This window comes from Macadamia integrifolia, unplaced genomic scaffold (genome assembly GCF_013358625.1).
Source record: "Macadamia integrifolia cultivar HAES 741 unplaced genomic scaffold, SCU_Mint_v3 scaffold1416, whole genome shotgun sequence".
Taxonomy (NCBI): domain Eukaryota; kingdom Viridiplantae; phylum Streptophyta; class Magnoliopsida; order Proteales; family Proteaceae; genus Macadamia; species Macadamia integrifolia.
Window position 1 is genome coordinate 1 of NW_024868195.1, and position 72,089 is coordinate 72,089.

Here is a 72,089-nt window from a genome sequence, read left to right on the forward strand (position 1 = left end):
AAGCAGATTGACTTCCCATTCTTTCTGGTGATTCAAATAAAGCAGCCGAATGTGATAGTGGGATTCCTTTTAGCTTATTTGTATGCGTAAGTCGTTACATTCATGTAAATCTTTCTTTTTTTTGCACCAACTGTTAGAGCATTATTTGTATACACCAACAGTTAGAGCATTGACATCATTTAAGATGCTTAGAGTTCCTCACAATTGGTTATAATCTAAGTGATGCCTTTATGGTTTAATCAATGAGTGAAAAACCACAACTCCGGAACAAAAATATTCCTTGCACAGAAAACCGTCAGTTTCACAAGGTCAGCCACAGAACAAGGAATAAAAACCCACTGCTATTGTTTTGAAGGAATCACCCACAGACAACAATCCATGAGTCCGTTTAAGAACTTACATCTAAATTAGATTTAACCATTTGAAACATGTACGACAGTCACTATGCCATGGAAGACCATGAATAACAATTTTATTAAGTTTTTTGAGTCAAACCACCTTGTTTCTCGGTTTGTCCATTTTGGTTCTTTATGAATTTTTATGGGGCCTTGCAATCTTATGGATATCAACATCAAGATTACATGAATATGACAATTTAAAGCTTAAACTAATAAAGATCTTTATGAACGACTTCTACTTGATACATCTTTAAAATTTTCAATCTTTCATCTCATGAAAGACTGCAACTTCTCCACGGCAGTCCGTCAACAAAAGTTTTTATTATTCAAAACATGTCATCTCTTTCATCAATAGTTCCAACTTAATGACTTGGGTTTCATCATTCTCTCAATGCATCAACAAACAAATGTCATACAAGGTTTTCAAATCCAAAACACAGAATCAATATAGAACATTTTCATGTTCAACAACATTCAACAACTGGCAGAGACAATTGATCACCCACCATCGCAACATAAGATGGTCTGCCAAAATGACTCTTAAAAACCATGACTGCCCATGAGGATTAGAAACACTATCAAGATTAGGCTATTAGACTTTTGGAAACAAGTCTATCATACATGATTGCTTTTCGATTGTAGAATTCTTCTCCATAGATTCTTGTAGGTTTGGGACACCATTTGGATATTGGCTTGACCCCAACTGACAACATAAAGAGAAACCCTAGCAACGCAGCTCAACCTTGACATCTTGGACACACCTCAGCGAGCTAAACTAGAATAGTGTTCTGAAATACACGAAGTAGTGAAAATATGTGTAGGATGCCATTTTATGTAATTTGATGCAACCAAAAGAGATCAAAAAAAAAAAAAAAGAGAAAAATTACTTTTGTTAATATGCATTTCATATTTGTTTCTATTCTTTTGTAGTGGGAGAAATATTTTTTTCTCCAATTTTACCGTACAGGTTTTTTTGGTGTAAAAATATTTTATATGGGAAAGGGTTTTTTGAACCTAAGGTGTGCCCTGCACCTAGACGCATTTCATTTTTTATGAGAAAATATCACTCCCCTCCCCTATACTTAGTTATAATATCACTTTCTCCCTAACTAGTTTGAAAAATATCACTCCCCTTCCCCAAATTTGAAAAATTCTATCTATTGCCCTGTCTCTGTGAAAAGACTATTAAGTGATGACATCATTAGTGCTTCATGCTTTGTTATATCCAAACTATTTTTTAGCCGATTCTAGTTTGGTTTCAATTTGTACTGCAGTTCAATTTGGTTTTGAGGTTGCAATATTCCACACCAAATCGGCCCATTATGACTTTGATTTAGTTTGGTCCGGACTATTTTTGACTCGATCCAGCCAATTTATCAGTTCGATATAGGTTTTGACACTCCTCTTAAGGCCTAACCAAGGATTTGCCTTTCCCATTTTATATTAACAGAAACACAAAAAAATTATTTCTGACTCAGTTTTTTTTTTTGGTAGAAATTCTGACTCAGTAATACCTGGCCCAAAATCCAATTGTAGTGAGATTCCCATTTTGCAATTTGAAGTAATTTTGAACATTTAAAGAGCAGCTCAGATCCGAAGAAACTTGTGTGGCAGATTTGACACTTCATCAGCTGAAGATGGATCACACAAAAATCCACTACAGACGTTATCGTCTCCCGTGATTTTATTCTATTGTAGTAGAGTAGAGACTAGACTCTGGAGGGTGATTCCTCTTTTATTTATTTCTTCTCTTTTATCCTTTCAAAACTCGACAAACAACAGTTGCAATGGTTACTGCGGCAGTAGTTGGATCAGTTACAGGTCTCTCGTTTCCTCCTCAGATCTTCGGCAGCGATGGCTCTTCTAATCCTACAATACCCACTTCCATAAACCCATCTCTGTTTCCTAATTTCTTCAGAAATTCTCTCCTCAAAAGACCCTCTTGCGCTCTTAGAGTTTCCGTCTCTAGCGGACCTAAAACGGAAGGAGTTGAGCAAGCCCAAGATTCTCCTGCTACGACTGACACCGTTCGACAAGCTCGGGTGCGTTCAATTCTCAAATTATTTGCTCAATTCTCAGTAGTTACTCCTAAAATTCAAAATCTTTGTTTGTTCTATCTAAATTGTTTGGTATCCATGTGTTTGGGTATGTAAGTAATCAACAATTGTAAAGAATTTTAGTTTTGGTTTTGGTTTTTCACAACTCCATATTTTCATATCCCATTGTTCAGGTTGAGTTGTATGGTTGGAATTCTAATCTATTTGGTGTTTTCTTCTGTTCTTACTACATAGTTTCGACTAATAGTTTCTGTGAAGAAGTAGAGGTCTGCTGATTGGAAGGCAGCAAGAACTTATAAAGAAAGTGGATTCATCTACGACGGTAGGATTGAAGGTTTTAATGGTGGAGGTTTGCTGGTGCGATTTTATTCACTTTTGGGCTTTGTACCTTATCCACACTTGAGTCCCTCTCGTGCTTGTAAAGGTATTAGATTTCTTAATTATGGTTCTATTAAAGCGTCTTGGATTATATCTGTCCATTAGAATGAGTAATAATTCCTAGAAACTTTGAAGTATTAGAATTTGGAAAAGGATTGATTTTCTAAACTTGTTTGCAGGTCGAAGAGCCATACCTAGATCTGCCAAACGCAAACATCACCTAATTAGTAGATTGAATTATCAGCCGAATAATGAAAAGTACCCAGTGCACAAGGCTCCCACCACTGTGGGGTCTAGGGAGGGTCATAATGTACCCAGCCTTATCCCCCGATTTGCGGAGAGTCTGTTAATCAGCTGAATACTTTGTTACTATTATCCTATTACTTCTTAGTAACGTTCTATTTTTTTAATAATTACCTCCCATTTTACATTTGGTAGACAATAAAATTTTAGAAGGATAAGTACCAATTCGATAATGGAAGCTTTTATAAATTGGTTGCGGGCTAGGTCTATTCTAACTTAATGGGGTCGGCTACATGGATCCAAACAAAATGAAGTAGGGAAAACTGAGGTCTAAGCAAAAAAGAGAAATGAAGAGATGAGAAAAGAGGAAAGGAAAATGAGATGAGAAATGAAAAATGAAAAAAAGACGAATGAAAGATGAAAAATATAAAATGAAAACTAGAAATGCCTTTTAATTTCTTGTAAAATATAAGGTGGGTGGGAAGCGGTTTGATGGAAGTAGAATGCTTTTATTTAATTATAGTTAATGGGTTGTTGTTGGCTGTTGAAATTTGCTTGATTTTCCATATTCGACTTAATTGTCAAACCTATTGTAACTTATTGGTGTTGCTATTTTAATGCAGAACCAGAGAAGAACATTCAAGTGATAGCAAAAAGTTTAGTTGGTTCGCGTATTTCTGTAAAGGTACTCAAATGCTTGGTTCAAGTATGTTGAGATGCTTTAATTGTTCTTTCATAACCAAGCCGACTCAGTTGGCATTTGATGTAATGATGTCTAATTTTGATAGTTTTCCTAAATATTATCCAACATCGGTAGAATACAGATCTTTTAGTTATATATATTTTTTCTTTTGGAACTTGAGGGAACTTTTATTTTAGCCAACAGGCTGAGCTGAGAAAAAAAATAGAGAAGAGGAAAAACCATCCATACCTCTGAGCTGTCTAGGCTGACATCAGCTCTGGTAGTGGGGAAGCCAGAAGTGACTTTCATGGAAGATAAAAACAATGAGAGTGATGCAGGAGATAGACCTGCATCTTAAAATGTAATGGTGTCAATGCCAATCCACACCAAGAAGAGAGATGAACCAGCCCTTTGCAAGTTGAGAGGTGGACCAGTCCATCAGAAAGGCCAAGAGCCACATCAGCAGCCCCAATTGATAGCACGCTATGGAGATATTGTTGCAATAACTTTCCTATTTTTGTGGGACCCATTTTGGAGTATTTGATTTTCCTTGCCTATATTACTGGAAATCCAATATAGGAGTATTGCGGCTTTAGATGATGGGGGAAGATAAGATCCCAAATTGTTGACCTGAAGTAATTCCCAAGTTTGGGATGAGAGCAAGCCAATTTTTTGGAATATGGAAAAGCCCTTTTAAGATGAGGCTTGATTTATGCAAACTGGATTTTAGGGAGGGCTGATTATGAGATTTCTCATTTTTTTTCCGTAACTATATATTAGGAATTTGTTTGTTGATTGGAATGTCAAGGATATAGAGTATCAATCAAGGAGCTTGCCACCTCACCCTAGGTCACGATTTTGGAGAAGATCTAGCCACTTAAACGATTTTGACGACCAGCCTCACATTGGGATGAATTTGAAGAGAGAAGGAGAGGCATGGTTTTAACTTTTAATGAGACTCCCCTTGGACGAGTTTTAGAAACTCAACTATGCCTAAACTGAATTCTGCACACACCCTGGATTCGGCTCCTCTCCAATTCTTAATCGCCAATTTCTCTGTGCGTGAGACACCTGTACATTTTAAAATTCCAACAGTTGTGGAAGTATTTTGGAATTTAAACCCATTTTAACCTCTCAAATGCCTCAAACTTCTACAACCATTGGATTTTGAAAATGTACATGTGTCATGCGCACAGAGAGAATTGGACAAGAATTGAGCGATTAAGAATTGGAGAGGAGCCTGATCCCACCCACCCCTTCCTTAGTTTGGTTTTTTTAATTTTGGTATTTCTTAGTTGTCAACGAGCCTAGCTTAAATTTGCATTTACTTTGATATTTAATTTAATTTTATTCGATGTAATCTTACCTGTATGATTAAAGTAGATTGGCAGAGGATTAGGATTTTATTTTCTTATTAATTGTAAGAGCTATGCTCATTCAATAGTGAACAATGGAGAATTAAATTTGCTCTCAGCAGACACTCTTCGTGTAAAAACTTGAAACCACAGAGAGTTTCACTACAGTCTGGTGGTACTGTAGCTTTCCCCTTACGCTTTCTTTATTTCTTGGGTTTGTGTTACACGGTTACATACCTGGTAGAGTGTGTTCTTGACTCCCCCGATCCGTAGCTTCCAACAAGGCTGCATTAGAGAGAGTGGGCTATGGGCTTTCCATAACGTTATATGTTTGTTTTCACTCTTAGAACTGGATGAACAATGAGCTTTCTGGTCCAACTGGATTTAGTATCCTATGGCAAACAGCTTCTAAAGCAATTTTATAGAATGTCCAATGGATGGAAATTGATTCCATATATTAATTAAGTTTAGTTCTTGAAACTCTAATAATACTTATACATAGTGGTTGATAAAATAATTCCACTTGTATCATTTTATCCATCTGGTCAGATTAATTGTTAAATAGTAGTGAAAATTTGGACCCTTTTAAAAGGATTTTATCTATATCTAAACAATACTGTTAATATTAATTTTATTAACTGAGTACCTCTATTTCATGATGTGTGCTTTTTTCTTGATATTTTAGGTAATACAAGCAGATGAGGAGAACAGAAAGTTGATATTCTCAGAAAAGGAAGTGTTATGGTCAAAGTTTTCTCCAAATGTAAAAGTAGGGGATATTTTTGAGGCAAGGGTGGGTTCTATTGAAGATTATGGTGCCTTCGTTCACCTTCTTTTCCCTGATGGTATTAATAATCATCTGTACAGATTTTCCTTCCCTTATTTTGTTTTATAGGAACAGGTTTCTATCAAAGAGAAAAGTCACTAGAATCCTGTAATTGTTATGCAGGTTATTATCATCTCACTGGACTTGTACATGTGTCAGAGGTTTCATGGGATTTGGTTCAAGATGTGAGAGATATCATAAATGTAGGTGATAACATAAAAGTCAAAGTTATCCAAATAGATAGGTAAGTTTTTTCCGGTCTCCTGCATAAGATGTTCCTGGTAGTAAAGACTTCATTTGTTAACAGAAAAGTCTACATGAAATAAAGTAGGGGACATGTTTCAAATATAAGTAGGGGAAGTATCACTCTACTTTATTTTGCAGTCTTTGGGCTTAAAAAAGTGATCCCCACTGTAAAACCTTACATCTTTACTGTCTCTCTCTCTTTCGCCCTCTTTTTTATTTTTTGAAAAATGATATTTAATTCAAATGGTTATGCGTTCTTTCAACTTTGATGTAGAGAAAAGTCTAGAGTTACTTTATCGATCAAGCAGTTGGAGGATGATCCTCTATTAGAGACATTGGATAAAGTAATTCCTCAGGTGTGTTCTGAATGTTAGCTCATAGGTACCTTGACAAATTTGTATGTAATCTTGCTTCATCTAAAAGAAAAATAAGTTCCAGTATCTAATGAAACATTAAAACTCTCAGGATGGTCCATCTGAGTCTGACAATTCAGGCATTTCTGGCAATTTGAAAATTGAACCTTTACCTGGTCTTGATATTATCTGTGGAGAGCTACTTCAAGAAGATGGGTATGACTTCTTTATTGCTTGCTCCTGATAAGTGTGATTTTCATTTTTATGGTGCATTAATCCTACTTGAAGCAGATTTAGGAATATCTTAAACCATTAGCCCTGCTTTAAGCTAGAAAAGTTCTGCCATATTCTAATATTCTAGTTGACTACTTATGGATTACCATATATTAACATTTTTTTTTTCATTGCTTAGTTTTAATGTCACATGGAAGAAATGTGAAGGATCCAGTCTGGTCACAGTCCTTGATATCTCTGGTTGAAATTAGAGAAAAGAGCTTGTTTTCTGCAAATGTCTTCAATTACTTAGAAGAGCATGACTGATTCCAAGAGATGACAACATATACATCAGCCATACAACCCTAGTTTTAATTTGAATCGCAAACCTAACTTAAAAGTAAAGGGTTCTTATACAACAACAAACTCTTATCCGAAATTAATGGGGTCGGCTACATGGATCCATACAAATAAAGGGTTCTTATAACCCCACTTAAACACATCTTACAGGGGCAGTCTTGTCCAGAAAAGAAATAAAAGAAGAAACAGGGACCAGGATGCACTGCAGCATGTGAACAGTACTGTGAACAATAATTTAGATGGATTGTCCCCTGAAGATTCTCCCCTTTTTTCAGACCTTGACTCCCTGAACTGTATTGTCCACACCAATACTAAAGCATACTTTGTTGAATGGGGTAATGACTTGTGTCTAACATGACACTTTGCCCTCTTTATTTATAATAATGGAAAGAGAGATCTAGAGTATTACTAACGACCATTAAACCCTCTAAAGGACCTAAGGATCTAAGGACCTATTTGGATTCTAACAACATCCCTAGAACTCATTATTACAACACTCACCCTCAAGCTGGTGCATAGATATCACATAAGCCCAACTTATAGATAATAGATGAAACATCTTACTATTAAGACATTTAGTAAATACATCAACCAGTTGTTCATTGTTGGGAACAAAAAGCACAGTGATACGACCTATATCCAGTTTCTCTTTGATGGAGTCCGATCGATCTCCACATGCTTGGTTTGATCATGCTGGATAGGGTTGTGAGAAATGCTAATAGCAGATTTGCTATCACAAAAATGCTTCATAGGAAGGATAGCAGTGACAACCAAATCTATAGGAAGACCATGCCATAGGAGCTCACAAATGCCATGAGGCATAGGCCTGGGCAACTACAACTTGCTTCTTGTTTCGCCATGTAACAACGTTAGTACCAACAAAGGTGCTATAACCAGTAGTAGACCTGCTAATGCGGATCCGGTGGGTCCCGAAGACCCAACTCGAATGGCTGTGGGGCCCACTTGAACAAATAGAACAAATATCATAATCAATGGCAGTCTTGTAATATGCATAAATTCTCAAGGGCCTATTAGTAAATATAGAAGCTATAGTATGAAAGGGATTACTATTTATTGGCTAGGGACAAACTAGGAATAGCATTCAACTTGATGGCAGGGCAACAATTAGTAACTAAAACAAAAGGACTTTTAACACAAAAGACAAAGACCTAATAGAAATCTAGAATTCCCACTTTAGAGTAAGAGTGTAACATATAAAAGTGGAGGGGTGTTCTTGGAATGGAAGATAAACTCAATGGCAAGCTGTAATAAAGTGGAGAAAAAAAAAGGGCATTAATATGGGATATTAGGATAAAATTAAAACAAATCACCACTTTATGAGGATGTCTTCAAACTCATGACAGCCAAGTGTGAAAACAAGCGGAGGTTGAAGTCTGAAAGGACTCCCTCAAGTTAAGCCTAGTCGATCCATTAGAAGAAGTTCTTCAACCCTCAATTGCACTGATCCCAAGCCACAAGAACCCCAACCAGCAAGCTTGATTTTCAGAATAGATGCTGGGATATGACAGAGGTGGTAGCTGCAGGATCAGCCATGAATCAAAACTAGAGTTCTCAATAGGATCGATCACAGAAACTGAAATCTTAGGGTTTCTGATAGCCTAGATGAGTATAACCTTTGACCAGAATCTTAGCTTGAACCATGGGGATCCAAGTGACTTCTAATGGTCTTAAGATCAATGGAGCTCTGCTGAAACTGGAACCAGTGGTAGTTGCAGGTTCAGATATGGATCCAAATGGGTATCTTACGGTAGCAGTGAAATTAGGGGCTGGTTCAGGTCGCTTAAGTCAGGTTTCCTACTCCCGAAATCTCAGGTTGATTGACTTCACAACGAAGGAGATTTACCGAAATTAAAGGGGCTGTTCCAGCTTCTCGGAACAGGGAAAGACATTGCAGGGAAGGAGGGGGTGGTGGCAGCCACACCGGCATTTCACAACTCAATCTAGTCTTCAATTGTCTCCATAAGTTGGATTACATGATTTCTTATACTAAACTGAAATTAAAGATTCCCAATTAAAGTCTAAGACTGGAATAGAAATAAAATCTCCCAAAACCTAGGCTAATAGAATTAGAAACAAAGCACGACTCAAATTGGTAACTCTCTACTTGTCTGGAAACTACCCAAATATAGAAGATTACAAATATTCCCGAATAAATTAAAATCCTAAAGGACTCTAATAACCTTGAACCCAAATCGATAACTTTGATTCTAGATTAGATCCAGTTCTTGGTCCAGGCTTTCAAACGGGTTCGGACCGATCCATCGAAGCGCTCTTGCATCACCTATGGTCGTTAGGCGAACTTGCCCAATCAGCATCCGTGAAGTCCTCAAACCTAAGGTGATCATGAGGACAAAAGAGATGCCATATCCTGGGTCGGATTTCAAGTAAAGTAGAATATGCATCACAACTTCTATATGAGTCGAGTAGGGATCATGCATCTATTGACCAACATGACTGATGGCAAATGCTTTATTTGGGCATGTATGAGAAAGATAGATCAAGCACCCAACTTAACTCTGATATCTTCCTTTGTCCACAAAATCACCTTCCTTTCTAATCCTCCGACCATTATCTTCAGTAGGAGTATCTGTTGGCTTGCACCCCAACATACCTATCTTAGAGGGAAGGTCAAGCACATACTTTCACTGAGATAAGTAGATTCCATGAGAAGACTTGACAATTCAATGCCAAGGAAGTAACAAAGCTGTCCTAGATCTTTGATCTTGAATTTCTCACTCAAGTATCTATTGAGGCGAGAAATCTTTGCCAGATCATCACTAGTAACAACAATAACATCTACATAGATGATCAAGATAGTGATCTTCCCACCAGATCGCTTGATGAACAGAGTCCGGTCGGGATTGATTTGAGAGTAGCTTGTAGCAATCATAGTCTTGTGAAAACGCTCGAACCAATCATGGGGGCATTGCTTTAGCCCACATAATGCACGCTTCAGTTTGCACACCTTCTCTTGGGTTTTAGAGCAAGTAAACCTAGGAGGAATGTCCATATATGCTTCCTCCTCAAGTTCCCCATAAAGGAAAGCATTCTTCACATCCAGCTATTGGAGATTCTAACCCAAGTTGATGGCATAAGATAAGATAACACAGATTGTGTTCATCTTAGCAACTGGAGCAAACGTCTTCTGGTAGTCAATCCCATAGGTCCAAGTGAAGCCCTTGGCTACAAGTCTGGCCTTTTAATGACCAATTATGGCATCAGCCTTTTGTTTCATTGTGAAGACCAACTTACAACCATCCGTCTTCTTCTGTGGGGGAAGACACACTAGATCCTATGTATCATTGTTCTGTAAAGTCTACATCTCCTTAACCATATCTACCTGCCACTGAGTATGCACCCGCTTCTGCCAGGTATAGGGAATAGAGAGGATAGAGAGGACACAAAACTATAGTAAGATGGAGAAAATGAGTCATAAGAAACAATTTTAGCAATAGGATGTAAAGTATACATGGTTCAAAATCTCGCTGAGATCTCACACGGTTATTTAGGGTTTTTTTTTTTTTTTTACCGAGTTGAGATGTCCTATGAAATACAAAAAGGACATCATCTTAGTCAAAATTTCGGTATTTTGACCAAAATTTCGTTATTGTTTCGGCAAGATACTGAAATGATACCAAACTAGGCCTCTAAATACATCTCGTGAGGGGGAGTCAAAATTTCGACTCCAACTCGACTGTCTCAGCGAAATTTTGGCTCCTCTTTGCATTTTAACGCAAAATCACTCCATTGTCCACTAATTAGCCACAGCATCACATCTATTGCCTTGAAGATCACTCCAAGTTGAAGATCTACACATTTCAAGCTTTGGAAAGGTAAACCACTTTCCAAAAAATATATTTTTTGAAATAGTAACATAAATACATGTTGGATAGGGTTAGATTTTTTTATATATTAGACACTAGAGGCTATTCTATGACCTCATGGAGTCGAATTTTATTTTGTTCATAAATTTTGTTTTTCTAGTTTTAAAAATGCATTTTCCATCAACATAAATTATACCTTTTTATAGTTAATATAGCTTTGATAGAACTCAATTATATATATGTTACTCACTGTTGGCTGATCTATGACTCTATCGGAGCGAAATTTTTTTTGTCAGTCGGTAAAATCTCCAGGACAGTTCGACGGTTTCTGCCAAACAAGGGTGCAACTCTAGGACACTGTCATGTTCAAATATTTTTGCAAATTTAAGTTCTAAGCATGTTTATCAACCTTAAAACAAGCTACTCACCAAGTTTCAGGTCATAATATGGCCATTTGACCACCGAAACAGTCAACCGAGTAAAAAAAAAGAAAACATCCAACTCGTTGGGATCTCATCGGGATCTCGTCGAGATTTCGGTATTTCGGTGGTTTCAGAACCACCGAAACACAAACCACCGAAATGAGATGAAATTTCGAACCTTGAAAGTATAAGACCTAGTGCCTTTATGAACTACAATAGGTAACTCAGGAGAAGGATCTACACTACCAATTAGGACATCAACGGAAGGGGAAAGAGAATTACCTGGGTCTGAGGGGACAAAATCAGGCTTGAGAAGAGACGATTGGTGTGGTAGGGTAGATGTTGGAGGTGTAGTGATATGAGTCTGCTGTCTACGACTATAAACATCCATCTCTGGGCCTTTGACCGAGCCAAAGTAAGAGTTTTGATCTCTGCCTGAAACGGGATACCATTAGGGATATCAAGTTCAAAAGGTGGCACATCTTCCACAATGGAAGAAGACTCCCCCTGAAGAGGTGTCACAATGTAATAAGACAGGTTTGTGAAAGATAACATCCATAGTAACAAACTAATGCCGAGTGGGAGGATAAAAACACCGATAGGCTTTCTGAGTAGGAGCATACCCTAGAAAAATGCACCGGAGACCACGAGGATCAAACTTCCTGTGAGGATGATGATTTCGTGCATAGCAGACGCAATCGAATACCTTGGGAGGAGCAGGAAAGGCAACAGAGCCCTATAGAAGATCCAGAGGGGAACGATAGGTGAGAATGGGTGAGAATGTGAGAAGATATTCGGTTGATTAGAAAGGTAACAGTGAGAACCGTGCCACCCCAGTATTGGGGAGGAACATGCATTTTAAACATAAGAGCATACTACCTCACAAAGGTGGCAATTCTTCCGCTTAGCAACACCATTCTGAGCTGGAGTATTGACAACTAGTTTGATGGATCATATCATGTACAGAAAGATAAATATGAAAGGACTCTTTGAAGTATTCACAACCATTGTCACTTTGAAGGATTTTAATGGTAGCATCAAACTGAGTCAGAACCAGTTGGTGAAATTGTTGAAAGCAATGGAAGGTCTCACCTTTGGTTTGCATCATATAAACCCTGTTAGTCTAAGAATGACAGTCAATAAAAGAGACAAACCACTGATAAAACTTGTCAGACACATAACGGGATGGTCCCCAAATATCAGAATGTATCAATAAAAAAAGAGTGACACTTTTATTTCCAGAAACATAATAAGTGATCTGAGTTTGTTTGGCCAATACACAAGCTTTAAAAAAAAAAAATTGTCTTGAATTACAATACTTGAAGGAATGAAAAAACCTAGCTAAAGTTCGAATGAGGATGCCCCAATCGACGATGTCACTATAATAACTCAAAGATGGGAGGTGACAGAGGATGTTTGAAGAGCTTGACCAGAGACCAACGTTGAGTCATCATCATGCAGATACAAACCACCACGCACCCTACCAGAGCCAATTGTTGCCCCTGTCACCAGATCCTTAAAAACACAATTAGACGGGAAAAATGTGACTTTGCAATTAAGACTGGAAGTAAAACTACTAATGGACAATAGGTTAGTAGGGAAAGATGTGACATGGAAGACAGCTGTAAGGGATAAATGACTAAAGCTAACAAAGCCCTTACCCAAAATAGTGGAATGAATTCCATTAGCCAATCTGACCTAACCATTACCAGAATAGGTAGTGTACTGAGAGAAAAGAGACATGCAACCTGTCATATGAGCTGATGCCCCAGAGTCTATAATCCATGGGGTAAAATTGACAGACGTACGATGGCCACAGAAAGAGGTATTGACCTAGAAGGAGTGGAATGAGTAGAGCTAGCACTGGCAGATGTATCATGGGTCTCCATAATCGTCAGATAGCGCCGAAATGCAATCATGTCATCAGATGACAGAGAGGCTGTTGAGATTGTAGGTGCAGGTCAATATCCTGGACCTTAGTATGGTTGGCCTAACTAGATGTACCACAACCCTTTCATGTCCTTTGCCAGACGTATCAGTAGGGCGTCCATAAAGCTTCCATCAGTGCTCCTTGGTATGACGCTCCTTGCCACAGTAGTCGCGCTTCACTGGAACTTTGATAGAGGAACCACCAAACTATGGGTCTACACTAAAGGGCTAAGTACCAGAAGTAAGTGCAGAACTCTTAGTAGGAGCAACATGAGGCTGAGGAAGCATAATAGTACGACGACTGTCCTCAAGTTGGATCACAGCATAAGCTTGATCTATGGTAAGAAAGGGAGAATGGCTCAGAATTTGGGCCCATAGGTGATCATAATCTACATCCAACCCTGCCAGAAAGTCATAGACCCAGATCTTGCCCTCTCATTGTTGAAATCCGGTGATGTCAATAGGAGTGGAGGGAACATACTCCTCATAGAAGTCCAACTCATTCCACAGCTTTCACAACTCATGTAATATGTGACAAAGTTAAACCTCTTTGCTTCAGGTCATGAACTTTTTGGCATAGTTCGAAAACCTGAGTGTCATTCCTCGCCTGGGAGTAGATCTCCTATACAGACTTCCAAATCTTCAGAGTAGAGTCAAGGAGATAGCCACGTGAAAGCTGTGGTTGCATATAGTTGACAAGGAAGGCCATAACAAGAGAATTGGCACACTACCACTTATCAATATTAGGACCTGTGATCGGAAGCAAAAGAGCTTGTAGACAAAGACAAAGGGGGTCGTGCAAAGATAAAGACACCAATCTGAGGTAGAGGAAGCACTGAAAAGCAGGGAAAAACCCTAAAAGCCCAAAAATTGATAAAGGGTGAAAACCTGACAAATTGATTATGGGGAGAGCTTTGAAACGGACTCTTGAGAAGGTAAAGTGGCTAGTACATACCATTACAAAGATCAGTAGCACCAGCCGCAATCATCATTAAGCTGATCGGTGCATCAAATAGGGAAAAAGTACCCTAACATCAAAAGTCGACCAGGGTGAGAAAACCCTGAAAATTAATGAAATAGGGAGAATTAAGTTCTCAGATCATTGGGTAAGGGGATCTGAGGGCCCAAGTAAGAAGATGGAAGAAGCTAGTGGTTCTCTTGGTGATTTAAGGAATTACCACCGAGAGAGAAGGAAGATGGAAGGAGAGGAGGAGGAGGGAGGCGCAGATGGAGGAAGGCGTTGGAAGAGAGAAAACCAAGAAAGAGAAAGAGAGGAGGAAGAGAAAGGGAGTCCGTAAGGTTTTGGATCTAGGGCTCTGATACCATGTTGAATGAGGTTATGACTTCGTAATGACTTGTGTCTAATATGAAACTAGCCCTCTTTATTTATAATAATGGAGAGAAAGTTCTAGTATATTACAAGGACCATTAAACCCCTAAGGGACCTTACGCTAACTTGGCTTAAATTCTGAAACTTTACTACATAATGACTATATATATTCTACAATCTAATCAAAACATAAGACATAATCCAAATGATCCAAAATAGATGAAAATATTACATCATCAATAATTCTATCAACACTGAATAGTAGTGATCAATTGCTCCACACTCGAAAGTAGTGACTCAATTTCAAGTAGTGCCTAGGCGGTTTCATCCAATGCATGTTATCTTTTTTAACATTATTTAGTAAGCTATATATACCTTATATCATAAAAAATCAACATTAAGCCACATCAAGTCATTAAAATCAACATTTAGCCACATCAAATCATAAAAAAATTAACATTAAGTCACATTAAGTTATAAAGAATCAACATTTAGAGAAATGCTCTAGTTCTATAATAATTTTGACTGGTCAAATGATTTTTATTTTTACATGAGACTTTTTGTATTAGGTATAACATAAAACTAGCTTTCCAATAAGTCTAAGATTACTTAAATTTGAGATAACATGGTTATGCTCCGGTCAAACTTATTTTAAAGTGCGCGACTGCTGTTAAAATCGCCTGAATGAAAATAATTTTAGGGATATCAAAACAAAAGATTATTTTATGGGACTTTTGGTTTTTAGCAATGTTTTAACATTATAGGATTTATAAATTTTTCATAATTGAGAGAAACCCCAGCATTTAAAAGTTGAAAATCGCCCCTATAACCATAATCCAGTTTTTGTTCTTGGACCGGGGGGTTGACTTTTTATCTTTTAGGAATTTGATTTTTAAACTATTTTTATTGAATTCAAATATGGGGTATTTCCTTATTTATGAATAATATCTTAAGTTAATGAAATAACAAATATTAAAACATTTACTTAAATGATGTTTGGCATAAATAAGTGCAAAAAAATGAAAATCTCCATTGTTTCCCCAAGTTTCCCACACTTGGGAGAAAAAATGCACAAGAGAAGGTCGAAATCTGTCGAAACCAAGTCGAAACAGGTGATTTTTTAACATCCCCAAAGGTTTCGTTTCGACCTGGGTCGATACCTGCGAAACATGCGAAATTTCGCATGTTTCGCTCGAGTTCTCGAACCATGCTAACAACATCCCTAAAACCCGCTCCCACATTCAACTAAGATTGGTCAGGCCTATCGGGAGATGCATACCCACTCTGCAGAAGGCACACACACTTCCAATTGCATAGAAATACCAAGATATGCCCATTTCAAGTTTCAAAGGCATTCTTAGCATTTCTTGAGCTTCTTGTGACGTGAAAAACCACTACACAATGGTGCGATGAAGCAGATCGTAACGAGCCCTAACGACTTGTTTCATGGCCATTGGATATCGCTTCAAAGATCGGCTTAAATATTGGTCGTCGAATTGTACGCGATTCGACCGAACGGAGCCACTAAAAAGAGGGGGCTGCTTTGTTTCTCCTATTTGGAATCTGCGGGTTGCGTACTGTGTCTGCATGCTACACTTGAATAATGAGGTGCTACCATGTAGCGTCGCACACGAAATGACCATGTCCTCAATCACTTAATGACTAACCAGAAGAATCTTGACATCTACAACATTCTTTCAGGCGTGCCTCACTCCAAGACATCGATTTTGGATTTGCAAGATCGTATTCCCATCGGAGGTCTTGTACATCTCTAAAAGTGAGTCTTTATTGCACAAAACATAATCTCAGGGTCGAACAAATCTAGAGCACTTGTAAAAACACCTTCTCTTAGGCATAAAGTCTAACACGTGTCTAATTAGTTGCCTTGGCTGAATTTTTGATGCTTAACACACAAGCCTGCAAGGTTTTGGCTGATGCAAGGCACCCGCTCGTTGGGGGCCTGTTCAACATGCCTCCATGGTTGCAGGGCCTTCATGGCTGTGCCCATGTGCCTTGGCTGTGCTGTGGTTGTGGCATGCGTTATGTGCCTGACTATAGTCACATGCTGTGCCAAGTACGCATGCTGCCTATGATCGTGGCTTGTGTTGTGCACCTGAGGTTGCTGTGGCTTTAGCCTGCGGTCATGTGACTTGTGCTGTGGCCGTGACTCATGGGCTTCCTATGCCTTGAGCTGTAGCTTGTGCTGCTCAGTTGGGCTGCTGCGACCATGTGGCCCAGTGGCTTGGGCACCTACACTACCATGTTAGCTTTGGCCATCTCACTGTTAGGTAATGCACTTGAAATTGCATTGAGTGCCGTTTTGTTGTTCACATATATCTTCTTTCTTTTGTGTTTGATGAAGATGTGGTTATTACTGTATTGTTTTGTAGTCATTGGTGACTGCCTCCCACACTTCATAACCCAAGTAGCTTAAGTCAAACTCCATCCTTTTCTTCTAGAAGTTGAAGTTTCTGCCATCAAATTGAAGGACTCTTCCAGATGAAGACCTCCGTCTCCTGAAGCCATGTTCTGTCCTCTTGATCTCTCAGCTGCTAATCAAGCCTCATTGAGTAGTCGCTCTGATACCACTTGATGAACTGGCTTCACTACTGAGAGGGATGAATCCGTAGGAACTAAAAATTCTCCCCTTCTTCAGACCCTGACTGAACGGTACTTCCAAGTTCTATCACCAATACTAGAGCAGACCCTGTTACACACCACTGGCTGGGGCGATCCCAATATACCAGTTACAATTTGTATGCATTCCCGCCTTCAACAAAGATTGGTCAAGCTTACCAAGAGATGCACACCCACTGTAAAAGGCTGTAAAAGGCACACACACTTCCAGTTCCACAGAATTACACACCCACAACACAAGGTTTACGTGGTTTCGCAATTTTCTTACATCCACAGAGTAATAACCTGGGGGTCTCGTCATTGCTTAATACTCGACTCAGTTTCAACTGCAACTACAGCTAGGACCTCTGCCACTTCTGTCCTTGATCATACTAAGACAAGCAACAACAACCTCCAACACCCATAGCCTACAACTGTGGCCAAGTTCCTTGCTTGGCAATATATCAAACACCTTATGAGCCCCAACTCAAGGTCCTTAGCGATGATAAAATAAATGTAAAAACATAAACCCCTCAATCAATACATCGCATAGCTAGGTTATGCATCACTATAAACTAAACACTAGCTAATAACAATAGGGGATTTAGAGAATTGCCAAAGTGGATTAACCATATGAAGAACACACTTTTCCACCTTCATCGTCACCTTCACCATGCTCTTGGAGGTCCAGTTGATGAATTCCCAACACATAGATAGTTAGATGCAATCCCAATGTCCCTAATGCATAAACAATCTTCAACAACAATTTTTGGGTTTTCGAGTTTTCTTTAGGTCACACAAACTCCACCAAAGTGTTCCTCTCGTTCTTATGGGCACACAACAAGAAACCACTCAATTTTGAACTAAATTGACCAAGATATGCCCATTTCAAGTTTAGGGGCATTTTTGGTAATTTCGTGAGCTTCTCGTGACATGCAGAAACCACTACCCGGCGGTGTGATGAAGTGGCTTGTGACGAGCCCCAGTGTCTTGATTCATGGCCATTGGATCTCAGCTCAAAGATCAGCTTAAACATTGATCGTTGGATTACGCGCGATTTGGCTGATGGAGCTAGTGAAGAGCGGGTGATACAGATCTGAAGACTTGCACGAGGAAGAAAAGGCCCCAATAGGCCTATGGAGTGGGGCTGAAACAGCAGCCCACGATTTGGGTTTAGTGCCTTATTTTGTTTTGTTTATTTTTAGTTCAAAACTAGTTGTTTCCTTTTTGAGTTGTTTCTATTTTCTTAGGATCTTTTGTAATAGGCAACTGATTGGGGTTTCTATTTTGAGACTTTCCAATTAGAGAACTTACCCCCCTGGCCAATTGTTTTACCCATAAATACAAAGCTGGGAGCCTCCACAAGCTCCACGATTTTGACAAAAATCCTTGCTGCTGTTGCTTCTGTCTTCTTCATGAAGAATTGTCCTGTGTTATGATCAGGGCTGGTGGAATTGGTATTTGATCCAATTGACTCTTTGCGGTTTGAAGCCTGAGAGGTTGTTTCTCACATATTATCTTCTTCTTGTCTTATTATTCAAGCACTCAAAGGCCTCTATTACACTCTCAATCCATCTCAGGTAAATTGATTCATTGTTCTTCCTCAACCTCATTTATTTACTATTTTATCATTATATTTGAGTATAATCTTGCCTATCTCTACCATGGTAGCCAATAGTAAAGTTGTTCAACAGCTGAACTCCTATAAGGGAGAAACTGATGCAAAAATTGAAGCTCTCACTACCATTTTCACTTCCCTTACCTTAAGACAATGATGGAATCCATCCAAGCTTCTATTGATCGTTTGGTGGCAGCAGATAGAGGAAAGAGTCCCATTCAATTTGGGGATTCTTCTAACACCACTCTTCAGGATCCATCACTACCACTACCACCACCGACACATCATACACCACCACCACATCATACACCGCCACCACCACCTCCACCACCATATGGAACTGGTAGATATGATGATGGAGCAGAAAGAGCAGCAAAGTTGGATGTCTTTGATTTTTATGGAGATAACAATCCGAAACTGTACCTTGACTGGATTCACAGCTTAGAGACGTTCTTCAGATGGTACGAGTTGACTGAGGCCCCAAAGATCCTATTTGCAGAGGCCAAACTGAAAGGCACGGCCCGAGTCTAGTGGATCAAGCAACAACAATAGAACTGGACCCGAGGCATTGGTCTAGTCACTACTTAGGCTGAAATGTATGAAGTCATGAACCGGAGATTCTTACCTTTGGACTACAAGCAACGCATGCATCTCAAGTTTGCACAGTTGAAACAGTAGAATTTGACCGTGGAAGAGTATGTTGCTATTTTATTATTTGGCAATCGTTTTGATTTTGAGTGGGATGAAGAAGTATTGATAGCACAATTCTGCAATGGTTTGCACCCTCAACTTAGTGTTGCCCTTGAATCTAGGCGACTGCCTACAATGGAAGATGCCGTACAAGTAGCATGTTAGATTGAGGAAAGTCTAAAACACCCATATAATCAGATGCCATTTATAGATGCTTTTTCTAGAGGTCCTAGTTCTATTCAGCCACAATCATCTCCACTGGAAAAGTCAATCAGCGGACCACAGGCTAGTGCTTCATCTATGGTATCTTCACGACCTAGCTGGCCGTATTCTCCACCTTGATGTGATTCAAACATATCATCTTCACTGCCTAATCATCCATACTCCTCACTCAGCATGGTTATGACAGGAACTCAGTATTTCCAAAGGAGGCCATTCAATGTTTTTTATGCAAGGGGTGCGGGCATAGAGCTAACCAATGTCTTAACCGGTTGTTAGCATACATCGACAAGGACAATTTTATACCCTATGTACCAGAAGAGCAACCGAAAAAAGAAACAGTAAATCTAGAGGCTGAATGTGATCGTGAGCCTAATGAGATTAATGAAGGTGACAGTGATGGTGAGCTTCAATCTTTCTATGTGATTCGTCCTCTTTTGACTACACAGAAGATTCCTGAAGAGGACGATTGGCACCGTCACAATATCTTTTAGATCAGGGTGCGATGCAATGATAGCTTGTGTGATATGGTGATTGACCCCAGCAGTTGTACCGATGTTGCTGTTGAAGATGTTGTTCGGAAGTTGGGTTTGAAAATTGAGCCTCATCCGAACCCCTACAAGGTTGGGTGTGTGAAAAATAATAATCTGAAAATTAATGAAAGGTGTTTGCTCACGTATTCCATTGGTGGACTGATTGATCAGGTTCTGTGTGATGTTCTCCCTCTGAAAGTCTGTCAAATTCTTCTGGGGCGCCTATGGTTGTTCGACAAGAAAGCCAAACACTGTGGATATAAGAATACATACTCTTTTCAGCATGGTGACCTTGAGATGAAATTCCTTCCAACAAAGGATCTTCCCCCTCTCAAACTCAAGAGGACAACTAGTACTTTTCTCCTCAGGCGCATTGACTCTGACGGTATTCTTGGACCTCATCCAAATTCAACGGAGTCGAGTTCTTTTCAGAGGAGGAGAGTTGATGTAGATACATGTGCACTTACCTGGTTGGACCAGCATGACCAGCTGTGGAAGCCAAGGGCCAAGAAGAACCGGTCTAGCCTAGGTTTTTAGTCCAACAAGGGCTAGTACTAGTTTAGTTTAATAATGTCTTTTATTTTATCATATATTTGTTTTGGGATATGATACGTAAGAGAAGTAGGACTCAGTTTTAGTTCTAGAGTCTAAGTAGGAGTCATATTATTTTCCCTTTATATACTTGCACATACTCAATGTTGAAGGAGGTGAATTTATTTGAATGAAAATTACTTAGGTTTGTGCTTGTGATGTGCGTTTCCCCTTTCGCCCCTTACTATTCTGATTTTTCCCCTTCTTCCCTAAGGCCCTCCATCAGCCCCCCTCCCCTCAATTGTCAACTTTCAGCCCATATTGAATTTCCGCATGGGAAAAGAGGCTTTAAAAACCTGCAAGACAATCAAAATTTTGGAAAAAAGGTTGAAAACAAATGGACTGCTGAAAAGAGGACAGAAGATGCCAATAAATTGAGACAGGGCTTTTGATTGACTTTGGCTCTGAAATTTGACAAGTGGCTAATCCAGAGTGTACCCTATCAATTCAACGGTTGGAATCGCCTCATCACTACATTTCAAACTTTCGAATTTAGGAGAGATCTTACTATATGCTTTTGGAATGGAATTTATTTTCTGTTTTCCTTGCAATGAAAAGAATATCAGTCACCGAAGTGCAGTAAAGTAAAATAATTCTCAGAAGAGAATTCAAAGGGAGAAAAGGAGCAAGTCCCAAACTTTTATCCTCATGAACTTGTTATGTCCATTTATGGTTTCACATTGTGAGGCATCTTTAATGAGATGAAACCACTGTCAAACAAAATTTAGCTCTTTTTTTTCCCCGTAAAGATGCTGTAAGCATAGCAGCTTTTTTTGGGGGGGGGGTGGTGGTGCTGGGATTGGAGTTCTCTTTTCCCATTCTATGCGACTGCAGAGAAAAGAATATGTAATGATGTCTTCCTTTCTCTGTTGCAAGTTGAAACAATGCCAAGATAAATTGTGAAAGAATATTGTTTATCCTCATCCCACCCTTGCCTTTTCGACCAAGTGATTCTGGGCCATTGGCTTGTTTTGACAAATCATTTTTTCTGTTAGATGGCGAATAATCATAGGATAAGAACACTCACTAGAGTTGGGACCTGGCTATGTCTACATATGTAGCTTCTATCCATCTATTCCAGAATTGGGTGGAATGCTATTCTCCTTTGGAGTTTTGTAGTTCTCTGCTGCTTGTCCATGGTGCTTTCTTTTCTTCTTTTGAAATACATCTCCTGGAAAGAATGTGATTTGACACAAGTAGAAGAAAGCTGTCACTAAGGTACATTAAACCCACAAACCATTTTGAGATGTGATCAAATAAGCTGCCATTAATGCTGAAGGCAGATTTTTATCATTTCCTAGCGTTGATATCAAGAATGGTTCCAGGAAACTAAAGATCTATCAAGGCTAACTGATCCCTGAATCCCAGTATCTAGCTAACCTTGCACATTGATTTTTCTATAGTGACTTTTCTTTCTAGAATCCAATTATTTTTGGTTACCATTAATAAGCACTTCTTGACAATATTTTGAGCTTCACCGACTGGATCTAGATCAGATTCAAATGAAGTGAGATGAGATTAGATCTCCTGCAGTGATTATCCTAGCTGATAAGTTCTTCTCCAGTTCCTTTCAAATTGAGTTTATCATCCTAGTTATTAAGAATCAACAAACATGCCATCAAAATACTGAAATGGCTATGGTTGCTCTACATGGAATGAAGCTGAATGAGACTCGGTATAGGTGACTACCATGGTTAACTACATCATATATCAGCATACAATGTACAGGGACGTAAGCTGTCACAAATTTATTCCCATTCTTCTCTCTCTCTCTCACAAAGTAGGAAGAGAGTAGTGGGAACATACATCTATTACATATTAGTAGTATATCTGGATTTTGTCTGTTTTTGAGGGGCACTTTTAGAGATTTCCACCATTTTATCTATTAACTGCATATGAGGAGGTGTATTAGCTTAATATTTTCTATTGCAAAATTCATGATTGCAGAGTACCACACAACTTGAGCGCTTGTTTTCTTCTTGGGTTTCTCTAATTATCTCCTAGGAACTGAACTAGCCCATAATAATAATTTCCCACTATCCTATTCTCATTGTTCAAGGACCTGGGAAGTCCTTGTGGCAATCATGTAGATAATGATCTTGGTGCTCCTGCATTTGTGCAGCATAACGGATGTCAGAATCAGTAGGCAAGGATTTGAGAGACGTGTGGTTTCACAAGACTTGCAGCTATGGCTTTCAAATGTTAGTTTCTAATCCTTTTTGATATTATTTTGTGATTTTTTATAATTTAATTTTATGGCTTACTTTCCATTTTCTCATTTTGAAACACCAACAGGCACCTGCTGTGAACAAACAGTTCACTCTTCTTGCTCGAGCCGGCAGACAGGTTAGTTTTCCGGCTGCATCAATAATTCTTTATATGATTCCAGGAATACTTATGGGAATAAATTTATCTGACACATCATCGGTGACATAAATTGCTTTATGAAATACACCAATAAAAAAATAAAATAAAATAAAATAAGAACTTTATCTGTGATTCAGGTGCAGGAAATACAATTGACAACTTCGCTTGATCAGGAAGGCATAAAAAAAGCATTGCAGAGGGTACTGGAACGAGTCCCATGAACATAGTGCCATTTGAGGACTGATCATACTGCTTTGATCATTATCCAACGCAGGCAGCATATCACCAGATCTTATCCATGTAAAGGTTGCTATACAGAAAATGAGCCAGAACTTGACCAGAAAAGTCCTTATTTGTATTCTGTATCAGATCACTTCAATTTACTGGTTACTTTGATCCAATGTGATTGAAGTTGTGGAAAGGGAAATGTTGTATTGGCTGTGTAAAGAAATTTGAAATATTTTCTCATATCAAGGTTGATGGGAATGGTTTTTCTTTCGAGCTAAGAATCATCGATGTGGGTGATATTGCTGTGTTTAGATTCACTAAGATTGTGCTGGTTTACATGGTTTTAGTTGGACCAGAAGTTTTCCTATGGCAGTACAGCGTAACCAATTATGCAGAGAGAACTTCCCTATCCTCTAAATCTTCATGGATGGCATACCTAGAGATCTTTTTTAACAGTTTGATGTAATCATGTAGGCGAATCTTTAGCAGGGGTGTATCATCTTAATCAGGATGATTCAATAGGGATGTGTATCTCCACCCAATCATTTTCCCTATTTTCTATCCCTATCTCCACCGTTAATTTCTCTCTTACCTCTTTTTTTTTATTCTCTTTATATATGTCCATATCATCTGGTATTAGAGCCAACATGGATTGATGGGCGGAGAAGCTTGAATATATTGTGGGTTCTCTCATCAGTGGGCAACAATAAATCATCATTAGGCAGCACCAAATCATAGAGAGGATCAACGAGCTATTCAAGAAGATCAATTCTTGTTTAGCCCAAACTGAGCAAGAAGAAGGTGGTAAGTCTATGGCTATATTCTCAATTCATGTTGTATGATTCGGGAACATAAAGAATATTGGGCAGAACGAATCACAATAGTTGTTCACACCAAAGTTTGATGTTCTTCACTTCAGTGGTGACAATGGTGACTTGAAATGCTCAAAAATATTGCTTGATTGGATCTATAATCTGAAGATCTTCAATTTTGTCAGGTACTTGCCAAGCTTGTGAGATTCAACTTCCCTCTTTTCGATGCCTGAATATGCCTACACCAAGATTTGGGATCTTGGTGGTCCTTGATAACAAGGACAATTCAAGGGAGAGGAAACGATACGTATCTAGACAAATTAGCTACAAGGTTGAGAGATTTACATGGAACAAAAATGAGCACATTATGGTTTATTATTTAAAAGTTGTGAAGTTGTGGTCAATTATATGTAGTTTATTAGTAGTGGGAAGTATTTAATTAGTAATTAAAAATTGTGGGGGGAGTTATAGGATTGGGAAGTAGGTAATTGTGATAAACACAATTATACGTGTATTTATTTGATGAATATGAAGTAAGAAAGTAGATTTAGATAAATCGATTCTTACATTTTATCTCTTGAGACAAATGAGGTCAGACTTTTTCGGTAAAAGCCAAGAAGCTGATTGCCTCCTAACCAACCCCCATTATTTTTCCTATTTTCTCTCCCTAACTCCACCCATATCTTCTATCTTTGTTTTTTCTATTCTTTTCATCTGTGCCTGTATCAAGGTTACTGTTCTTGAAGATAAGATCTGTCTCTGTATTGTTTGGTTTGCAATTTTGTTTTGTTTTGGTAATAGATTTTCTATTTTACACATGTTGGAATTAAAGCCAAGTTCAAGTGTGTGCATGTGGTGCTATTAGAAATAGAGAAAATCCTATTTCGATTGGTAATAATTAGGGGTATTGATGCTTCATGGTTTTGAATTTGAAGAAAAGGACAATTCGTCTGTGTCCTGTACACACGTGCTTTCAACTCTCTTTTAGATTTTGGAAATTATAAATGGAAATGAATTGGAAAGGAAGAGCGACAGAAACAAAGGAGATCGATTGTCCTCACTGTCGTTTGTGATTCAGCCAAGCTAAAAAACACCTTAATAACGAGTCAATTTGATTTTTAATACCATACGGTACAAGAGGAAAAAGTAGGAGAAAGATTCTCTCTCCCAAGTCAACTCTAACATTTAAAACCTTAGAGCTGAATATGCACTTATTTCTGATATGATATTGTAAAGGAATTGAGGTCATTCATAAGGGAATCCCTTCACCCACTATAATACATTTAAAGGGTAAATTGGTCATTTTAACTTCACAAGTTTTAGTTGAATTACTTATAGGGATAAAATGATCTTTTCATTCAATCGCCAGCAGGTTTCATGGAGCTTCAAGTAAACTTTTCAAACCTTTGAGGTGTCAAGCAATCTAGCCATTGTACAAGGATTGTCCAAGTAATTAACCATAAAAGAAAAAAAGAAAAGAAAAGAAAAGAACGGAAATAGAAGAGGATAAAAAAAAAAAAACCTCATTGTTTGGTAGCAAAAGGAAAGAACAGAAAAAAAAATAAAAATAAAAAGCAACAAATTAGGGAGAGACAAAGAGGTGAATGACGGGTTTTGCAGGTCCATTGTGTTTGAACGTAGGACTCACGCCGCCTTTTAGACTTCTTTTTCTCAATAATAAAATAGGGAGATGTAATTGTTGTGAGAGCTTAGTTATAAATAGTTCCCCCACCCCCACAAAAAAAGAAAAAAAGAAAAAAGAAAAAAAAAAAAGAGATGTAAATAATTTATTTTTAATATTTTATTTCAATTTTCTTTTCTTCTCCATCCCAACGAAACGCCATGAAATCATTTATTTCCTTCTAAATTTTGTTTCTTTCTTCCCTTGGCTACCAAATGCAACCCTATTGCTTGATATCCAAAACGAAGGGTATATATGTAAAATTTTCATTGACTTTTCTCCAAAAATACTGTAAGCTCGTCTTCCTCCATGAGTTCTGTCATGTCCAAGTTTACTCGCCGTTGCTGCCATTCACCACTGCTGACCCTTGCCGCTAGCTGTCACTAGCCGCATTTCATGTAACTGTCTCTGCCTACCACTACTGCTTGTCGGTTAAAGCAATCTGAGTCAAGATTTGTCTCTAGACGAAGGTGAAATCCAATCGGGAAAGAAAATAAAGGCAAATGCAAGCTCTAGATTTTCTCCATGCTCATCAGGAGAGGCTAGCTCTATCCGATTAATCAACATAAAACCCTGACACTCACGTAAAATCCGTAGACTTGAGAACTCATAAATCAAGCGAAGGAATAGAGATTCATTGGAGAGATGTTAAGAAAATGAAGAATATCACGTCGACTATCTGCACAATTTAAAAACAGAGAAATCAAAAGAAAGACTCGAGTGGAGTTACCTAATTCCGAAATAATTTGAACTCTAGCTTCGAATACGAAAACACTAAAAGGAATTCTCAATGGTGGCGAAAGTATAGTCATCAGTATTGAACATAATAAAGGAATGGAATTCATAGAGAAGACTGATCGGTATTCCCAATTTTGATTTTAGAAACAGTATCTGTTTTGCAGGTAGAGTCCAGAGGGAATCCCATCCTCAGTGAGAGAGGTTGTGGGTTAGAATTTGACAATTACAAAATTTCATTAATTGATTTATTGGCTATCCTCTTGGCTGGTGAGACAGTCCCTCTCTATGGGCATTGCTCCACAGTCCACTCCGACCCTCTATAAGGGTATCAACTATTATGGTACTTGGTATCCAATACGGTTTTGGTATGGTATAGTGTACCAAGAGTAGATACCCAAATGGTATTGTATTGAGAAAATTCGGTATGGTATGGTTTAGGTTTGGTATGCTTCTGAAATGGTTTATATTTTATACCATTGTCGTTTGGTATGAATATGGTTTCTGTAAAATACTTTTACCATTTAGTGTTTCGGTATAGTATTTGATAGAATTCCAGTATTTTTCAATACGAAATTTGGTACGATTTCTATATTTAGTACATCGAACGCTTTTGTCTTAAATATCAATATGGTACCGTATTAAAAAAAAGCCAGTTTCCTATACCAAAACTATACTGAATCTCTTTTGATATGATATTAGTATCGATACGAATTGACACCCTTAGCTCTCTTCCCTATATTTTATATACTTTTTCAAAAGTCCTATCCTAACTGCATCTGGGTCTTGTTTCAAGTTTTCCTTCAAGTGTTAAGGACAACTTCGCTCTGGCCCTACATCCAAGATTGTTCTTCTAACTTCCTCTTAGGAGGCAATTAATGATATTGGGCCATCTTCAATCATTATCGAAGAAATCAAAGTCATTTTTTCCCATTATTTAGTAGAACTATACATTAACTAAACAAGAAATTAGTGTTTTCTTTTCTTTTTTTGGGTGAACAAGAAATTAGTGTTGAGTACGTAAAGAAAAATAAGTATGATTGAGTACAACATGCTAAATGAGTGAAGATTAAGATTGAGGAATCTATCCAGATTTGGAGCTGTATATGGCCTTCTCAATTAACCCTAATTTAACTTGGCTTTAAAATCTTTGAATTCTGTAATACTTGAAAAGAGGAAAGTTCATGCTGACTCAATTCTGTAATGCATTTCACTAACTTTTAAGTAATCAATATTTCATTTAGAATAAGGAATCTAGGCTAGAAATTTAGGAACAATTGCACATTACCTAACAACCAATCAATCCTACATTTATTGGACATGTGGCATCCTTTTGGAGTACCAATCAAGAGATTTGGAAATACAATACGCTATGATGCACGTTTTGATCGTCGGGCTTTGGTGAAGTTTATTATGAGAAAGGGTCACTGGTAGACTAATCTCCTTTCTTCTTTAGAATCTGCTGAAGCATGGAGGGAGTTACCGAACTTAAAAAAAACTCCACATTTATTGAAGTGTTAGTGATAAATAAAAATTGAAGAAATATGTTATAATTATGCATTATCTTATTATGACCAAGAAAATCACAGTCAAAATTCCCTTAGAATTTTCTTTCCTTTCCTTTTATTTTATTTTTTAGTTTGGTTTATGAAAAGAGTGTCCTTTATGGATCAAGTTACTCATTTCAAAATTTATTAGAAAAGTCATTTTCTTTTCTCGATAGTTAAAACCTACATCTTTTTAATCTTTTAGTAGTAGAGTTTCTCTTGACGCATTTCGGATGGGGTTGAATTTTGGTGCATAAGGGGGACCCCAAGGTCTCCTACTAACATATCAACTGTAAGCTAAAAAGGAATTAACCCCATGGCAAACTGAAATTTTGAAATATTAAGAACTACAAAAAGAGTGTAAACAAAATGCTTGGATAATTGAGGGATGCATGGGCATTCATGGGAGGATAACTGATTGAATTTGGGGTTTAATTTAGGAAAATTTCCTTTTACCACCCCTAAATTTAAACTTTATATGATAACCCCCTCATTTTCTGCTAATGTCGACCGCACCCTTAATGCATAACGTCATTAACTTAGATCTAGAACATGAAAAGATACAATTTCAATTTTGTTTGAATTGCTTACTTTTTGGGTAAGCAAGTATTGCTTTATATAGAAAAGGATTTACATCAAATAGATTGTTACAAGGAGAGAATATATAATAGACTGTTACAAGGAGAGAATCAAGGAGAAAATATGTATGGACTGTTACAAGATAACGATTAAGTTATGGAGATTTGAAATTTAAAAATTTAAATTCAAATCTGTCTATCATCCCCCTCAAACTATTGGGTGATAGCCACAAGAGTTTGCTTCAATGCTGATTAAATGCTGGTGTAGATAATCCTTTGGTGAATATATCCGCAATTTGTTCACTGGAGCGCAGAAACTGGATCTGTAGTGTTTTGTTGAGAACAAGATCGATCACAAAATGATAGTCCACATCTATGTGTTTGGTCCTTGCATGGGGTACTGGATTTGCAGACATTTGGGTAGCTGATATACTATCACAGTGAACCAATAGTGGTTTAGGGAGATCCACTTGTAGGTCACAAAGTAGATAGGATAACCATAGTAACTCAGAAGCGGTCACAGCAAGGGCCTTGTATTCTGCTTCTGCACTAGAGCGTGACACTGTTGGTTGCTTTTTCGATGACCATGAGAGGAGGTTGTCACCCAAGAGTGTGCGGAACCCACTTGTGGAGCGATGTGTGTCAGGGCAGCCAGCCCAGTTGGCATCTGTGAATGCCGCCATTAGAGACAATTTGGTTGGCTTTAGATGAACTCCCGCTTCAATAGAGTGTTTCATATATCTTAGTATTCACATGGCAACCTGTAAATGTTCTGTTGTTGGAGTTTGCATAAACTGACATACCTAATTTACCGCATATGAAATATCAGGACGAGTGATTGTTAGATATTGCAAAGCTCCAACAAGTTGTCGATATTCCGTAGGATTAGCCAATAATTCTCCTGTTGTTGCCGACAACTTAGTACCTGATGCTACTGGAGTTACACAAGGCTTGGCTGTGTCCATGCCTTGACTTTGAAGGAGTTCTATTGAGTATTTATTTTGGGTAAGTAAAAGGCCCATGGAGTTTCTTGTTGCTTAAATTCCCAAGAAGTAGTGTAGGGGGCCTAGATCTACCATTTTAAGCTCATTACTCAAACGCTGGATCACCCTCTGTATTTGACTTGGATTTTCCCCTGTTAATATGATGTCCACATAGAGGAGCAAAACAGCCAGGCCGTTCGAATCCTTATAGGTGAACATAGAATTGTCAGCAATGCTTTGCCGAAAACCTTCTCCAAGGAGATATGTTTTGAACCTCTAAAACCAGGCTTGTGGAGCTTGGCGAAGACCACAAAGGGCCTTTTTGAGATGACAAACATGGGACGGATATAGGGTACTTATGAAGCCCTGTGGTTGCTCCATATAAACAGCTTCTGTTAGGGTTCCATTCAAGAACACATTTTTAACATCCAGTTGATGTATTTGCCAAGAGTGTGATATGGCCAATGTCAAAACTGTCCGTATGGTTGCAGACTTTACCACTGGACTAAAGGTATCATGGAAATCAATGCCAGGTTGTTGGTTGAATCCCTTGGCAGCCAACCTGACCTTGTACCTTTCAATGGAACCGTCACTCTTGGTCTTGATTCGGTATACCCACTTGCAGCCAATTATATTCATTTCTCTGCTATAAGGAACTAATGTCCAAGTTTCATTATCAAGTAAAGCCTGGAATTGTTCCTACATTACAGCCTCCCATTTAGGATCTTTAGATGCCATTCTGTAGGTTTTAGGTTCTGTTGGTGTAGGGGTTATAGAGGCTAAAAAGGTTTGAAGGATTGGGTGCCTAATGGTAAGAACAACAAGGGTATTTTTTGTTTTCTTGTGCCGGTTTGATTCCTGGTTACCATAGAATGGTGTGGTGCAACTAGTGGGTAAGAATGTGAGGGCGGTGGGGTTTGTGGTATTGGATGTGGTGATGTATTCGGTGATGGGTTATTTGGTGGGTTATTTGGTGATGGGTTATTGGTTGGTGGTGTTTGTGGTTGAGAGAAAGAATCAGAGGTTGGTAAAATAGGGAGGCTTATAGTTTTTGTGGTTGGTGGAGTTGGTGTTTGGGTTGGATATTTTGAAAAGGGAAATTTGGTTTCTTCAAATACTACATGGCGAGACAAATACACTCTTCCAGTAGTGGGGTCTAGACATCTATAGCCTTTATGTGAGAGGCTATATGCCAAGAATACACATGTAGTTGACTGGGCTGAAAGCTTGTCCAGTCTGTAAGGTTTTAAATTTGGATAACATAGACACCCAAATACCCTTAAGGCTGAATAATCAGGTGAGGAACCGAAGAGCACCTCATGTGGTGACTTGCCTTTCAACACTGGAGTGGGTAACCGATTTATGAGGTAAACAGCTGTTGTAAAAGCTTCCAACAAATACATTTTTGGCATTGCAACCTGAAACAAAAGAGAGAGCCCCATCTCTGTAATATGCCTATGTTTTCTTTCAGAAATGCCATTTTGTTCAGGTGTGAGTGGACATGATATTCTTGAAACAATACCACATGCATCAAGATATGATTTAAAAACACCACTAGTGAGTTCCAATGGTCCATCACTTTGGCAGTATTTAACAGAATGGGAAAAGATATTTTCAGCCATGCATTTGAAATGTTTGAAACATGAAAGGGCATTAGACTTTGACTTCAAGGGATAAATCTAAGTGAACCGACTAAAATCATCCACAAAAATAATATAGGATTGAAAACCACTCAAAGAAATTGTAGGACCCCATAAGTCACAGTGAATTAATTGCAAAGGCTAAACAGTTTTATTTATTGAAATAGGGAAAGGTAATTTGTGATGTTTTCCTAACTGACAGGCATTACAAATTTTAGTTGTGCGTATACTATCAAATAAATCAACAGAATCAGTGTTACGCAAGTGATTGAGACTTTTGGTTGACGGATGACCAAGCCTACGGTGCCAGAGTGCAGAAGAATTTGTAGTGCTGAGGAGAGCCAAAGGAGGCAAGGTTGTGGAGGAGAAACTGTATAAATTATTTTGGAGTGGACCTTCAAAAGGCTGATGCTGGACTTCAAATCCTTTATGCAGAAACCCCATGAAAAAAATTCAATAGAACAACGATTATCTCTGGTTAGTTGTGAAATGGAAATAAGATTTTTGATAAGAGTAGGAACAATTAACACATTTTTCAGAGATAATGGATTTAAAGTTGTTTTTAAAGAAGATGTACCAATATGAGAAATGGGAATTTGCATACCATTACCCACGGAAACCTGATCATCACCAGTGTAATTTTTGGATACTAAAGTCGGGCTAGATCAAATGTAATATGAGATGTTGCTCTTGAGTCCAAGATCCACTAATCATCACTTGGTGGTGGTGGTGGTTAGGAAAAGTTTGGTGACGGGTTATAGGGGTTGGTGTTATAGAATCCAGCATATTGATGTAGACATCGAATTTTATCACCCCTCGGCAATGATGACAATATGAATGATTACATGTTGGATATTTTAGACTTGGAGAATTTTCAAACCTAGAGTAGAAAATGACCATATTTTCCTATAAACTTTCAAGAGAAAATGTTTTCAAAAATTAGAATTTGATGTTGTGGATTATTGTTGTTTGTCCCCTCAAGTCGGACATTACACTTTGATGCGAGAACTATGCGAATCGACGCCAGATTTTCTCTTTCATTATATGATCAGGGTCCCTACTTTATGCATATTTTCGTAAAGATTTCCTATCGAGACTACAATCGTGTCTTACATCATTGGATAGTGCTCGGACTGAGCTTTCTAACGACATATTACATGTCGAATTTCGACAAACGGTTTGAAAGATATGACACCCGAAAGTTGACTCTAAAGTTCGATATCAGATTCCATTCCGAGCAACCAAGGAGTGCCACGTGGTGCCCAAACCCCTTTGTCCAAAAGCAAGCCTTTTTGGACAATTCTCTCTAGTTTTTTAGTCCCACATCGGAAATATGAGAAAATTGTCCCAAGTCCCAAGGCTATAAGAATAGCCCTTCCTCTCTTCCAAAAGGGGAGGAGATTGGAGAGAAGGAATATGGTTTTTGTTAATTCCCTTTCTCTAAAAGTATAAAAATTTAAATGTGTAATCCTTCTTTGAGCCGGGAGACTTAGTCCGGTTCGGTTCGATTCGGTTTTGGCCTTGAAACATAAGGGTTATCTCCTATTGTTTCTTGATTAAAGCCGGTTTAAGGTATTTATTTATTTATTTTCTTTCAATAGCGATTTAGAATTAGTTTAATTAATAGATTAGTTTCTAATTTATTAATAATTGATTTATTTAGATTAATTATGTTTAATTAGTTTCAGTTTGGTTCAATACGACTTATTAGATGTGAATTGATTTATTCCGGTCCAATTAAAGGTATTTAGGTTTAATTGATCCTTTTAGATTAATTGGGTTTAATTGGTTTTTTGTAACATGTTTACTTAAATAGATTTGATTTGGTTTAGTTTTTTTTTTTAAATTGTTTTTTGTTCTTTTAATCTAGACCCTCAGATTAGGATCTCAGCCCTAACCTAATCCCATTTCTTATTCTTCCTCCTCTCTTCTATCTTTCTTCTCCAGCCGTCCCTCTCCACTCTCTGCTTCTTCTTCTTCTTCTCCTGCTACTTCTATTCCTTCTAACCGAACTCAACTTCTCCTCCCTCTACAGTCCCTTTCTTCCTCAATGACCGAAATCCCAAGCCATCATCCTCTTTCTTTTCATCATACCTACAACCTTCCCTTCCCCTTCCCTTCTTGTTCCTTGGCAAAACCTGAACTGTCACACCCTGTTCACACTGAACCGGGCCAGTGACCGAGTTAACACCGGTTAACCCAAACCTGCCAGGATCATCAGATACTGTATTCCACCACAGCATACACACAACTAATATAAACTCATCAGATCAGCGGAAGACTAAGTTTTACCTGTGAATAATCCCATAATACTTGATACCCGGATAGTGATACAATAATTATATACATTTGGGCCCAAAGGCATGATATTTACACAAAAAGAATAAAATTCAAATATCAAATACATAAAGAAATCCACCAAAACAATCAGAGTACACAGCTCGGCTCGGTTTCAAGGCTGGAGCTCAGCTCGGCATCAAGGGTTGAGCCCAGCTCGGCATCACGTAGTAGAGCTCAGCTTGGCCTCAGAAGTGGAGCTCAGCACGGCCTCAAAGGTGGAGCTCAGCTCGGCCTCAGAACTGCTGTCCCGCAACACAGCTCTCACATGAGCAGTTAGTGTCATGCTCTAACTCTTCAGGGGTCCACCAGTCTTCTTCAGGAAACTCGACTGTGGGACCCACCCCATGCTCCTCAGATGTATGACCCGTAAAATCATCTAAAAAGGGGTGTATACGTGGGATGAGCTCACTAGCTCAGTAAGTGGTAAGATGGACCACACAGCAGTCCACACATCACAACACATCATATGCACTACATGCCATGCTATACATTTTAATCACATCCACCTAAGCAACATTACTAAGTCCTTGGTTTTAGTGCTACTACAACCACAGTGCGCGTATACTCTGGGTACGAGTTGGCCCACCGGTTGGGCTCGATGGCCCCCCTGCCTTCTCAGGTGGGTGCCCACAGGCGGGTAGGGGCCCACCAGTTGCACCCACCGGTCTTGGTGGGAAACACCCTGTTTCTTCCCCATTTTCTCCGTTCTTTGGGGAATCAAATGGGGGCTTTTCCCATTCATTCTTCACACCTTCAAGGTCTTATAGGATGGTTCTAACCTAGATCTAGGTTAGATTCAAGTGATGGGAACCATCTTACCTTCTTTGCTCAAGAACGACTTCAAACCCTCCAAATCACTTCAAACCCACAATGCTTCTTCTACCTTGTCAATATTTTTTCAAATCCTTCAAGATCAACACATAAATCATCTATTAAACCTTAGATTCATCATTTCAAAGGGGATTTACAAGATCTCAAGAAACCATACTCGAATCAAGGGTTTAAAGCTTGGGTATGGTGAATGTTCACAAAACCCAACTTTGCTTACCTCTAACTGTAGATCTAGAGTTGAAGATCACTCTCCCGGTGCCGGAATGGGGAGATCGAGCTTCGGCGCCGCTGAAATCCCTCTTTTCTTCCTCTTCCTTCTCTTCCCTTCTTCTTCCCTTTCTTTTCTCTCTCCTCTTTACTATCCTCACCAATGTACGGGTGACATAAATGGAAAGAAAAGAAAAAAAATAAAAATAAAGCTATATATAAAATTCCTAATTAAGTGAATAGTGCACATGGATGGGTCACTCAGGTGGGTGGGTGCACCCACCTGTCCGCCCACCTGAGGGCCAAAACTTGGGATTTTGACAGGGTTCGGGCCTCGGCACGAACCCCACCCCTGGCATATGATGTAGCATACGTATATACCTTAAAATACAGTTATAATACCTGCTTTATCCGTACATGGCCTTATGGTAGGTGCATGTACACGGCTTGGGCACTCCCGTCTCTTCTGGCACTGGCTCGGACTTGTCGGGCCAGCCGGTGTTTAAGGTCACCCGTGCCATCATAGCCCATAAGGAACCCGCTCTAACTTCCTCTGGCTCGGTTCCTGCATGGTTAAACCGGTTCAACCGCGAAATCAGACTGGGTTTAAGAAGCAGGGTATTACATTACCCCCCCTTCTGAAAAATTTCATCCTCGAAATTGCGTACCTGGTTGATCAAAAAGATGAGGGTACTTGGCTTGCATTTCATCCTCTACCTCCCAAGATGCTTCTTCAAGTGAATGATCAGCCCATCGCACCTTTACATAGGAAATGGAGCGGTTGCGAAGGGTTTTCACCTTCCGGTCCAAAATTTCAGCTGGCTGTTCTGTATAGGTCATATCAGCTTCTAGGTACTCTGGTTCCACGGGTAGTACATGAGATGGATCATGCACGTATCTCTTCAGCATGGATACATGGAATACATTGTGAACATCCCCAAGTGAAGGTGGCAGAGCAAGCATGTAGGCTACTGAGCCAACTCGGGATAAGATCTCAAATGGTCCAATGTATCTTGGGCTCAACTTCCCCTTTCTGTGAAACCTTTGCAAACCTTTAGTAGGAGATATCTTGAGAAATACCTTTTCTCCTGGCTGAAATTCAATATCTTTTCTGCGGGTGTCCGCATAGCTCTTTTGACGGGACTGAGCTGCTTTAATCCGTTCTCTAATAACGTCGACTTTGTCACAAGTCATTTGGATCATCTCAGGTCCTAACATTCGACGTTCGCCTACCTCATCCCAATACAAAGGAGTCCTGCACTTTCTACCATATAACGCCTCATACGGAGCCATTCTAATTGTAGCTTGGTAACTGTTGTTATATGCAAACTCCATAAGAGGTATATATTCTTCCCAACTGCCACTCATCTCCATTGTGCATGCCCTGAGCATGTCCTCTAATATTTGAATGGTTCGCTCCGACTGACCATCCGTCTGTGGGTGAAAAGCAGTACTCAAATTCAGCTATGATCCCAAGGCACGCTGTAAGCTTTTCCAAAATCCAGAAGTGAACCTTGGGTCCCTATCTGAAACAATGCTCACTGGCACTCCATGTAAACGCACTATGTTGTCCATGTAAAGTTGTGCTAGTTTGGTCATAAGAGAACTTGGTCTTGATAGGAATAAAATGAGCAGTCTTGGTAAGCCGATCCACGATTACCCATATCGCGTCCATTCCCTTAGGTGTACTTGGTAGTCCGGTGACGAAGTCCATTGTAATCCTTTCCCACTTCCATTCTGGTACTGGGAGTGGCTGAAGAGTACCATAAGGTCGATGCCTTTCAGCTTTTACTTTCTGGTAGGTAAGACAAGTCGCCACATACAAAGCTATGGTGACTTTCATTTTTGGCCACCAGTAACTTTGTTTGAGGTCTTTGTACATTTTGGTACTTCCTGGATGAAGTGAGTACTCGGAGCTATGTGCTTCTCGCACTATCTTATCTTGTATATCCAAATCATCGGGTACACACAATCTGTCTCGAAACATCAATGCCCCATCACTGGCTAAAGCAAAATCTGGGTCGTTCATGGTTTGATCTTGAACCTTAACTCTGATCCGCTGCAATTCAGGATCCAAAGGTTGCTTCATTATCACCTCTTGCCTAATTGCCGGATGCACCTGTAGAGCCGTCAAGGATACAGTCAACCATTTAAGGTTTTCGGGTTGAGGTTCCAGCTCTAAGGTTGCCCCTTCATACAAGAGGGTTTCGTCCATTAGCATCGCCTCTTGCACGAGTGGTGGACTGACTGCTAAGTATGAGAGCGACACAGTCTGTGTCTTCCGACTCAATGCATCTGCCACTACATTAGCCTTGCCAGGACGATACTGAATGTCGCAGTCATAATCCTTTATGAGTTCAAGCCATCTCCTCTGTCTCATGTTCAAATCCTTCTGGGTGAAGAAGTACTTCAAGCTTTTGTGATCACTGTATATCTCGCACTTCTCCCCATACAAATAATGTCGCCAGATCTTAAGGGCAAAAATGACTGCAGCTAGTTCCAAGTCATGAGTGGGGTAATTCTTCTCATACTCCTTTAGTTGTCGGGATGCATACGCTATTACCTTACCGCGTTGCATGAGAACACAACCCAAACCAACTTTGGAAGCATCGGTATAAACTGTCATTCCACCTGTGCCTTCAGGAATAGTCAGCACAGGGGCAGTCACCAACTTTTCTTTCAATTCTTGGAAGCTCTTCTCACATTCCTCTACCCAGTCGAATTTCACACCCTTTTTAGTCAACTTGGTCATTGGCGCTGAGATCCGAGCAAAATTCTCAATAAAGCGCCGGTAGTATCCAGCCAAACCCAAGAAGCTTCTAATTTCGGTAACATTCTTGGGGCTTTCCCATTCCACTACTGCTTTCACCTTAGCAGGATCTACTTCGATTCCGGCTTTAGACACTACGTGCCCCAGGAATCCAACTTGTTCAAGCCAGAATTCACACTTACTGTACTTGGCAAACAACTGTTGATCCCTCAACCTCTGTAACACCATCCTCAAGTGTTGAGTGTGCTCCTCTTCGGTCTTGGAGTAGATCAAGATATCGTCAATAAAAACAATTACCCATTTGTCGAGCACATCCTGAAATACTCGATTCATTAGATCCATGAATGCTGCCGGTGCATTGGTTAACCCGAAAGATAACACTAGGAACTCATAGTGACCGTATCGAGTCCTAAATGCTATTTTGGGTATATCATTGTTCTTTATCTTGAGCTAATAATAGCTGGACCGAAGGTCTATCTTTGAAAATACTCTGGCTCCCTGCAACTGATCAAATAAATCATCAATGCGTGGCAATGGATACCGGTTCTTAATGGTTAGCTTATTCAACTCCCGGTAATCTATGCACATACGCAAACTACCATCCTTCTTCTTGACAAACAACACCGGGGCACCCCAAGGTGAAACACTTGGGCCAATAAACCCCTTTTCTAATAATTCCTGCAACTGCATCTGCAACTCCTTCAATTCAGCTGGTGCCATCCTGTATGGAGCCTTAGATACCGGAGCTGCTCCAGGAGTCAAGTCTATGGCAAACTCCAACTCTCTATCAGGTGGTAAATGCATCAGATCATCTGGGAAAACATCGGGAAACTCTTTAACCACATTTACCTCTTCTAGAGGTGTAATCCTTGCATCAACACCAAGTACCGATGCCAAGTAATCATGACATCCACTTTCTAGCAACTTTACCTCTTGAAGAGCAGAGACAAGGACCTTCTTCACTCTTTTCATGGGATCTGCTCGGTATACCAATTCTTTCCCTTCGTCATCTGTCACCCTTATTAGCTTTTCAGCACAGATCACATTAGCTCGATGAGCCGACAACTAATCCATACCCAATATAACATCAAAATTCTGCATATTAAACTTAATGAGTTGCGCATCAAGATTCATCCCACTAATTTCCACTGGGCACGGCCCATACACTTCCTTTAACTGTGCAACTTTACCAGTAGGCATACTAACAATCATTCCATGGTCTAGGATCCTGGGTGACATCCCAAGTTTCTCCACAAATCTCTTAGATGCGAATGAATGAGTAGTTCCTGAATCGAATAAAACATAGGCTGAAATGCCTGATATGGATAGGATACCTAGTATAACAATCATATAATTTCAGCAGGTCATCAATATTAATCATAATGAATTTCTTAATTTAAAATGTACCTGCAACTACTTCTGTACTGGCCTCAGCTTCCTCGGCTGATAGAGCATACATCCTTCCCTGCGGTTGATTCCCTCGAGGTAAGGGAGGTCGGTACGCAGAGGGCTGACTGGAGGGCAAGGCTGGTCTGGCCCGACAGTCTTTCGCATAATGCCCATATAAATGGCAGTTGAAGCAATGAATCTGAGATGTCAGAACTGGAGCGGGGCCCCTCTGCACTTGACCCGTTGCAGATGGAGGTTGAGGTGGCCTTGGAGCTGTAGGTGCCACACTAGTGTTCGGGCGAAAAGAGGTGGAACCCGAACCACCAACTGGCCTAGGAGGGTAGCCAGATGGCCTATAGGGCTGCCTATACATAGGCCCAGAACTGTATGATCCGCGGTATGCCTTGGAGGAATTTCCCATATCCGGGAATGGATTTGTTCTCTTCCACAGTCCAGGGGTGAGGGACTGTTCACCCTTTTGCTTATCTTCCATGGTCTTGGCCTTCTGCACAATCTGGCCATATTCGGTCAAATCCAGACCTCAAGTACAGACCCAATAGATGCTTTTAGGCCTTTTAGGAACCTTGCTGCCTTCTCTTCAGCTGTCCTCATATGCCTTGGGGCAAAATGGAACAAACTCTCGAATTGTTGTTGGTACTCAAGGACAGTCTTACCTCCTTGAGTTAAGGCCATGAACTCAGTCTCCTTTCGGTCTCTGAAACTGCGCGGATAATGGTTGTCCAAGAACAACTCCTTGAACTGCTCCCAAGTGGGTTCTGGATGAGCAGCCAATAATATAGGCTTGGAGGCTTGCCACCAAGAATTTGCCTCTTTCTTGAGTTGCAAACCAGCACAAATGAGTTTCTGTGCATCCGTGCACTCAAGCACCTCAAATATCTTCTCTAATTCTTGGATCCATTGATCCGGTTCCAGAGGATCACTCCCCACCTTAGAGAATACAGGTGGTAAGTTCCTCTTGAATGACTCCACTACCCTTGACGTATTACTCGTCGTCGGGAAGTTAGGAGCATAAACAGGATAGTAGGAGTATGGAGGAGGCATCCCATACTGAGGAACACCGAATGGTGGGATTGGGGGTGTACCCCCCACTTGTGGTCCCGTTCCCGACCCTATAGGTGGGTCCTGTGGAGTGAGTACCCGGGGAGGTTGACCCGGTTGAGAAAAGTCCAACTATTGCTGGATGGCAGTTATAAATGCTTGCTGTTGCTGAAGCATTTGTTGCTGAAAAGCTTGTTGGGACTGCTGAATTATTGTAGCAACATCTTCCGGTGTAATGACCGGTGGAGGGTCCGGGAGTGTAGTCATAGGTGGGTCCCCATGTGCCCCACCCTGACCAAGGGTCTCTGGAGGTAGTGGAGGTGAGGTATGCCCCACAGAGCGGGACCTCCTGGGATTTTGTGGTCGACCGACCCGACGAGGACCCCGCGAGGTACCTCGGGCATTACTACCGGATCTAGTATGTACCATCGTATCCCTGTACCTGGAACACATCACACACCATATTGGTTAAACACCGTAGAATTGATTTCGGCACACAATCATATGCCATCACATAAGGTGTTGTAGTGTATGATAGCCTGTAAATAACCGCAGCTTAATTCCAAGATACAGGGCAAAGGCCCCAACAGATATGTCAATGGTCCCACTTGACCATAGCACATTAATCATAGGAATAATATCAATAGTGAAAATCAATGAAATCATGCTAGGAGGAGAGAAGGGAAAAAGAAAAGAGAAAAAAAAAATTTCAAAATTTCCCAACTTTCACAACCGGTGGCTGCACCGGAGGGTAGGGGCCCGCCGGTCAAGCCCGCCGGTCCTAGTGCCTCACACCGGCGGGTGGCACCGGCGGGTAGGGGTCCGCCAGTTATACCCGCCGGTCTTGCCCGTGTAAAAACACGAACAGGGCCCTACAGGCCCTGTTCTGTTTGTCTCTTTCCCCATCTCCTTTCTCTTTCTTCCTTTCTTCCTTGGGCGATCTTGGAGGTCTCCTCGGCGCTTCTACTCGCGAGTCTACTCATCCACTCGGCGCTTTAGAGAAGAGTCAACTCTCCCTCCTTCAAGTAAGTTCCTCCTTTTTCTTTTCTCAGAATTTTCATTTGGGGTAGAATGCATGCATAAGCTTTACTTTTTAGGTTTCCTTTTCATATTTTTCACCATAGAATAGTATTTCCATGTGATTGTGATGCTTCTACTGTGGTCATTTGTAGTTTATAGGAATTTTATCTCTTCATTTGGAGAAAACCCCAATTCGTGCCCTAGGTTTCCAAATTTGGGGGTTTCTTACATTTTTGATCCTTTTCTCCAATTGATAACTCCCTTGTGATGCATTCCATTTGATTTGTGCTTGATATGCTTTAGATTTCATGAATCATCCATTATGCTTGGAATCCCCATGTATTTCCATGAAAATCCCTCTTTTTGTATTGGTTTCCTTGATTTTCATCCCATACTTGTATTCATGGAACTCCATAGTCTATTTGGGTATGTTCTTGCACTTTCATGATCCCGCTACTATGGCATTTCGTTCTAGGCCTAGGGTTTCAAGCTTTTACTTCATTGTGAATGAGTTGGTGCATTGAAATCGAATCCTCTCATGTTAATATGCTCTTTGTCGTCATTTTACTGTTTTGGCATGTTTCTCCTTTGTAGCTTACCGTGCATCATGTCCGTAGGTTTCCTCTTATTTCTAGCTTGTCGCCGTTTCCACTTTACGAGTATTCGGGTTTTGGGTTTCCCCTTTCTAACGCTGTCATTTTGCATTACTTACTAACCCTACTTCCTTTTCTTATTGCCAGGATGTCATCTCGCACCGGTAAGGGACCATCTTCCTCTGGCGCTCGACGTAAGACTACCGCTTCTAAGCGGAAGAGTGCGGAGGCTAGCTCTTCAGCTCCTCGCACAGGGAGACCCGCACCTGCCCAGTCTGACCCTTCAGACTATGATGAGGAGCACTTCCTTAGTGCAGAGGCAGCAGCCAACTGGCCTAACTTCCTGAAGGGGTCAGTGATGATGGAGAAGACCGTGGTAGTCGAGGACTTCCACAAGGCTCGGCTTCAGGAGAGGTTCTCAGCATTGGGCTGGGACTCTATTCTTCACGTAGACCGACCCTGCTACGAGCAGCTAGTCCATCGGTTCTACTGCAACCTGGAGGTGTCGTATCCGTACGGGGAGTTCACCATTAGCAGCTTGGTGAAGGGGGTAGACATCCAGTTGATGGTGGGTACCTTGGCCAGCATCCTAGGTATATCGGCGGCTGGTCAGCGATACTACAGTCCTCCCATGAGTAAGCCTCTGGGACCGTTCATGAGCCTGGCAACGTCGGACTTCATCTACGAGACCATCTGTGGCAGCAGTAATCGCCCGGAGTCCGAGACGTCCTTCTACCTTGAGGTTCGTGTATTTGCCCGGTTGGTCCAGTTCAACCTGCTCCCCAGAGGAGGTCATCGGAACCAGGTGGGTTTCATAGCGGCTTTCATTACGTTCTGCATTTACACGGCTGCAGAGGGAGGCGGCGAGCACTTGTGCCTCCCCTACATCATTCTCAGGACGATGGAGCACCACACTTCCCACCCTGAGGATGGAGGATTCCCCTATGGTAGGATCCTCACTAGGATCTTTGAGTTCTTCGGGGTGGACTTGAGGGGCAAGGAGGGGAAGAGTCCGGCTGATAGGTTTGACCGGAGTAACCTCCTGAGGATGGGTCTCCAAACCCTCATGGATTCACCTCCGAGATCAGGAGCTCAAAGAGGTAGGGGTAGGAGGGCTGCCCCTATGGAGGTTGTCCTCATGGAGGAGGAGTCCAGTGAGGAGGATGAGGACTACGTTCCTCAGGACGAGGAGGAGGATCTGATGGGTGGTGGCATCCCTGAGGAGGCGCCTCAGGAGTCGAGAGGTCCTGGTCCCAGTTCTTCCAGAGCTATAGCCTCACCACATAGAGCTCCACCACCTGGGAGTGGTGTCTACGACTTCGAGGGCATGGTGTCCTCCATGCGGGCCTTACAGGATGTCCAGGTTCAGCTACTGAGACGACTGGACGAGAGTGGCTCCACGGAGGAACGCATCCTGGAGAGGCAGGCCACCTTGGAGGATTCCTTCCTCAGGCTGGGTCAGGACTTGGACACCATGGCCAATGCTATCTCAGCAGATTTTGGCCGGCTTCGGAGGGAGGTACGGCTGGTGAACGCAAGGTTTGACTATTACGATCACCGCCTCAACGTCAACTCTAGGCCTCCGACGAACGTGGTGATCATCGATGATGACGACGATGACCAGTGAGGGCTTGGCTCGCCCACACCAGTTGTTTATCTGTTTTCCTTTTTTTTGTAGACCTTGTTGTATATTTCTTTTCTTATCATTCCTTGTATTTGCGCTGTAACTGGATTCATTGTGGAATAATATATTTTTGGATAGTGGATTTTGTGGTGAATTCAGATGTGGAATACATGTTTAGTTTAGTTGTGTATTTTGCTACTTGATCATTATTATGTCATATTATCTATTGTTTATCAGGTATTTGTGTGTAAATTTTTTGGAAATCCGATTTTACGCCATTATGCTGCCAAAATTTCGTCGAAATAGTACTCTATAGGTTATATCTCCAACCTAATCCCCTTTTATCTATACTCACGCATGCCATGAATGCAACATATAATGCAACCCCTTTTTATACTTTCTTTCTTTGGCTTTTAATCTTAAAAGTTTTTACATTAACCCAATCCTCATTTCCCTATTATAGAGTCTACGGGATTCTAATGGTATGCTGTGAGTGGAGCAGAGCATCACGCTCTGATACCACCGTTTGTCACACCCCATTCACACTGAACGGGGCCAGTGATCGAGTTAACACCGGTTAACCGAAACCTGCCAGGATCATCAGATACTGTATTCCACCACAGCAAACACACAACTAATATAACCTCATCAGATCAGCGGAAGACTAAGTTTTACCTGTGAATAATCCCATAATACTTGATACCCGGATAGTGATACAATAATTATATACATTTGGGCCCGAAGGCATGATATATACACAAAAAGAATAAAATTCAATTATCAAGTACGTAAGGAAATCCACAAAAACAATCAGAATACACAGCTCGGCTCGGTATCAAGGCTAGAGCTCAGCTCGGCATCAAGGGTTGAGCCCAGCTCGGCATCACGTAGTAGAGCTCAGCTCGGCCTCAGAAGTGGAGCTCAGCACGGCCTCAGAACTGCTGTCCCACAGCACAACTCTCGCACGAGCAGTTGGTGTCGTGCTCTAACTCCTCAGGGGTCCACCAGTCCTCTTCAGGAAACTCGACTGTGGGACCCACCCCGTGCTCCTCAGATGTATGACCTGTAAAATCATCTAAAAAGGGGCGTATACGTGGGATGAGCTCACTAGCTCAGTAAGTGGTAAGATGGACCACACAGCAGTCCACACATCACAACACATCATATGCACTACATGCCATGCTATACATTTTAATCACATCCACCTAAGCAACATCACTAAGTCCTTGGTTTTAGTGCTACTACAACCACAGTGCGCGTATACTCTGGGTACGAGCCGTGAACTCCCTCCCGCGATACGCCCATAGGGCTGTCGGAGAAGGCCCACCGTGAGTACTCGGAAAAGTAAAGACAATGCCGTCCACCGGCTCTCAACAGAAATGTAAATGACTAAAAATAAAGGTGCTGACTCCAGTAATTTAAAAGCAGTACGATTGGCCCTCTTGAATGTACCACCGGGGTTGCCGACTGTCCTACATGACCCGTCGGGCGTTATGTCTAACCGCCACAGTGACCCGACGACCGCTACCACTGCTTCCCCCCAAATGATAACCCAACACCTTAACCCCTGTTGGGAAGGGTCATAGCACGGGATGGTGATAATCCTAATACCGCATGCTCCTATATGACAATAGTACGATTGCATAGTGCCTCCGTGTCCCATTCCATGGGCCACCAATGCACTCGTTTTCAAGCCGACTACGGCATCTAGTCTATAAATGCATTATGCACCATGATGTTCACATTCAACATATAAACATCTCATTCAATTGGCAATTGGAAAGTAAACATAGCACATATTCACATCAATGTGTGGAATGAATAGTCTACATAGCATATTCATGATGGCATGACTAGACTAGATATAATTAAATGAATGCCAAACAATGCCTTGAAATAATGCCAAACGTCCTCTCCCCACTTACCTGTAGCGTACAAGGATTCCCGCTCAGTACGGGTGAGATCCGGTGCGAATCGGGTAGGATTTGGTGAACCTAACATAATTGAGCCGGGTTAGTACTTCACAATTTTAGGATCAAAATTAATGAAATCTGATGACAAAATCGTGTTTAGAACATCAAAAGAAGGTCACACGTCCGATTTGGGTCCAATCGGACATAAGGATCACCCTCGGGGCCACACGGGTGGGTCAGACAGGTGGGCTGTCTGGCCCACCGGTCCTACCCACCGGTTTGGACCGACGGGTAGGGGCCCACCGGTTGGGCCCACCGGTTCCACCCGTCGGTTGAGCCAGAAGGCCCCTGCCCTCTCAGGTGGGTGCCACAGGCGGGTAGGGGCCCACCGGTGCCACCCACCGGTGCCACCCACCGGTCTTGGCAGAAAAGACACTATTTCTTCCCAACTTCCACCATTCTTTGGGGATTCAAATGGGGCTTTTCCCAACCCATTCTTCACACCTTCAAGGTCCTATAGGATGGTTCTAACTTAGATCTAGGTTAGATTCAAGTAATGGGAAACCATCTTACCTTCTTTGCTCAAGAACGACTTCAAACCCTCCAAATCACTTCAAACCCACAATGCTCCTTCCACCTTGTCAATATCTCTTCAAATCCTTCAAGATCAACACATAAATCATCTATTAAACCTTAGATTCATCATTTCAAAGGGGATTTACAAGATCTCAAGAAACCATACTCGAATCAAGGGTTTAAAGCTTGGATATGGTGAATGTTCACAAAACCCAACTTTGCTTACCTCTAACTGTAGATCTAGAGTTGAAGATCACTCTCCCGGCGCCGGAATGGGAAGATCGAGCTTCGGCGCCGCTGAAATCCCTCTTTTCTTCCTCTTCCTTCTCTTCCCTTCTTCTTCTCTTTCTTTTCTCTCTCCTCTTTACTATCCTCACCAATGTACGGGTGACATAAATGGAAAGAAAAGAAAAACATAAAGCTATATATACAATTCCTAATTAAGTGAATAGTGCACATGGATGGGTCACTCAGGTGGGTGGGTGCACCCACCTGTCCGCCCACCTGAGGGCCAAAACTTAGGATTTTGACAGGGTTCGGGCCTCGGCACGAACCCCACCCCTGGCATACGATGTAGCATACGTATATACCTTAAAATATGGATATAATACCTGCTTTATCCGTACATGGCCTTATGGTAGGTGCATGTACACGGCTTGGGTACTCCCGTCTCTTCTGGCACTGGCTCGGACTTGTCGGGCCAGCCGGTGTTTAAGGTCACCCGTGCCATCATAGCCCATAAGGAACCTGCTCTAATTTCCTCTGGCTCGGTTCCTGCATGGTCAAACCAATTCAACCGCAAAATCAGACCGGGTTTAAGAAGCAGGGTATTACACCCGGTGTTGTTGCCGAGCTCGAACCAAGCCCGGTGTGCTCCGGTAACATGTAATGCAAAAAGACCAACTAGGGTTTCGATCATTTGATCGACGTATCTCCCAAACAGCTCGATAGAATTGGAATTTTCTTGGATTAGAATGATGCTAGGGACAACCCCTACAAACTCCATAGAACAAATCCTGGCTATCGGGCCCGAGCCAGAAAGCCCCAAATTAGTTGGAGTGCCCTACACCTCCATCGGAAATAGCCCACCGGATCCATTGGGTCTATTTCCAGTGGCATATTTCTGGTGAACATGTGAGCTTTACATGCTCTCTGTTACCTCCACCAGCAACAGGTTTGATATTAAAGGTGAAAATGCCATATTTCTGGTGGTTGTTTCTAGTGACATTACTGTCATTGGGAGACAGTGTCTGTACACTTGGGGGTGACCTGTGTGGGTCCCTCTCGATGTTTCTGATGTGTACTGATGTATGCTTCCCTTGTGTCTAGGACAGTGACGGGCACGTGCCCCAAAGCCAAGATTAAATTGATCGATCGGTGGCCATACTTGAACCTAAACATGATCGATCATAAAATAGGGGAAGGATGGACTGTGTTTATTTTTAAATTTTTATTAATTATTTAATTGCTCACATACTTAGAATTATTTGTTTAATTGAAATTGTCATTTTACGATCATGATATGAATTGTATGGAAATGTATGATGGGATTTGGTGTGGCCGAGGTGGTACCGATACCATGATCTTCGTGTGTTTGGATGGGTGTGTGTGTGTGTGAGATGAAATCCGACGTGGCCAAGGTGGTGTCGGTGCTGTGATTTCCATATGCATGTTGCATTCATGCATTGATTATGAGCATTAGAGTTAGTTGTAGTCGTGGGTTACACTTTGTGGCCAAGGTCTCGCTAGTATCGTGTACCTTGGGACTACATTTGGAAATGGATACACTTCGTGGCCAAGGTCTTACCGGTGTTGCATAGTCCATACTCAACTGTGATATGTATGCTAGATTAGGTAAATGGTCTTGGGTTTTACTTTGTGGTCAAGGTCTCTCTGGTATCGTGTACCCGGGACTGTATTTTGGAGATGGATTACACTTTGTGGCTGAGGTCTCTCCGATATCATGTAATCTATACTAACTGTATCATTATGAAGGCATGTAGTATATATGTGGTTAGGTACCACTCCCTATGCTACACACCCTTGCCAATAGGGGTTGAGGTGTTAGATAACTCATTGTGGTATGTTTGATGAGCCTTCCCGAAGTGCCACTCCCGTGGTATGATGTGATTGTTATCGGAGGAGGGAACCTATCGTACATGGCGATGTGTTACCGGTGCCATGACTTCTAGGAGGGGGTTATCAAGGGTTTTCTGGGTGACCCATGGATGCATACGGGGATCAGTAGGCTTCTAATCACGGTTAGGGTTTGTATCGCTGCTTAGTTGATGTCATTTTCGAGACGAGGGATACAGCCTAATGCACCATAGTAGCATTTACCAGACTTAGTTTGTATTGTTAGGTGGATAATAAACAAATGAACTGCATCACCAGCATCATGGACTATGTGTTTAATTTCCGCAATCATGCATCATAAATATTACTGCTATTGACTTGCTTGGATGTGCTTGACCCCACCCCTCACTGAGGGAGTTGGAAAGCTCACCCCACATATACACCCCTTTTTAGATGATGATGCAGGTATTGTGGTGCCGATGGTGGGTGATCTAGTATCTTTTAGGCCAGAGTACGGTGTGAGCGACTAGTGGATGGCAGAAATGAAGGAGCATGATCAGGACTTTGCTTGCGACCACTATTCTTACGCCGCATCGTGAGATTGTACATCGTATTGTGATATTTTTGGATATAGTTGTGGATTGTATATTTTCTTGAGATTATAGTTTATGTCATAGATGAATGTAATAGAATAACTCGATTATTGCTATTATATTACCTTTAGATGTTCCCCATTTTATTTATAAATTATGCACTATACTCTGATTCCGCTGCTTATACTGGTTTGTGATGTGAGATTGTGAAAATGTTAAGGTACTGCTATCAGATATCCTGGTAGGTTTGTAAGACAGGTACGTGTATTACTCACACCACCGGTATTCCTAATGGTATGTTGGGTCTGTCGGGAGTGGGGTGTGACAGCTATGGTATCAGAGTGTGAAGCTCTGCCTTAACTCACAATCTCGACCAAACCACGACTTTGGGGAAATTAAGATTTAATAAAAATCTCAAGACAACAATAATTGAATTTGCACAATTAGGAGACAAGTATAGGTGTTGAAGCCATTTCATTATAATGAAGAACTTGAATACACAGCTTACACTTTTTATGAAAAATTTAAAGTACAGAAAGCGGGAAACCCTAACTAGCCTAAGACTAAGAAATCAAACAACTGAAGCATATGACATAATGAAAAAGTTCAACTAAACCTAAAACATCAAACTCAAATAAAAATATGAAAATGGAAATCCTAAAAGCTACAGTGGCAAGCATGCCACTACTCTTGCTACTACTACTGCTACTGGTTCTGTTCTTGGCCCTGAGCGTGGTTTGGACCATGCGTTCTTGGAGGAGGCACCAGAATGCCGAGGTGGAAGACCATTGCCTACATCTATGCCTCTAGAGAGGCCACTCTATTGTCCATAAGACAATAGGTCCTATCCATGCTCTTGAGGTGGCCATCTATGCTCCTCATCAGTGACAGAGTGGTGTCCAGACGGGCCATAACATCATTGAGACCATAAGGCCTCACACCCCTAGTACTTTGAGATGTAGAAGCCGCCATAGAACCCATAGCCTGGGGATCAGGTGGTGGAGCCCCACCAACCCCAGCAGCTTCTCCTCCTGCACCAACATCACCGGCACCGCCACCCTCTACCTCTATAGGCTACTGACCCTCTCCTGGGATAGGTGTCAACTCCCTCAAATCTATGGTCATCTTCCTCAGTGAATCTTGGTTAAAGTCTGTGACCTCTTCACCCAAGCGTGCCTCACCCTCCAAGTTCACCCCAAAACGGCAAAAGATGTCAGTCAATATACTCCCGTACTATAGGTTCCCTACTTGCCGATCCTGCCATTCAGACCGAGTTACTATGGTCCACATTAGGAGGTAAGGCAGACATATCTGCACCCCCATGTACACGCAGTATGTCACGTAGGCTTGCAGAGTGGATACCTCATTATAATGTCCATAGGTGGGGAGGACATTCAGCTGAATTGCACGATAGACAACCTTTGGAGTGGCAAAGTAGTTGACTGAATGGTTCCATCCTATGGCTTCCTTAGTCAGGATGTCATTGATCTCCTGGAAGGTGTCGGGACTCTGAAATTCATATGTCGGAGTCCGAGGTGGGCAGTACACTAGGTTATCGGTATTGCTGATCATTAAAATATTTTCCAGTTGCCCCATGTCAAAGGAGATCTCCACCCCCTTCACATAAGAGGTGATCTAAATCTCTTCGGTACCCCGGTTCATGCATTCCATGTTAGAGTAGAATAGCCTAACCACGGTGGGGTAGTAGTATCGGTTGGGTTTCAGGATACAGTACCACCCGATCTCCTCAAACCATTGATGAAGATAGAATGCACAGAAGTTGTTGGTCCTCACATAGACTCCTAGGTCGACGTTACGGTGATCAAAAAACTCCCAACGGTCTTGCTCAACCATAGAGCGAAACAGGATTGGGTTGAACTGCTTAGTGGCATCTTGCTCCTCTTGTATAAGAGCACGTCAGGTACATACACGGTGTCCAGAAATTGTTACAAGATGATTCCTAAGGATTTAGAATGGAAAACCTAGTTAAATGGCTGCATGCAAAACTCACAGAGAAGAAAATCACAAAAACTAGGTTTTAGAGAGAGAAAACATACCTTAAATGCGAATGTGGCACTGATCGATCGTGAAATAGCGCGAGGAAGGTAGGGAATGGGTAGCAAAATACTCCTTGACTGTTTCCACACCTTTCTCACAAGAGTAAATAGGGTTTTGTATGAATAAACCAGGGCCAAAGTCTATTTATGGCCGATTTAGTGCCTCCGGAAACACTGGGCATGCTCCTGGTGTCTGTTTCCAGTGATGTAGAAATTGGGTTTTTGGCCTCTACTCTGCCCACCAAAAATACCACTGATGTTTTTGGTGGATTAAACCATATTTTTGGTGGTTTGACTCCCTGTTTCCGATGGATTCATTTGAAAAATAAATTATGTTAATTTTTCAAAACCTAAGTTTTATTTGGGCTCTTTGATGGTGTGCCTCTTTGGGATGTGTGCATGATCGGATCTTAATATGTGTGGACCCCACTTATACATGTCCTAACCCTAATTTTTCCAATTGTGTACATGTGGAACCCATTATGTATGTATGTGTTCCAATTACATGCAACCTTGTTTATGCATATGTACTAATCGGATTCCTTCACAGGAATCATGTCACGTCGGAACACCCGATCCAGCTCCCAATCACGCCCGTCACCTCCCGCTTCCCCTATATAGTATTGGGGTAGACCCCACAATACGCCACCGGCCCCGCCTATACTTAAGGCCTAGGATGTGGCATCCATCTTGAATAACATGATGCGGGAAGTGGAAGAAAGGAAAAACTAGTTTATGGCCGGGATCGATAATAGAATCCAAGAGACAATGGAAGCACGTAATGCACCGCCCACACCTCCTACTCCATCGGCACCCATTCTAATACCCACTAGATCGGCTACCCTTTAAACATCTAGTGGGGCACAAGTGCATGGGCATGTGCAAGACCCGATGCCGAAACAAGCTCAAGCCCATGTAGAGGGTTGGGCAAACTTGAAAAAAATGATGGAGAAGTTTCAATGGCTTAGGCCCCATGTTTCTCCAAGGTGGGGCAAGACCCGTTGTATCCATCAAGATGGATTGGTGGAATGGAGAAGGTTTTAGACTGATGGGCTACCCCAATGAGCAAAAAATTTTGTATGTTGGCTATCAGTTACAAAATGAAGCAAATGATTGGTGGAGTGCCACCGAGCCAATTCTGAGGGCTAGTAACCCAAACCCTACTTGGCCAGACTTCAAAGGGGCCTTCTTTGAGAACTATTTTCTGTAAAGCTTCCGGGATAGGAGAGAGAGTGAGTTCTCTCAGTTGGTTCAAGGTTCCCGGTCTGTGCTCGAGTATCAGTAGTGCTTTGAGGAGCTATTCCATTTTGCTCCTGAGCATCTGAGAGGTGATAGAGCCAAGGCAAAGAAGTTTGAGAAAGGGTTGAGGCTAGGTATTGGGTCAACCATTGTGGGTTGAAACTGTAAACCTATACTGAGGTGGTCAAAGTGGCCAAATCTATTGAGGATCGGCATAGGGATAACTACACAACTCGGTAAGGAACGGGAAAGAGGCCAAAGGGATCTACTGACTCTAGGGGAGGCAGCAAACCTTTTCGAGTGCCTTATGTCAACCCAACTCTAGTGCAATTTAGGAGGCCTAATGCTAGTCAGATTTCCCAATCCTCCCGATCTAGTGCAGTATCCCAGTCTTCAGGATCGGGCCCGAGATGTCTTCATTATGATTAGCCAGGCCATATGGCGAGGACATGCCCCCACCGAAGGCCAGGTGATGCACCCTACACTATGCCACCTAGGCCCCAGTAGACATATTCAGCCCCTAGATCAGCACAACCCCTACAGGGCCAGAGACCACAGGGTAGAGTGTTTGCTATGATGGCGGAGGATGCTGAGGATGCTCCCGATGTAGTGACAGGTACATTATTGATATCATTATTCCACCTAAGGGGATGACTCAATGTTTGGCTATGAGCACCCCTATAAGAGGTGTAGTGGGTTTAAACTATGTTTATAAGCCTTGCCCAGTGACCATAGGTGATCATGAATTGAATGCTCACTTGATTGAATTGGATATGACCGACTTCGACGTGATTTTAGAAATAGACTGGTTGTCCGCATATAGGGCCAATGTGCTATGTGCAGAGAAGGCTATCATTTTCAAACCTCGTGATGATGATGAGTTTGTGATCCAAGGGGATATGCCCAAGAAACCTAAGAAAGTTATCATATCTGCACTCTATATGAAGAAGCTACTGGATAAGGGATGTCAAGGCTACTTAGCATCTGTGATGGATACTGAGGTAGAGATTAGGCCATTGACTGGGCTAGATGTGGTGAGGAAATTTTCTAATGTATTCCTGGATGACTTGACAGGCTTGCCATTGGACTAAGAGATGGAATTTGCTATAGACCTACTCCCCGGCTCAGCACCAGTGTCAAAAGCCCCTTATCACATGGCCCCCATGGAATTGAAGGAATTACAGGTGCAACTTTAGAACCTTCTGAAGAAGGGATTCATTAGACCTAGTGTGTCTCCATGGGGAGCACCGGTATTGTTCATCAAGAAGAAAGACGAAAGTATGAGACTATGCATCGATTACCAAGAGCTTAATAAGCTAACTATTAAGAACCGATATCCTTTGCCAAGGATAGATGATTTATTTGATCAGTTGTAGGGTGCCAAGGTGTTCTCCAAGATCGACCTTAGATCGGACTACCACCAGATTAGGATCAAGGATAGTGATGTGAGTAAGACAGCCTTTAGATCAAGGTATGGACATTATGAATTCTTGGTGATGTCATTTGAGTTGACCAATGCACTAGCTGCATTTATGGATTTGATGAACCGGGTATTCTAGAATGTCTTAGACAAGTTTTTGATAGTATTCATTGATGACATTTTGGTCTACTCCAAGAGTGCAGAGGAACATACTGTTCACCAAGTTAGTACTACAACGACTGAGAGAGAAGCAACTCTATGCCAAATTCAGAAAGTGGCAGTTTTGGCTGTCACAAGTGGCATTCCTAGGCCACATTGTTTAGGCCAAGGGTATAAAGGTTGACCCAGGTAAGGTGAAGGCAGTTCTAGAATGGAGAATCCCAAGAGTGTAGCAGACATACGTAGTCTTCTAGGATTGGCCGGATACTACAGAAGATTTATCGAGAACTTTCTCCCGCATTGCTACTCCAATGGCCTAACTCACATAGAAGGGTGTAAAATTTGAGTGGTTTGATGCTTGTGAGAGAAGCTTCAAAGAGCTAAGGTAAAAGTTGGTATCAGCTCCAGTTTTGACTATTCCGACCGGTATAAGTGGTATGGATGTTTATAGTGATACCTCCAAGCTGGGATTGTGTTGTGTATTGATGCAGCATAGGAAAGTCATTGCTTATGTATCCCGTTAGTTGAAGGATTATGAGAAGAACTACCTAACCCATGATTTGGAGTTGGCAGTAGTGATTTTTGCATTGAAAATCTGGAGACACTACCGGTATGGTGAGAAAAGTGAGATCTTCAGTGATCATAAGAGCCTCAAGTACTTCTTCACCCAAAAGGAGCTTAACATGAGGCAGAGGCGTTGGTTAGAGCTGATGAAGGATTATGATTGTACTATCCACTAGCACCTAGGAAAGGCCAATGTGGTAGCTGATGCACTTAGTCAGAAATCCCAGTCACTGACTCTTGCATCACTGACCACAAATGGGTATCTTCCAGAGGAGGCCAGGAGACAAGACTTGGAACTATTAGTAGAGGGGTCACCTTGTCACTATCGGCATTGGTGGTACAACCTAGTCTAGTGGATAGGATCAATGCAGTTCAGGTTACTGATGCAGAGTTGCAGAAGCTAATAGCATAATGCCAGGAAGGAACCCAAAAGGACCCAGATTTCTCGGTGACTAAAAGCAGGATTCTCAAGTTCAAAGGGAGGTTGTGTGCCCAGTGATGGTGATTTGAGAGACACAGTTTTGAGAGAGGCACATAGCTCTCCATACTCTATTCACCCCGGCAACACTAAAATGTATAAGGACCTCAAAGGCTCCTACTGGTGGAGAGGAATGAAGAATGATATGGCCACACATGTGTCTAGATGCCTCACATGCCAGCAAGTCAAGGCTAAGAGACATAGGCCCCATGGGTTATTGCAATCCCTACCTCTTCTGAAGTGGAAATGGGAGAATATTACCATGGACTTCATCACGGCCCTACTCATACACAGAAGGGTATGGATGCCATTTGGGTAGTTATGGACTTCTTGACCAAGGCAGTTCACTTTATCCCAATCAAGATTACATTTTCTATGGACAAGTTGGCCAAGTTGTATGTCAATAACATCATCAGGTTACATGGTGTACCAGTTAGTATCATCTCTGATTGAGATCCCAGGTTCACTTCCAAGTTCTGGACCTATGTGCAAAAGGCCATGGGCACACAGTTGGCTTTCAGCACTGCCTTTCACCTTCAGACTGATGGTCAGTCAGAGAGGACTATTCAAACATTGGAGGACCTACTCTGAGCATATTCCTTGGATATGAGTTATAGTTGGGATGAACACATTTCTCTTATTGAGTTCTCCTACAACAACAGTTATCAGGCCACCATCGGAATGCCCCCATTCGAGGCACAGTATGGCAGGAAGTGCCAGACTCCACTCTATTGGGATGAGGTTGGTGAGCGGCATATTTTGGATCCAAACTTATTACAGGCTACTAGTGAGAAGGTGAATGTGATCAGAGAAAGGATCAAGGAAGCTCAGTCCAGGTAGAAAAGCTATGCATATGTTAGGAGGAAACATCTGGAGTTCGATGTTAGAGACAAAGTGTTCTTATGGATCTTCACAGTTAAAGGGGTGATGCAATTCAGCAAGAAAGGAAAGCTTAGTCCAAGGTTTATGGGATCGTATGATGTACTAGATAGGATCGGACTAGTAGCTTACCAGATAGCTTTGCCACCAGAGTTGGAAGGTACATATGATGTCTTCCATGTATCTATTTTGAGGAAGTACATTTTTTACCCGAATCATGTCTTGACTTACATACCTCGTGAGTTAGATGAGGACTTTGCCTATGTGGAGTATCCAGAGAATATTTTTGATCGGATGGTCCATATTCTTCATAACCGCACCATTTCCTTCGTCAAGGTGAAATGGATGAACCATCCCGAATAGAAAGCATCTTGGGAGCGAGAAGATGAAATGATGAAGCGGTATTCTGGATTGTTTGATTTTCCAGGTACGTTCAATTTCGAGGACGAAATTCTTGTAAGGTGGGGGAGATGTTACTCCTGTGCCCTAATCCGGTCTAATTTAAACTGTTGTGATAGGTCTCAGATCAAAAATCGAAAGTACGATTGGGTTTTATCTCATGGCTACGCATTGCCGATGGGGTAGAGATGACCCCACATGTTCATGCATTTTATGCCTATCTAACTGGAGGGGATACCTTTCGATCCTAGGCGGTAAGTGACCTGACTCCCCACACTTGATTTTTGACAGGCATCATAATTGTCGAAAAGCCTTGGGCATGTTTGAGGGCAACCACCCATGTGAGACCAACCATGGGACAACAAGCTATTAAGACAGCAAGCAATCTTGACCATTAGAGACAAGTCACCGGAAGCAGCCTGGGTGGTGCCTGTTTTAAGTGGGTCCATAGGCTACTGTCAAGGTTCCGATGCCCATGGGTCCCACCACTAACATCGTAAATGGTTTCGGATGATCCCAAATCATTCTCCATATATTCCTCTTAATGTGAACACCTTATGGACCTAAATGTGCAGATCCTCATGCCCCGAAATTCATTTTAGCCTGATTGGTTAAAGAGTGGCCCAAATCAAACAGACCCTTAAGGCCAACTTAAGTTATAAGTTGGGAAATGAGGATTCATTTCCTCATTTCCCTTGTGCCCAATGTAGGAGAGGAGAGAAAGAGGAGAGGAAGAAGAAGAAGAGGAAGGAGAAGGGGATTGAAGGCCTACCTTGGTGCCGACTGCCACCTTGTTGCCAGAATCGCTACCGGAGGTAGGTACAACCTCCCATACTATTCTCTCTCTCTTTATTTTGACCTAGACAAAGATAGGAATGGATGGAATCTTGGTGTACACACCATGTTAGGGTTGTAGGATGGGTGTTCTACCCTCCTAGTGTTGTTGTCGAGCTCAAACTAAGCTCGGTGAGTTCTGACAACATATAATGCCAAAAGACCAACTAGGGTTTCGATCATTCGATTGACATATCTCCCAATGGCTTAGTGGAATTGAAATTTTCTTGGCTTAGAATGATGCTAGGGACATACCCTACAAACTCTATGGAACAAATCCTGGCAATCGGGCCAGAGTTGGAAAGCCCCAAATTGGTTGGACTGCCTTGTACCTCTATCGAAAATAGCCCACTAGATCCACTGGGTCTATTTTCGGTGGCATATTTCTGGTGAACATGTGAGCTTTACATGCTCTCTATTACCTCCATCAACAATAGGTCTAATATTTTCGATGGAAATGCCCTATTTTCGATTATTGTTTTCGGTGACATTATTGTCATTGGGAGACAGTGTTTGTACACTTTGGGGGTGACCTATGGGTCCCTCCTGATGTTTTTCATGTGTACTGATGTATGCTTCCCTTGTATCTAGGACAGTGATGCGTACGTGCCCTGAAGCCATAATTGAATTGATCGATCGGTGGCCGTACTTGAACCCAAACACGACCAATCGTAAAACAGATGAGGGATGGACTATGTTTATTTTTAAATGTTTAGTAATTATTTAATTGCTCACATGCTTAGAATTATTTGTGTAATTAAAATTGTCATTTTACGATCAGATATGAATTGTATGGAAATGTATGACGGGATCTGGTGTGGCCGAGGTGGTACAAATACCGTGATCTCCATGTGTTTGGATGGGTGTGTGTGTGTGAGACAGAATCCGGTGTGGCCGAGGTGGTACCAGTGTCATGATTACCATATGCATGTGTGCATTCATGCATTGATTATGTCCATTAGATTTTGTTGTAGTTGTGTGTTACACTTTGTAGCCAAGGTCTCGCTGATATCGTGTACCCCGGGACTACATTTGAAAATGGATATGCTTCGTGGCTGAGGTCTTTCCGGTGTTGTATAGTCCATACTCAACTGTGATATGTATGCTAGATTAGGTAAATGGTCTTGGGTTTTACTTTGTGGCCAAGGTCTCTCTGGTATCGTGTACTTGGGACTGTATTTGGAGATGGATTACACTTTGTGGTCGAGGTCTCTCCAATATCGTGTAATCTATACTAAATGTATCATTATGAAGGCATGTAGTATATATGTGGTTAGGTATCACTCCCTATGCTATGCACCCTTGCCAATAGGGGTTGAGGTGTTGGATAACCCATTGTGGTATGTTTGATAAGCCTTCCCGAAGTGCCACTCCCATGGTACAATGAGATTGTTGTCGGAGATTGGAACCTATCGGACGTGGCCGATGTGTTATCGGTGCCATAATTGGCAGGAGGGGGTTATCAAGGGTTTGTTAGGTGAACCATGGACGTATACAGGGATCAACAGGCTTCTAATCATGGCTGAGGTTTGTATCGCTGTGTAGTCGATGTCATTTTCGAGACGAGTGATACAGCCTAATGTGCCATAGTAGCATTTACTAGACTTAGTTTGTATTGTTAGGTGGATAATAAACAAATGAACTGCATCACGAGCATCATGGACAATGTGTTTAATTTCCGTAATCATGCATCATAAATATTGCTGCTATTGACTTGCTTGGATGTGCGTGACCCCACCCCTCACTGAGCGAGTTGGAAAGCTCACCCCACGTATACACCCCTTTCTAGATGATGATGCAGGTATTATGGTACCGATGGTGGGTGATCCAATATCTTCTGGGTTGGAGTACGGTGTGAGTGACTGGTGGATGCCAAAAGTGGAGGAGCACGATCAGGACTGTGCTTGCAACCACTGTGCTTAAGTTGTACCGTGAGATTGTACATAATATTATGATATTTTTGGATATAGTTGTGGATTGTATATTTTCTTAAGATTGTAGTATATGTCATGGATGAATGTAAAAAAATAACTTGGTTAGTGCTATTATATTACCATTAGATGTTCCCCATTTTATTTATAAATTCTGCTACTATACTCTGATTTCGTTGCTTATACTAGTTTGTGATGTGAGATTATGAAAATGTTAAGATACTGCTATCAGAGATCCTAGTAGATTTGTAAGACAGGTACGTGTCTTACTCACACCGTCGATATTCCTAATGGTAAGTTGGGTCTACTGGGAGTGGGGTGTGACAGATGGTAAATCCAGTGTTTCGTAGTGCATACTCAACTACTTGTATGCTAGAATAGGTATATAATCATGGGTTACACTTTGTGGCCGATGGTATCCTGATATCATGAACCCCAAGACTATACTTAGAAATGGACCCGCTTCGTAGTTGATGGTAATTCCGGTGTCATGTGGTTCTTACTAATTGTATCATTATGCAAGGCATGTAGGATATTGTGGTTAGGTGACATTCTCCATGCTACGCCCTCTTACCAATAGAGGGTAAGGTGTTGGCTAACCCAATGGTGGTATGTTCGATGAACCTTTTCAAAATGTCACACCCACAGTACAATGTGATTGTTGCTGGAGATGGGAACTAGTCCGGTGTGGCCAATGGTAATTCCGATGTCGTGACTACCAGGAGGAGGTTATCAAGGGTTTTCTAGGTGACCGACAATCGCATTTCAGGACCAATAGGCTCCTAATCATGACTAGGATTTGTATCATTGGGTGACTGATGTGCGAGTGTTAGGCCCAGGATATAGCCTAATGTGTCATAGTAGCATTTACCAGACTTAGTTGTATTGTTAGTTGGATTAATAATCAAATGGATTGCATCATTCGCATCATGGACTATGTGCTTAATTTTTGTATTCATGACATTATGGAATATTATATATGTGAATGTTGTGCTTGGTTGTGCATGAACTCCACCCCTCACTGAGCAAGTTAGAAGCTTAGCCAACGTATATGCCACTTTTTTAGATGATGATGCAGGTACACTAGTGCTGTTGGGTGGTGACTCAACCTCATTGGGGCCTAACTATGGCGTAGGTGACTAGTGGATGCCAAAAGTCGAGGAGCATGATCAGGACTATGCTTGTGACTACTATGCTTATGTGGCACTGTGAGATGCATGGATCTCTTTTGATTATTGTAATACTAACCTGGTGATTTGTATACTTTTGGGCTTCTTATGTATAAGTCTTGAACTATTGTAATAGAACAACTTGGTTATATATATAATATCATTAGATGATTCCCCATTTTAATTATGATTCTACTATTATATTCTGAATCCACTACTATTGGATTGGTTTGTGTTGGGAGATTATGAATGTTAAGGTACTACTATCAGAGATCCCAGTAGGTTGGTAAGACGGGTAAGCGTCTTACTCATACCACTAGTATCCCTAATGATAAGTTGGGTTTACTGGAAGTGGGGTGTGACAATTCCACTTAGGTCACTTAGCCTTGGGACCCCAATAGTTTTCCTTATCAAGATACCCTTAAAAAAGGACTTACCAAGTCTGGTACGTGAGTTACAAGACACGAACCAATCCTGGTCCAAAAGGAGCCCTTGACAGAATATCAAATCTTCCCTAGAAGGAAGGATATCTCCAATACTTGGAGTTCCCATAGCAAGGACATCCTCTATATTCACTTTCCTATCACAACTCTTGCTATATCTAGACTCCTATCTACATTAGGAACCTACCTAAATGAGACTTTCCCTTGATGGCCTCCATCTTCAGCTTTAAATGCTCAAGTAAACCACTTTTTAGGGGACTGATCTTTTTCCATTCTTATTGGAATTATTTGTTTGCCGAGAGAACTAAGTTAGGCATTGCAGAGTCCCCTGCGGGATTAGCCCGATGCTAACTCTCTTGTGCATGTTTACCTATGTAGGACGTGGAAACCACCTAAGGTGATTTTTTAACGCAATAGATTGGCATCGTCGGTGGGAAATGTTATTAATCAAGCCATCTTCCCGAAGTCATGAACTTGCAGCGGATGATGCCTATCTCCCCCTCCCGCAGCATAGAGAAGACGAGGAGCCAAGAGGTCCTCCAATAGGATAGGCGAACATTAGAGCTCCTGAAGCAGGACAAGCAGATATTGGAATTTAGTTGGCAAGATGAGCCGACATCGAGAATCCTCTCGCAGGATAATTGAACTTCGAAGCCCTCCAGCGCCCTGTGTTGGCTCGACTCATCCACAGTCAGGGAGGACCTTCAACCAACTAATGACCAAGCTCAGCCAGGAGGAGGAGGCAGCTTACTTGCCCCTCTGCTAGTTTCCCAGTTGAAGCCTGGTGCACAGGCAACGAACATGCATGTGAATGACTTGCAAATACAATTGCTAGAGTCTAACGATATGTTTCGTAGGTTCATTCACTAGTTCGGATCAGCCATCCCAAGGAGAGGATACCCATTGTACTGCCAGTAGATGGACAACGCCCGGGACCAATAGGTGATCAACGCAATGGGAAAGCGAGACCACTAACAAACGACGTCCAAACCTTGAACGAGTTAGTGGGTTGAAAGACGAAGGGAGTTGTATGGGGCACTCAAACAGGCACTGACATCACGAATCTTAGGGGCTGCCAATAGACACTCGCAAAGCAATAATAGGAGAGGCTAAGCCATTGATGTGTAGACCCTATATGGGCCCACTTGAATACCTAGTTCGCAAGCCCGAAGCCTTACTCATAGGACTGGCCTTCCAAGAGGTGACGGAGCTAGAGGAAGCAGTCCACTACTAAGGAACGACATAAGAGAAACGATCCTTTCAATAAATGGATCTCCATGTGCTCTGATATGGTTCTTGGAGATGAGAACCACCCCGACAAAGCTTGCATTGCATGCTAAAAAGGGCAAGTGGCTCCAGGGTCCCATGTGAGTATGTGTCTGACCACTGAAGACACAAACGATCGGGGAATAGTCACCAGAGATTGACCGATCGGGGAATGGTCACCAGAGATGTCAATCTCCTAAAGAGTCTAGAAATTCCAAAGTTGAGTGAATAGACCCCCTTCCTTTGGAGAGCTCCTATCCCTATAGGGAAACGAGTTTGGAAAGATGCATTCATGAGCTGGACAAAAGGAGAACATAAAGAAGGCAGTAACTGGAGTGCTGGAAATCACTACACAATTGTTTGTTGGTCGAGCTCGCAAACGCTGAGCTTCCTAGAAAATTCAAAGCATCCACCTTTATTCTATATGATGCCACGACTGACCCAATGGACCACCTCCAACACTACAACATGGTGATGTCCATCTAGGGTTACTCGGACATTGCCCCTTGCTGTTCATTCCATGCCTTACTCAATGGAGCGATACTGAAGTGGTATTCTGCCCTAAAGCCCCGATCAACAACTATAATCAGTTAGGAACCACCTATATTGCCAGATTCTAGTCTAGCATCTAGTAGTAGAAGAGTATGCACAACCTATTCATTGTCAGGCAGCAATGGGATGAATCACTCCGTGACTACATTTCTAGCTTCACTAAAGAAACCGTAGCAATTCAGGACATGGAAGATGGCACGGCCTTCAACACACTTTACCATAGAGTAAGCCATGAGAAGTTAATTGATTCCCTGTCCAAAAATTATCTCGAGGATCTATCAAAACTCCTAGCCAGGTGCCAGAAGTACATGACGATGGATGAAATCTAACAGTGTGTAAGGAGATGGCTCAACCACGATAAGAGAAGAAAATGGGAACCATACGCTCCAAGGACGACGAGTGGGACACAAAAGGAATGAGAACTCACCATTCACCACTCGCCAGCTTGACAAAGTGGCCCTCTAAGGTGTTGTTTAAATCAAAGACAAAAAATTTATTTGCTAGACCCATCCGATGTTGTCCAAATCGGAAGAGCACCACCCAAATAATTATTGCCATTTTCACAAGGAGACTGGGCATTACACGGTGATGAGCACATTTATGTGTGAAATCTAGGGTAGTAAAACATGCATTTTACATATTTAGAATGGAGCTACCTTGGGTTTTACTCTCTTTTTGCAGGTTTTATATTTTCAAGGCCTTAAGAACTATCGGGTGCTATATCTTCAATTTTACACATAAAGAGGTCCTATTTCTTTTCATGGTTGCGAAGAGGATGAAATTTTGAGCAAGATGGACGTGTTCAATTAAAAGTACACATTCGTTTGGTCACCCGTACAAATGATTATTCTTTTAGGCCAGAAAAAAGAATAATGGATCAGAACTGAACCGAGATGCAGAACCAGCCCGTTTGCAATTGTCCCAGAGGTACAAGGAATATTCTAAATGCCAACAAGGATCGATGGACCACATCCTTAATTGATTGAAGATTCGTTTTTGGTAACAACAATTACCTAGCTTAGTTGGTGAGCTATGGTGTACAAAATTCCCTTGCTCACCAAGAGGTCTCAAGTTCGAATCTCATGGTTGTTTTTTTTAGAGAATTTATTGAAGATTTTCTGCTTTTCACTCACTTAAAGCACTAAGGGCATGGAGGGGATTTCCACATCAAATTAGAAGCAAGGAAAATCGTGGAAGCAAGAAGAGAAGAAAAAAAAAAGGGAAAGAAAAAAAAAGGGAGAAATAGAGATTGTCCAAATCTTCTCTCTCCTCCACATCATCACCAAAGATTGTCCAAAGCACACAAAGCAAGAAGAAAATCGTCCCTAGGAGAGAGAAAAAGAAGAAAAATAAATTAGAAAAAAAAGGAAAGAAAATAAGCAAAAAAATTATAGGAAATTTCTTAAAATTTATTTCTCTCTTCTCTCTCCTCCACCTTAGCACTTTTGGTCTCAAAAGATCTCACAATCAATTGTGGGTTTCTCTCTTTTAGGAAAGAGAAAATTGTTACCCTACCTCCCCATTCCCTATAAATAAAACTCATGTAAGAGGAGGAGAGACAATTCATTCTTCTTCTAGTTTTTTTTAGTTGCTCTCTCTCCCTCTCTCTCTCTTTAGTTCTAGTTCTTCTCTATTTTTGCTTTAATCACTTCTGTAATAGTTTTTTTATGTCAATTAATGCAAGCACTCTTTTATTTTTATCCAGCCTTTTTATGTTTATGATTTATGCAATTGGGTTGTAATTTTTTAAGTTATAGTTCTAGGCTTAGATCTAGGTGACAAGATCACGAGCCGTGGAGCAATTTTTTTTTCAAGTTCAAGCATTGATTCAAGTAAGTAGGCTCCTTCAGTAGTCTTCTCTCCCCCTCCTATTCCCTCTTCTGACTACCCTTTCTTTCTTAATTTATGATTTTAATTTCAGTCGTTACATTATTGCTATCCCTTTCCCCCAAGGTTCATGGCTAGTGTATGTGTTGGCTTTGCCCCTCCTAGCCATAGAACCATCAATTTATTGCTTTTATTTTAATTGTCTCCCTTTCCCTAAAGCCAAGTAGAGTAACCCTTGTAAGAGTGACTCTCTGGTCAAGTAGGGAAGCTCATATTATGATGCATCCCTCGGGCTAAGTAGAGAAACCTACTTGTGAGTCTCTCTCTAGCTTTATTCCCTTTCTTTTACTTTATTTTTATTTCAACATTTTTTTTCCTTTATTTATTTATTTTATTTTAATTGCGTGGCTTGCATCTTTGAATTCTTAGATGACGAATGGTTAGGACGTTATTTTAGATACATATGTTTAGGACGGTAATTAGAATTAGATCACAACCATTAATCAGTTCACTTTCGTATTATTAAAAGAAATAAAAAATAAAGTGGCTGCTCTCCCTGTGTTCGACCCATAGCTACACTGATCCGTACGCTTGCGGTTACATTTTAAATCTCAAACACACGGATAACTGTCGAGTGCTAAAAAAAGAGCTAGAGGAGCTAATCAAAGCAAGGTACCTCAAGGAATACCTTTGGAGCCTAGAAGTCGATCGGGTGAAGTAGAAGGAACTAGTGGAAAGTCAAAAGCAAGGTGATTCACCCATAAAAGACGAAGCAAATAAAAGTCAATCGAACGACCGAAGGCTAGAATACAACAACAAGCTAATTGGGCCCTCTATACACAATTATAGGTGGCCCAAGAAGTAAATCTGTAAGAAAAGAAAAGGCTCACACTCACTTTGTCTGTGTAGCATAGGAATCGGTGAAAGTCACTCAGAAAAGCCCACTGATCACATTCTTGGATGAAGACCTATAATGCCCTAGCTCTCCCCACAATGACGCCATCGTGGTACAATTGGTAGTTGCTAATTGCCCATTTCGACGAGTTCTGATCGACTCAGGTTCCTCGTTGAATGTTATGTCTTATGACACAAAAGAAACTTATCTTGGGAGATGAATATCTCAAATATACCTTTGGACTCCTATACGGATTCTCTGGAATCACCATATATAGAGAAGGATGCATTGAGCTACCAGTGAACATTGGAGATTACCCCTGATCAGCCACAACACTCCTCCAATTTTTGGTTATCAATATGGCATCAACTTACAATCCCATCTTAGGCCAACCAGCTTTGAATGACTTGGGAGCCATAGCTTCTATTGAGTACCTTAAAGTTAAGTTCCCTATCGAGCAAGGTGATGAGAAAAATAATGTCTGAAATCTTAGGGATATAAGTGTACATTTTGCCCCACTTTGGATAGTACTACTTTTTTTTATTTTTTTATTTTTTTCAGTTTCCAAGTCTACAAGAGAAAGTGCTTAAAGTGAACCAGGAACCGGTCCAAGCTTGAACTAACTTGTCCAAAGGCAGCCCACATATTGAACCAAAGTCAGTAGGGGGTGGAACCCACTCATTGGTAACACATCCTCTCTCCTACAAAATCCTGAAGATTATTCTCTCTCCTTGCCACCTCACAAGATCTTGAAGATGCTATGCAGAGATTCCTTTCTGATTTAGTCAAGATTGTAAGATATTGACAAATATTGCAAGGAAGGAATAGAATTTGTGAATTTTGGAAACAGTTTCTCTCTTTCCTCACACAATATCTCAAAGAATGAGAATTTTTACCAAGATTGAATTTATTTTATTTTATTTTTTTCTTAAAGAAGACTTGTAAAAGGAAGGAGGTAAGATCAAAGTCCTATAAAAGTCCCCTCCGCCCCCTCCTAGAAGGATTATTCCCCTTAGTTTATTTTATAGTTTTTTTGCCTAGTTTAGGCTTAGTTCTCTTCTCTCTCCCCTTATGTTTCTTCAAGCTTTTATTCAAGTGACTAATGATAACGCAATTCAGTTTTAATTGTTAGTTTGTTTAATTATTAGTTTACTTTGGTAATTTAGTTCATAGTTTAGTTAATTTAATTAGTGCAATCTATAGTTCTAGCTTTCAAACTTTCTAGTTCTAGGAAAGAATTGGTTCAAGTGATAAGAATCAAGAGTTTTCAAGTTCAAGAGAGCAAGTTCTTCATCAATAATTCTATTCTAATACCATCACTCCAAATCAATCAAGTTTCAAGTATGACAAAGTTTATTAGTAGAACTAAGACTTTTATTTAAATATAAGTAGTGGAATTAGCATTTTTATTCTTCTCATTTTTTTTCTTCTAGATTAAATTTTGAATTACTATCTACTTAGTGTATGTGTGTGTGTGTGTGGGACCTCAATTTATAATGCTAAAACTGAAGAGGTGTGTTTGGCTATGCCTCCCTCAGAAGTTTGGGCTATTGTTTGAGGGTCTTTAATTGGTAAGAGCTCAAATTGACGATGATGTGTTCCCTATCACCTCTCTCCGATATTAAGCCTACTCATCAAAGATTGATATTTTATTCATTGCGTATTATTTATTTATTTATTTATTTTTCCTTGTGTTCTTATTTACATATGTGCTATAATTGAAGGTGATGCCTATAGTAATGCCTCTCCCGAAAATTTGGCTGATATATTGAGAATTTTTCTTTACTTAACTGCTTGCTATTTCAGTTATTTATTTGTTAGTTTAGCTTTATTATTTGCAAATTCTTTTTTTTTAGTTGTTATTTTCAGCATTTATTTTACTTCTCTAATTAAAGTAATTCGACGTTAGAACCGTTTAATTCAGAGGTTGAATGTGTAGTTCATTTTTTTCATTTATATGCATGTTTCAGGACCATAATCTAAAATCAATCATCCCTTGTTCATTCTTGCTGTACTTAGAGTAGGTTAGATAGAGTGATTAATCTCCTTGTGATCAATCTGTTGGCTACAATATATCGTATGGTTGTGGTAACATATTTTTAAACTCAAACAAGTTTTTGGTGCCATTGCCGGGGAGATATAGTCATTTTATTTTTCTTACTTTAGGTTATTTGAAGTGCTTTTCTAAAAAAAAAAAGAAAAAAAGAAAAAAAAAGAGAGAAATGAGTGAAACCCCGGATCCATGCCAGTAATCACTAACAAAAAAATAAAAAAAAAATCCATAAAATAATTCCTTTTCTTTTTCTTTCATTCCAATAATTCAAGCTCTTATCAAGAGTGGAAACATAAACATATAGTAGTCCCCACTCTACTACAGAATCCCCAGGATTCAATTGTAGGTGGATCTGAAGACTATGGATCCCTAGCTGTTAACCTAGGGGCAACTTTATAGCTTCGAACTCATTGTTTAAATTATTGAGGGGTCATATTAATTGACCAGTTTTTCACCCTCTATTTTAGTTGTAATTAATTAATTTTTCAAAGACCACAATTTTGCCTTAAGTGGTTAGTGCATGAGTGTGTGGACCCGTGATTCTACTAATCATTTATTAAGAGTACCTATTTTAAGATTGGCAGAACAACCTAAGCTTACTTTAAAGAATAGATTCTAGCCAGCCAGGGTAGCCGAACCTTCTTGCATTAGATTACCAGCTACCATGAGGCACAACTATAAGCTTAAAACTCAATTCATCACTTACCCCACTTCTATGGGCTATCCTCTGAGGGTGCTTATTTGTTCCTGAGAGAATTTGATGAGGTTTGTGTTCTCATTAAGACACAACAACTCAGTGATGATGCTGTTAAACTTAGATGCATTGCCTTTTCGCTCAAGGATGGAGCAAAAAGATGGCTCTATGGGCTGCCAACTAATTCCATTAACATGGGATCAATTTACGGTAGGGTTCTTGAGAAAATTTTATCCTTGCATAAAATGAAAAACTTAAAAGCGAGATCATGCAATTCTGACAAAAACCTCAAGAGTCATTTTCTAGACTCATGGAAAGGTTCTAAGACCTTCTCCAAGAGTGTCCCCACCATGGTATTGACAATTGGCATCTTTGCCAAATAAGTTATTAAGGGATAGACTACCATACCAAGCAGATGTTAGAGTCTATGTGTCTTACAGGCTTCACAGCTTATGCAGACGAAAATGAAGCTTGGAACTTTTCGGTTGACCTAGCTGAAAAGATAAGAGAATGGGAGTCTACTAAAGAAAGTGAGAGAACTATAGGAGGAAAATGGTACTATGTCGATGGGATAGTAGCCAAGGAGGCCCATTTAGATAGCCTCATTAAGAGAATAGAAGCCCTGGTCCCTAAAGCATATGTCCCAGTCCACCAAGTCCAAAATCAGGTCTCTATGTGCAATTGGTGTCACTCCCTTAGACATGTAATGGAAGAATACCCCAATAGTTTTGGGGGCAATGAAAGTGTTAATACTCTCTACCAAACAACCCATTTAGCAACACTTACAATCCAGGGTGGAGAAGTCACCCTAATTTTGCATGGAGCCATGGGAATCAAGGAGGCCCATTCAACTTTCATAACCAAGGGTAGCCTAGTCCCCAGAGACCCAATTTTCCATCACCACCTAATTCTGTCCCTCTACTTAATCAAGGCCCTCAGTCAAATTTTGCCAGGCCCCCTCTCTAAGCACCTTATCAACAACCCCCAGAGTTTACATCCAGTTGAGAGGCAGTAAGAATTAACGAGGTAGAGAAAATCATGGCCCTTCTCATGACATGACATGCCACAATAATGTGGAGAGACAACTCACCCAACTTATCACAATCATGCATGAGAAGGAGAAAGGAAAATTACTAGTCAGCTAGAGCTGAATCCTAGACATTAGGTGCTGACTCTACAAGGGCTACCTACTCCTCAGCTCAATGTTGAATAAAGTCAACAACACCAAGGGCTCTCCAACTAGGATAATGCGGTATATGCCCTACGGAGTGGTTGAGAGTATCTACAGAATGGTACCACTCCTTCTCCACCATCTGACCTTTCTATTGACCCTCCGACTATCGAGGCTACTACTATGCCTCCCATTCTAGGTTCGCCAGATGGACCTGAAGAAATCAAGGATGATTTGGTGGAAGCCACCAAAAATTATTCTATTAATGAGAGAACTTCTGACAGTGTTTGTGTTCTTCCTATCCCCTATCCAAACCGTTTGATGAATAAGAAGAAGACAACTTCAATAGAAAGAATTTTTGAAGTCTTCAAGAAGGTAGAGGTAAACATCCCTCTTTTGGATACCATAACTCAAATCCCAGCCTATGCTAAAGTCCTCAAAAACTTATGCACTAACAAGCACACCACAGGTGTGTACAAAAAGGCATTCTTTGCAGCTAATATCAGTTCAATTATCATACAACCTATAGCAGCCAAGTATAAGAATCCTGAGTGTCCCACCATTGCTTGTGTCATTGGCAACACTCGTATTGATCATTCCCTACTTGACCTTAGTGCACGTGTGAACCTTCTACCTTATCATGTTTATCAGTAACTTAGATTAGGAGATTTGAAAGTCACAGGGACCACTCTCTAGTTGGCCAACCATTCTGTCAAGATTCTGAAAGGGATGGTCGAAGATATCCTATTTTAGGTAGGAGAATTTATTTTCCCAATTGATTTTATCATTATGGACACCAAACCCTTCACCACAAGGGATGATATCCCTATCATTCTTGGAAGACCATTCCTGGCTACCGGCAATGCATTAATAAATTGCCGAAATGGTCTACCAAGGATATCTTTTGGCAACCACACTATGGAGTTCAACATGTATAGGTTGGGCAAGAAACCAACAATTGATGAAGAGGTCAATATGCTTGAGGATTTTTCTAATGATATTATTAAAACTTTTGACATTGACTTTGATTCAGAATTCCAATAGTGTATGGAAGAATTAGAGGATGACACTGAAAATTTCTTCTTCAAGATTTGGAGCCTTCATACACCCATGGAGCCTATTGGTCCTCTATCAAATTCTCTTCCTAAACCCTCAATTGTTGAGCCCCCTAAGCTTGATTTGAAAGAGTTGCCCTCTAACTCAACATATGCCTTCTTAGGAAAATATCAAACTCTACCAGTTATTATTGTCTCAGATTTAATTTCAAGTCAAGAGGAAGAGTTGATCAAAGTTTTAAAAGAAAACAAGGAAGCCTTAGGTTGGACCATGGTAGACATTAAAGGAATTAGCCCCTCAATCGTTTAACATCATATTCACCTCATGGAAGATTTAAAACCTTCTAGGGAATCATGTTGAAGGGCTAATCCTGTGATACAAAAAGCTATCAAAAAAGAGATCTTAAAGTGCTTAGATCATGGTATCATCTACCCTATTTCTAATAGCGAGTGGGTAAGTCCAGTGTATATGGTGCCAAAGAAGTCAGGGGTCATAGTAGTCCAAAATGCTAAAAATTAGTTGATCCTACCCGTGTCCAAAGAGAATGGCGTGTGTGCATTGACTATAGGAAGTTAAATGTGAAAACTTGAAAAGACCACTTCCCTTTGCCTTTTATTAATCAAATGTTAGAGCAGTTATCCGGACATGAGTATTATTGTTTCCTTGATGGTTATTTTATCTATAACTAGATTTCCATTGCCTTAGATGACTAGCACAAGACCACCTTTACATGCCCCTATGGAACCTTTGCTATTGGCGTATCCTTTTTGGGCTTTGTAATGCCCATACCACATTCCAAAGATGCATGATGAACATTTTCTTTGATATAGTGGAATACTTTTTGGAAGTGTTTATAGATGATTTTTCTATTCATGGCTCCTCAATTTCTAATTGTTTTCATCATCTTTCTTTAGTACTAAAATGACACAAAGTGACTAATTTAGTCTTCAATTGGGAGAAATTCCATTTCATAGTTACACAGGGCATAGTGTTGGGTCATATCATTTTCAAAGAAGAGATCAAGATTGATAGAGCTAAGGTGGACTTAATTTTCAATTTACCACCTCCTAAGTCAGTTAAGGACATTCGTTCCTTCTTGGGTCATGTAGGGTTCTATCATCAGTTTATCAAGAACTTCAGTCATATGGCTAGACCTCTCACCAATCTTTTGGCTAAAGAGTAACTCTTCGAATTTTCTAGTGAATGCCTCGTGTGCTTTGAGCAATTAAAGAAGGTGTTGACTATAACCCCATTATTCAAGCTCCCTTTTGGACTGAGCCCTTTGAATTAATGTGTTATGTATCTGATTTTGCTATAAGGGAAGTCTTAGGGTAGAGAGTTGATAAGCTTCCTTGTGTTATCTATTATGCTAGTAGAACTCTTAATGATGCACAGCTGAACTACACCACAATTGAAAAAGAATTTTTAGCTATTGTATTTGCATTAGAAAAGTTTCATGCATATCTGATCTAATAGGTTCTCATGTAATTATTTATACTAACCATGCAGCTATCATGTACCTTGTTCAGAAAAAGGATGCCAAAGCTCCTCTCATTAGATGGGTTTTGCTTTTGCAGGAATTTGACCTAGAAATTAGGGATAAGAAAGGCAGTGAAAATTTGGTTGCAAACCATTTGTCCTAGTTACCCAATTCTTTGACTGTAAATTCTCCAGTTAATGAGCATTTTCCCGATGAGCAACTCTTTGCATCTAGTGAACCTTGGTTTGCAGATATTGTAAATTTTTTAGTTATAAACAAGACTCCAGATCATTGGTCTTCCTAGGAGAAATATCATTTTCACTCACAAGTTAAGTATTTCTTTTGGGATGATCCTTACCTTTTTAATTCATGTCCTGACCAAATTATCTGGAGATGTATCCCTGATCATGAGCATTATTCTATTCTTTCCTTTTGCCATGATCAAGCTTGAAGCGGCCATTTTGGGCCTACTAAGACTATGGGCAAGGTATTGTAATGTGGATTTTGTTGGCCCACTCTCTTCAAGGATGCCTTTGCTTATTGTAAGGCCTATCCTTCTTGTCAGTCTTTAGAAAAAATCAGTAGCAGGAATATGATGCCTCTCAACCCAATCCTCGTGGTTGAGGTTTTTGATGTTTGGGGAATAGATTTTATGGGCCCCTTCCCTAAGTCATGGGGATATAAATATTTTTTATTGGTTGTGGACTATGTGTCCAAATGGATTGAGGCTGGGGCTTGTAAGACCAATGACCACAAGGTGGTCCTTCAATTCTTAAGGAAAAACATTTTTTCCCGATTTGGTACCCCTAGAGCTATCATTAGTGATAGGGGCAAGCAACTTTGTAATAAGCCTTTTGAGGCCTTAGTGAAGAAGTATGGGATTTTCCACAAGTTGGCTACCCCATACCACCGCCAAACCAGTGGGCAGGTAGAAGTGTCCAACAGACAGATCAAGTAGATTCTAGAGAAGACAGTTAACCCAAATCGAAAGGATTGGTCTAACCGTCTATTAGATGCTTTGTGGGCATATAGGATTCCTTACAAGACCATACTTGGT

General features: G+C 40.9%; 1 protein-coding gene across 1 annotated transcript; it reads left to right on the forward strand.

The window, feature by feature from the left end:
* The first annotated feature begins 2,008 nt into the window (after positions 1-2,008).
* Positions 2,009-23,777, forward strand: LOC122063663 (30S ribosomal protein S1-like). Its single transcript, XM_042627359.1, has 10 exons — positions 2,009-2,440; positions 2,720-2,879; positions 3,700-3,761; positions 5,799-5,958; positions 6,063-6,183; positions 6,460-6,541; positions 6,651-6,754; positions 23,027-23,105; positions 23,200-23,250; positions 23,409-23,777. The coding sequence occupies exons 1-10, from the start codon at positions 2,186-2,188 to the stop codon at positions 23,490-23,492; spliced, it is 1,158 nt and encodes a 385-aa protein (XP_042483293.1). The 5' UTR covers positions 2,009-2,185; the 3' UTR covers positions 23,493-23,777.
* The last annotated feature ends 48,312 nt before the right edge of the window (positions 23,778-72,089 follow it).

Bases quoted from the DNA above. Each gene is read 5' to 3' on its own strand.
- LOC122063663 (XM_042627359.1), top strand. From the start codon at position 2,186: ATGGTTACTGCGGCAGTAGTTGGATCAGTTACAGGTCTCTCGTTTCCT. The intron at 2,880-3,699 runs GTATTAGATTTC...ATTTTAATGCAG, and splicing joins TCCCTCTCGTGCTTGTAAAG to AACCAGAGAAGAACATTCAA. The intron at 6,542-6,650 runs GTGTGTTCTGAA...TAAAACTCTCAG, and splicing joins TGGATAAAGTAATTCCTCAG to GATGGTCCATCTGAGTCTGA.